We start from the raw sequence: 72089 nt of genomic DNA on the forward strand, positions 1-72089 counted from the left end.
TTTGTATTCAAAATGATTGTATTTACTTAACAATTTTTAGTAGAGGTTTTTGAGGAAAATCATATAATCCCTTCTTAGGGTGAGGTTTTTGACTACTTTTTCCATAGTCGAAGATTTCCAGGCTTATTTTCGAAGTTCTCTAGCAGATATGCAAAGTTTTTCTCTGATGCACATGGCAGCCGTCTCTTCTCTTTACATCATCTGGAATATGCAGTTTCATATGTAGTCCCAAGTCGAATTGAGTGTCTACGGCGGCGCCATTAAAAACAGTTACTTATTTTTCTTCCTCTTCACAAACAAGTAATTCCACTTCCTTTTGCTTATTTATTCATCCGCTCTTACGCCGTTTCGGAAGGCGCAATCGTTATTGTATCATTCTTGATGAAGCTCGACCAATTAGATTGCCACCTAATGAGGCGAAAGTGATGGTGAACACATTCTAAAAATGTTTCTTAAATTCGCTCTTTAAACTTCATGGAGCCTTATCCTTCCCGCCTATTGCTCATAAACCTAATACTTCCTGAGAAATCGTACGCCTATGCCAATCCTTCCGTTTACTACTGAAATCATCAATAGTGTAATTAATTGCCCCTACTTGTTAGAAGCAACACGATTTATTGCTTGCCAATTCCGCTTCGTAGTTAAGTTACTTACTAAGTTTAAGTTACTTTATGCTATTCGTAGTCTGTCAGATTGTAGTTCAGCAGACTATATGAATAAATGGCTATATTTTATAGGCCGCCACTGTAGCCACCCTTTGAGCTTCTTCACATACTTTTAGGCCGGTGTTAAACTCTGCTTGAAGTTTCGTAACGGGCAATTTTTTTAATGGCTTTAAGTGCTAGGCATAAATATTATTATATTATATTAAAATTATAAGAAATTCCACAACAGTGTTTCGCCTGATTTTCACTGAGCCTGTCATCCAAGTAAAACAAAACTTTAAACGAAATTTCAGTTCAAATAAAGGGTGATAAGATTGGAGGTACTTTCCTCAATAGGGCTGACAGATTACGCGTAAGTACTGCTAAAATGAATAATAATTTTTTTTCAGTATTCATTGGCATTCCATCATGAAAAGACTTAAGCCTCAACAACATTTACAAATCGTACGATTCTAATACGAAAATTGAGGCTCGGTGAAAAGTGTTCATCGCGCGCTTATGACCTGAATTTTATTCAGCGATGAGGCCCATTTTTGGCTTAATGGTTACGTCAATAAACAAAATTGCCATATTTGGGCTGAAGAGTAACCTGAAGCTATTCAAGAACAGCCATCACATCCACCGAAAACAACCGTTTGTTGCGGCCTCTGGACTGTAGGAATCGTCGGCCCATATCTGTTCAAAGACGAGGCTGGGGTATGTAACAGTGAATTGCGAACGCTATCGCGCCATGACGAACGACTTTTTGATGCCGGAAATAGAAGCCCGTGATCGCTACAACATTTGGTTTCAACAAGACAGCGCTATTTGTCATTCAGCCAGTGCAACAATGGATTTACAGCGTTGTTGTTTCGGTGAGTGTCTCAGACCAGTGGATCGACCACCAATATTGTGTGATATCACACCTTGGAACTTTTATTTGTAAGGGTATATAAAGTCAGTATACTTTGTAGGTAAACCAGCTTCGATTGAGGCATTGGCAGCCAATATACCTAAAATTATTCCCGAGATACCGACCGAAGCGACCCAGCGAGTCATCCAAAATTAATTTTTATGGATGGCCGAATTATGGACGTTATGAAGTTCAGCCATTCTTAGTTCACTCGAGCTTTGTGAGATGGTGCCGAGACCTGTTGAAAAATCCATGGTCTGTCACCGAAATGTTTGTCTGCCCACGGCTTCAAAGCAATTTCCAGAACACTTTCCCAATAATATTTCGCATGTACCTTGACGCCAGGCTCGATGGAAACGATTGGAGAGCGCCCATCTGCGGTTACAGCGGCCGAAAACATTACCTGTGGCGGGTGCTGCCTCCTGGTGGCCAATCGATGACTCAAAATCTCCTATGAACGGTCGGTCAAATAAACCCTATCGTTTTGGGAGTTGACGAATTACTCAATTTGACAAACAATGTTTGGGAATTGACTTGAATCGGCCAAGCGAAGCAACTCCTTCGCTCTCTCAAGTCTAACTTGTTGCTGCTTTGGTTTGAGATCCTGCACCTTTTGAACTAAGTCCTGACTCTGAGATCATTTTTCAGTATGCGGCGGATGCTACGGTTGGATATTTTCGGTTGTCGGGGATTTCGCTCAAGCCGCTTTTTCACTTTTTGAACCATTTATTGGCGCAATAATCGCTTACGCGATTTGGCCGAGTTTAACAAAGCGCGCCATACCTACTCCACCTGATCTTTCCAACGCAGAGGATGCCTTCCTCTTCCTCTGCTACCACCAGCTGTTACCGCATCGAATACTTTCAAAGCCGGAGCGTTTTTATCCATTCGGACAACATGACCTAGCCAACGTAGCCGCTGGATCTTTATTCGCTGCGCTATGTTTATGACGTCGTAAAGCTCATACAGCGCATAGTTCCATCGCCTGCGATATTCGTCGTTGCCAACGTGCAAAGGTCCAAAAATCTTGCGCAGAATCTTTCCCTCAAACACTCCAAACGTGGCTTCATCGGATGTCGTCATCGTCCACGTTTCTGAGCCATACGTTAGGACGGGCATGATGAGAGCCTTGTAGAGTGTTAGTTTTGTCGAAAGAGGACTTTACTGCTCAGTTGCCTACTTAGTCCAAAGTAGCACTTGTTGGCAAGAGAGATTCTACTTTGGATTTGAAGGCTGACATTGTTATCGGTGTTAATGCTGGTTCCTAAGTATACGAAGTCCTTTACAACCACGGACAATCACTGGTTGTGATTTTCCATTACTGATTTTCCTTTTTGGAGTTTACTCTCGGCAAAACGCTTCCGCGCGCTTGTAAACAATACTCTGAAGTTGGTTACACTTCGAGTGTCGGACCCACCACAGGCAAACATATCATAATATCAATTCAGTCCTTTGGGTGATGCTCCCATAATATCGATTCCTTTGTTGGTTTTTGAACCAATCGCCTCCTTCTATCCAAAATGTGCGCTTTGATGCCTTTCCACAAGTGGAGGGACCTACAGTTTTATGCTGCCTCCGAACGGCAGATGGTTTTTCATGGTAGAATTACACCCGTAGGAAAGACCGCCATTCAAAATAATCCTTTTCTATCATTTTGTGTTTCATGCCCGGGGCTTCGGCTAAGGCGGCGGCAAGAAACACTTTTTTAATTTTTTTCGATGTGAGGTCCCCCTATCTGGCACTTATTTCCTAATCTGGCTCACAAATCAAAACGTTCGGAGTGCGGTTATGGTAAATTACAACGACACTATATATGGCTGGGGCCAAAAATATAAATAGCTACCCTCATGTTTTGTGTGACCGGAAAAATACTTAACTGAACTGTTGACAATTTTTGGAAAGTATATCACTTTGTAAAAGTCGCAATCACTCAAAATTTGTGTTTGTTTCAAAATTCAAGAAAAATTAAGAAATCTTTTCAGTTCATTATTGGTTACTCCGACAAATAAAAAAAGGCTTCAATATTAACCTGCACTGCGCGAAGAATTTGCGCAAATGAAGCCGAATCGGAAGGATACCGTGGCACAAGTGCTCACCAAAACAACAACAGCAACAACAATCGGCCGAACAACCGTCGATGCAGCTGTCGTTACAGTCGAAGCCGAAACGCAAAAGCACGATGAGCAACGCTACGGTTTAATCGAAAATGTCTCGCTTATCGGCTGGATGGGCATAATCGTGTCCACAACAATATTGCTTTGCACGGGACTGACGATGCAATGGAGCCATGAGTTCCATCGCTACTTTGCCTACGCGCTACGTAAATCCTTTGAAATGGAACTGACGCGTGTAATGTTGCGACGGGGTAAGTACTTGCAGGGTGGGGGGAAGAGGAATAAGATGGCAAACAATTGTAAAATAAAACTCGCTTTTGTATTTTCAGTTATAATGGCAATCAACACTGGCGTTTACTTTCTCTCAGCCGTCAATGTGCTCATGAATATGTTCCTGCTGATTGGCGTCGCGAAGGTGAGCTGCATAGCAGAATTACTTAATAATTTATGCATAATAGAATTACTTCATAATTAATAATAATTAATTAATAATACATTTCTTCCACGCGGCATTAATATTCAGCTCAACTACAAGCTCATGCTGCCCTGGCTGCTATTCCATGGCATTCTTTTCGGACTCTTCGTTCATGTGGCCATTTACGTGAGCATCTCTAGCCTGCTGGTGAACTGCCGGGTATTCGTTATACTACTCGCTTCATTCACAGTGATTTTAAGTAAGGCTTTGTGTTAAAAAGTGTAAGTAAATTAAATGCTGAAATTTGTGTTTTCGCAGTGATTTTCTACAAGATATCCTATGAAGTTTTCACACTGTGCAAGAACTTGCGCAAAGACAGTTTGGCTGGAGCAAACAAGCCAATGTTGATGAGTGATCAAAAAAATAGAAATGGTTATGTAGTCTTGGAGTCAGAGGTCTAGCAGATTGGTTAAGAGTCGCAATAATTGGCTTGGCTAAATTTTACACTTTCGAAATTGTACATAAATCATTAAATCATAAGTGCACTTTTTTGGGGTACCAATTCAAAGAAATCTTACTGAGAAACACATTCTAATAACGTTCAGCAAATAAAGAAAATCTACAAGCCAAATTATCAGTTTTTTTTTATATAAGGCGAATCTATTAAAGGTGATGTTGGTAAATCAGCTGATTCGTTTTATTTTTCTTTCGCCGTGTCCATGTAGCTGTCAGCTCAGAATGAATAAAGGCGAATTCATTATTTGCTTTCTAGTTTGCCAATACATACTTTACTTTGAAAATCCAACGTACAGAACATTGTTGTTGGTCTAGGACATGATAGGATATATCAAAATTTGTCACCAAATGTTTTTTTTAGTATTTTGTGCTTGGTCAAACCAGTTTTGTGTGAGAGTAGTCGAAAATGCAATGTTATCCGGAAGAGGCATGCTACTCGTATGAACAATCCTACAGTTATTGAAAACTATTTAAGAACGATACCCAGATTTCTCCACTTGAAATTTTTTTCAATAAAATCACACATATTAGGTTTTATTTTATAAATTTATAATATTTTTAATCTACATCGATCTTTTTGTCTAAGAAACACTTACAACTTTTCACTCCATGTAAAAGATTTAATGCAATGCGAAATTCTTTTGAGAAAAATACTTAAGAACTAAGCAAAATAATAACAAATCATAAAACAATGCAGGCGAAAGGATAAAGTGTAGATTAAATATTCGGTTTGGGAATAATCTTGAGTTATTTAATTTTTTATTAGTTTTGAGGCTCAGAAATGGAATATCAAAAATTAACATTTTCGAAAACTGCTCTTCTTTGCTTTTCATCGAAGTCAGAAAGCTGCCGAAGCAGCCCGGAACATTTGCGACGTGTATGAAGGAAGTGTCATAGGTGAGTCTACAGCACGAAAATGGTTTGCAAAGTTCAAAAATGGCGTTTCTGACGTCCATAAAACGTCTGCTAGCCGAAGGTCTTCTGAATTCTGGAAAGGAGAACGGGCGCCAAACCAGTCGAACATAAATCGATTCTCAATCACCTTCATTCAATGGGATTTACCGAAAAGTTGGGAGTCTGGATGTCTCACGAGCTCAACAAAAAAAAAAAAGAAAGTCGTCTTCAAATTGCTTCTCAGTATCTCGCCCGCCATCGAGAGCAGAACGCGATCATAAACAGTGCTTTTTGTACCGAACCGTCACGGGAGATGAGAAATAGTGCCTATACATCAATAGGGAGTAAAGAAAGGAGTGGGTGGCTCCAGGAGATACGCCAAAGCCGAGAATCGGATCTTCATCCAAAGAAGGTCATGATATGTGTTTGGTGGGACTGGGAGAGCATGGTGCACTGAGAAATGCTCAAAAAGAATGCCACGGTCAACGAGATCACATTGTCCAGTTACATTGCGTGAATGAAGCTGTGAGGCTACTCGACTGAAAAGACCTGATCGACATGGTCAAGCCAGACTCCTTCACGACAACGCCAGGCCCCATGTTGCATAATTCACAAACCCGCACTCCAAGAGCTCGGACCTTGCACCGATCTATTACCATTTTTCGCGCTCTCTGTCAAACCATATGAAGGGCGTTACCTTTTATAACAAAGAGCTCCTTAAAAACAGACTCATTGGCTCAGCAACTTCTTTGACACCAGACCAGGCGATTTTTGGCGGAACGGCATCGACAAATTGATTGAGAGGAGGGAAGAGGTTGTAAACAGCAACGGCGAATATATTATTGATTAACTTATTGATAAAATTATTGTTTTTTGTTTAAATAAAAGTCTTCGCTAAAAATGCTACGAATTTTTCTCCCAACCGAATAGATTTGTTGAAAATCCGTTTTTCTTTATTACTGCTGCTGTCTTTGTGTTGACAATATTAAACCTCGAGAACGTTAGACAATCATGGATTTCCATGCTGCCTTGACCTTTTCAAATAATTGATATTCGGTGTACTAAGTGCATTTTTTATGTTGTTCCAGATATGATTTATTGAATTCCAGTCGCAATCAGAACAATGATCAAAATGTGTTCAAAAACTATTTGACCACACCAGAAGTGAGCTTCTACAGGTAAATTCTCTTCTGCATAAGGTAGTATTAGATTTTGAAGTATCTGAACGTACTTGACCGCATTCATATTACCTTCAATACCATCAATTGGTCCGACACCGTTTCACTCAAAGCAGCCCCACACTATTGTTGAGCTTCGCCCGTGCTTTACGATTGGTGAGACGAACTTGGGGTCGAATACTGCACGTTTCGGTCACCGCACGTACTTCCTATCTTCTGGAAGTACCAATATTTTCATTTCATCGCTGAATGAAATATAAGGTCACTGATTTGTAGTCTACGATATGTGATTTCGCGCATAATCAATTCGGTGTTGTCGCAGTGATGCTGTTACGAATGACTTCTACCGAGCCAATCGACCGTGATGCCCTGCTTCTGCGCAACTGTTCTTTTCGTTATTGGGTTTTCCAGGTGAACAAAAATTTCTGTATGGATGTCAACAACACTATTCCTGGTTTTGACAACTAACGATCAATGTCGCAAACGTTTGCTGCTCTTTTATACTCAGAAAAATATTTCAAAGCATTATAAACCATTGTTTTTGAAACGTTTAATTGTGCCACTTCTATGATAGATTTTCGAATAGCTGGCATGTAATTTTTCCCTTTTGACATTTCTGCATCGTTTCAACTAAAGTAGAGTACTGCAGGTATACTCCAGATCCTTTTTATTTTTTTATTTCCTTGCACATACACAAATTTGCCGATAGCATATCCAATCCATTGTAAAAGAAAGCAAGTAAAATATTCAAAAAATGTATGTTTTCAAATTAATTTATTATTCCTTAATTCGCATATAAATTATACAAAAGCTTGTTTACTATTTAATAGTTTTTCTCATTATTTACAGCACTACGTAAAGTAAATGTATGAAGGCATATCTATGTATATGTGTATATTCATGTCTAGAGCACTTTAATGTTAAGTTATAACTAAATAGTGTAGTGTAACAGCATACAAAAATAATCAATTTACAATAGGGCGGGTCAATTTGTAGGGATCGATTTTTTTCGGCATCGTTTCTAGCATATTCAGATTCTACATATAATTCTAAGAAAAAAGTCGATTGGAGTAAAGCACTAAAGTGCACACTGAGTCCACAAAGTTTTAGCAGAAATTTTAATTATTTAATACGAAAATAGGGAGGGAGTTGTGGCTAGGAAATTATATACCCTTTTTGGGTGTTTGTTCGAGCTGCTCCTCCTATTTGTGGCGTGCGTCTTGATGTTGTTCCACAAATTCAGGGATCTAAAGTTTCAAGCCGACTCCGAACGGCAGATATTTTTTTTGAGGAGCTTTCAGAAATTCACTCACTTGTTAATTGCGAAAAAACATAATAATAATAAAAAAAAATTAATTCAAATATTGTGAAAATTAGTTGTTTTTGCAATTTTTTTGTTTGGTTTAAGTATAAAAAAAATTGCATATGCAGTGAGTGGGGCTAATAATTGATTTTAGCGATATTTTCCAATGCACTTTTTTTCTTTTTTCGAGTTCTACGAATATGAATCCGAATATGCTTGGAATGGCGTCGAAAAAATTCACCCGCCCTAATGTAAGCAAATACATGTATATATATGTACTTATATTAATAATTACAAACGAATTGAGCTTAAATTATATTATAGATTCATAAATATTTTTCCTCTTCATTTAATCCCGCACTAAACACCCTATGAAATAGCTTAAATAAACGCATTAGCACTTTTGGCAATGCTTTGATTTTCCCCTAGTTCAATGGTTTAATGATTTACATATAATATTATCCATACATACACATACACACACATACATGCATGTATACGTATTTGTATATGAGAGAAGCTACCAACAATAAGAGCAACAATGAGCAATTCCGATAATAAATTATTTACAACAATTGAAAAGGGCGCGAAATAGTGAGAATCTTCACAAATAAATATTCGTCTTAAAACTAAAGGGTAGAATTTTAAATAAATTGAAAGAGATTTTGAAAAATTAAATAACAAGTCGTATAAAATATAATAGAGGGTTGAGCATTTTGTTTGTTGCAGTTGATTTTCAAGCTAAATACACTAAAGTATAGTTGAAGTAAGCCAAGTCGAAAATGTTCGCTTGTACTACACATTCGTTGTTAGACCGATGACGTAGGATATCCAATCGACCGTATAGGGTACACGATGATAGATGCCCGGCTGGCCGCGCGAGGCGCACGAGTAGCCAGCTGAAACTACGCCTGCAAGTAGATAGATGAGTTATGCATTTAGATATCAATAAGAAAAAAAAAAATTTTTGTGAATGAAATAAATATTTTTTATATACGAGTAATATAAAAATAATTTTTGTTTCTTTGAGTGAAATAAATATGTTTTTATATATTATAAAAAGCAATTTTTTTGTTGAGTGAAATAAATACTTTTTTAAATAAAATGAAGAATATTTTTTTGTTGAGTGAAATAAATATTTTTTTACATAATATAAAAAATAATTTTTTTTTTTTGAGTGATAAAAAAAATAATTTTTGTTTTTTGAGTGAAATAAATATTTTTTTATATCAAATGAAAAATAATTTTGTTTTGAATGAAATATTTTTTTATATTATTTCACTCAAAAATATATTTTTTATATAATATAGAGAATAGTTTTTGGTTTTTCCACTGGCATAAATTTCTTTTTAGGTAATATATAAAATTTATTTTTTTTTAGTAAAATAAATATTTTTTTTATATAATATAAAAACTAATTTTTGTTTTTTTTTGAGTGAAATAAATATTTTTTATAAATATAAAAACTAATTTTTGTTTTTTTTGAGCGAACTAAATATTTTTTATATCCTATAATAAATATTTTTTTTTAGTGAAATAAATATTTTTTTATGTAACATTAAAAATATTTTTTTTTTGAGTGAAATACATAAATATTTTTTTATATAATATAAAAACTAATTTTTGTGTTCTTTTTTTGAGTGAAATAAATATTTTTTATAAATATAAAAACTAATTTTTGTTTTCTTTGAGTGAAATAAATATTTTTTTATATAATATAAAACCTAATTTTTGTTTTTTTTGAGTGAAATAAATATTTGTTTATATAATATAAAAAATATTTTTATTTTTTTATATAATATAAAAAATATTTTTATTTTTGAGTGAAATACATAAATATTTTTTTATATAATATAAAAAATAATTTTTGTGTTCTTTTTGAGTAAAATAAATATATTTTTATATAACATAAAAAATAATTTTGTTTTGAGTGAAATAAATATTTTTTTATATAATATAAAAAACATTTTTATTTTTGAGTGAAATACATAAATATTTTTTTATATTATATAAAAAAAAATTTTTGTGTTCTTGTTTTGAGTGAAATAAATATTTTTTTATACAATAAAGTTTTTTTTTTGTTTGATTGAAATAAATATTTTTTTATATAATATAAAAAACATTTTTATTTTTGAGTGAAATACATAAATATTTTTTTATATAATATAAAAAATAATTTTTGTGTTCTTGTTTTGAGTGAAATAAATATTTTTTTATACAATAAAGTTTTTTTGTTTTGAGTGAAATAAATATTTTTCATGTTTAGGGAAATTTCTGTTTACCTATTAAATACCAACGGCCACTCTTTTCATGCATTAGCGGACCACCAGAATCACCCTGGCAGGAATCTTTGCCACCATTGCGGTAGCCAGCACACATCATTTCCGGGTAAATGACGACATTTATGCCATTCTGACGATGCCAACGTTCGCAGATGCTTAAGAGAAAAAATCGTATATGTTTTTAAATAATAAGAGATAAACTGAGTAAATTTCTGTGTGATAAAAATATATAAATGAAAATTTTTTTTATTGGTTTGCAGCCATTCCAAAATAAACGTACAGTGGTGCTGCGATTCCACTCAAATTTTGCACGTGAACTGAATTCAGGTCCAAACTGATGGATATGAACTTGAAATGGATTCTTTTTTCACAGAAGTTGTGGACGTGGTAGAAATCAAAAAATTCCCCAATAAGTAAATATTTGTATAAATGGGACATCTGGGACATAATTGACGAATTTTTAAGTGACTTGGCAATATTACTTGTAGATATTTTCGGGTTCTCATTTATTAAACGTATAATCCTTCTCTTGGTCACATTTGAGTTAATTTTGGAAACTCTTTCAGTACCACATTTTAGAAGAAAATAATGATTTTCTTTATATTTTTTATTATATGACTAAAAATGAAATACATTCAAAGTAAATGATTTCTTAAAATCTGTTGAATTCTAAATACAACTCTGCAAACCAATCCTACTCTCTTATAGTTCACTTATATGGAACTTTGAACTTGTACAATTATACGTTAGATAGTAGGCGATGCCAAAAAGAACTTTGTGCTTTTTATACGTTAGATAGTAGGCTATGACAAAAAATGTAAAAACGGCAGTTAGAATAAAAACGTGAATTACATCGACACGAGTTTTTCTTTCTCTGCGCGGAAATACTGCTTCAAATGGTTATGGGCCCAGGTATCGATTTGGGTTTCTAAGTTCACGGTCAACATACATAAATAGAAGTTGTAATAATTCGGTTGATTTGCTTATCCGGTGTTAAAAGCAATAGTCGCGGTAAAATGGCTAACGCTTTAGCCAACATCGAAAAGTTAAGTGGGGAAAATTATACCACTTGGTGTATTCAGTTAAAGAGTTTACTGATTACTCTAGATTTGTGGAGTGCAGTCGTTGATAAGTGTCCGGAGGAGGAGCCTGGAAAGACCATCTGGATAGTATGCGACAGGAAGGCTCTCGCTACTATAACATTGAGCGTCAAGCCAAGTGAGCTGATACATATTAAAAACTGTACCACAGCAAAAAGTGCATGGGACACGTTGAACGCGCTCTACAAGGCAGATACAGCGTGTAGGAAAGTTAACCTATTTAAAAAACTGATCCGATTTCAATTCAGAAGCAGCGAGAAGTTTTCAGCTCAATTGAAGGAGTTCTGCTGTATTGGAGATGACTTAAAAGAAGTTGGCATATCCATGGAGGACGACTTTTTATCAATTTTGTTGCTTTGCTCATTACCAGACGAAATGGAGAATTTTGTGGTGGCAATCGAGAGCAGGGACGCATTGCCGAAATTGGATAATCTCGTCGCGAAGATTCTGGAAGAGGAGCAAAGGCACGGCGACAAATGCAGTAGCGCAGAAACGGCTTTTTCGGCAAACGAATCAAAAAGACGCGTTGGATTTTTTCGAAATAAAAGCAGCGGCGGCAGAGGCGTAAGGAGTGAGGTTGGTGTAGGTAGCGGCAGAGGCGCTGGCAGCGGTAACAGCAGCAGAACAAGACAAAAGGAAAATGGAACAGCGAACGAAAGCACAACTTCCAGCATAAGGTGCAACAACAACATAAAGTGATTTAAGTGTGGACGGAGAGGTCATATACGTTCTCAGTGCAGTTTTCAATCTAATAATTCACTCGTAGATGATAAAGCTTGGTCGTTAGTAGAGAAAGCGGAGAATTTGAGCGAGACTTGGATAATCGACAGTGGCGCAACGTCTCACATGTGCAAAGATGCTAAATTGTTTAGTTCTCTTGTTTGTGTAAAACATAGAATAGTTTTAGCTTCAGGTGCTTGCGTTTATGCACGCGGAAAGGGCACGGTTAATCTGAAAACAAAATACACAACTGTTAATTTGAGAGACGTTTGGTATGTACCTGATCTACATTCCAATTTTTTTTCAATCGCTAAAGCTGCAGAGAGTGGAAATGTCATCATATTTACAGAAAATAATGCCATGATGCAAAACAAAAACAAAAAAACAATTTTTACTGGTGCATTGGAAAATGGCATATATGGTGCTAACGTTTTAGTGAACAAAAGAGCTGAGACTGAGTCTGATTACGAGGAAGCTGTTGCTGTAAACAATCACAAGAGGAAGCGAGGAAGGCCAAGAATAGTGCGTACAGGAGGTGTAGGAAGGCCAAGAAAAGTCTATTGTACAGAGGCTGGTCCGGAGATGCTGAACTCTGTTATTGAAAATCCGAACACGGTCAGTGAGGCGCTAAACTCTAAAGATGCTGACAGGTGGAAAGAGGCAATGAGAGTAGAGTATGAATCGTTGGTGCGGAACGCAACATGGGACTTGGTGGATCGACCAGCTCATAAAAATGTTATCGGCTGTAAATGGGTTTTCGCAATAAAACGTAATCCGGATGGCTCAATTGAGAAGTTTAAGGCGAGGCTAGTTGCGATGGGTTGCGCACAAAAATACAACGTGGATTACTGCGAAACATTTGCTCCGGTGGTACGACATTCAACAATTCGCCTAATTTTGGCATTGGCAGCGAAACATAAATTGCTGGTTAATCACATAGACATTGTTGCTGCATACTTGAACGGCGATTTGGAGGAGACGGTTTATATGTGTCAGCCACCCATGTTTGGAGATTCGAAAAATGCTAATAAGGTATGCAGACTTAAAAAGGCCTTATATGGCCTGAAGCAAGCCGGTCGGGAATGGAACCGGAAAGTTACGCAAATATTGCTGAAGATGGGATTCGTAAGGTGCAAGTCGAACCCATCGGTTTATATTCGTCGTGGTAATGCGAATGTTAGCATTATTGCTCTCTACGTAGACGATATGATCTTGGCATGCTCAAACAAGCATGAGATGCGGAGTATAATAGAAGCGTTGAATCAATACATTGAAGCGGTCGATCGCGGGCAGATATCATTTTATTTGGGGATGGAAGTTGAACGGGATGGTGATCGAGGTGACATCACTATACATCAGAAGCGATATGTCGAGCAACTTCTTCAACAATGGGGCATGGAAGATTGTAAACCAGCGGCAACTCCATGGGCTCCAGGCACGGTGCTTCATAAATGTGACAAGCAGTGCAGTGACTTGAAGGCGAAGGACTACCAAAGTCTTATTGGCGGGCTGATGTATCTGGCTGTCATATCTCGTCCGGATATTGCACATGTGGTGTCAAAGTTATCTCAATATAACTCACATCCGCATACAGAGCACATGCAGGCGGCAAAATACGTTCTTCGATATTTGAAGAAAACACCTTATGGTAAATTAACTTTTTCTGCTAATTTTGAGAATTTTGTGTGTTTCACAGACGCTGACTGGGGTAGCGACAGCTTGGACAGGAAGTCCTACACAGGTTATTTTGTTACAATGGCTGGTGGAGCAATAGCTTGGGAGTCGCGAAAGCAGTCTGTGGTTGCGTTAAGTTCGATGGAAGCTGAGTACATAGCATTATGCCAAGGTACTAAAGAAATAGTTTTTCTTCGTGGTCTGTTGAATGAGTTGGGTTACCTGGAATATACAAGAGGCCCTACTTTGATTTTGTGTGACAACCAGAGTGCGCAATTTATGGTGAAAAATCCCATGGTGCAGAAACGAAGCAAACACATCGACATTCGATACCATTATATACGAGAGAAACACGAATGCGGACAAATTGAGGTCGAGTATGTTCCGACAAATGAGAATGCAGCCGACATACTTACCAAAGCGTTGGGGAAGCAGAAGCATATTGAGAATTGTAACTTAATGAATATTGAAATGTAAACTTGAATTTTTAAATGTACAGGCTTGGTTTGAAGGGGCGTTTGTTGAATTCTAAATACAACTCTGCAAACCAATCCTACTCTCTTATAGTTCACTTATATGGAACTTTGAACTTGTACAATTATACGTTAGATAGTAGGCGATGCCAAAAAGAACTTTGTACTTTTTATACGTTAGATAGTAGGCTATGACAAAAAATGTAAAAACGGCAGTTAGAATAAAAACGTGAATTACATCGACACGAGTTTTTCTTTCTCTGCGCGGAAATACTGCTTCAAAATCTGTGCACAATTTCTTTATTTATATAAATTTGGACTTTTTGAGTATTAGTGTCAAAGGCGCATTCAGTAAAGGTGGTGGCACTAGGCAATATTTTTTACGTTTGATTGTCAAAGAAAAGAATGAATTCGCCTTGCTTCATTCAGGGCTGATAGGCCCTTGGACACGGTGAAAGAAACACAAAAACAAATCAGCTGACTTACCGATACCACCTTCACGAGATTCGCCTTGTTAGTGTCCCAGTTTCTTTTTAGTTCGCTGTATGCCAAATATGATAGCATTTTTGTTGGATTATTTTCATAATTTTTCTCACAATATTTATTCAATAAAAGGCTCTGCTTTATAATTTTCAAAAATTCATTCTATATCCAAAAACAAACAAAAAAATTGAATAAATTATATACAGTAAATCAGTTTGAGCAGGAATTTAGTTTAGCAAAATTGAATTTCATGCTGCAGGAAATCACCACTTTTTCTTACATTTGCGATAGAATGGCTGTTTAATGAAATATTCATGTTTCCATTTAGTGTTTAGACTTCTAGTCGTAGCGTAAAAAAATACTTTCATTCAATAAAAGAGTATTTTTATGAACTCACCGATTTTCGATCACCGGCACATCCACCGTTTGCAATGTTTTCGGCCGCAGTCTTGAGCCAGGATTCAGAGCGCCCCAGCCGGCTGCCCAACCAAATTTTCCAAGGAAGTCTTCGTTCTTTTCCGGTAAACAGATGGGTGCTTTGAAGTTAAGGAAAATGAAAATATAGTTCAAATAAAAATAAAAATATTTAAAATGTAAAATTTTTAAATATAATTCGCATTAAAGGGTTATCCACTAAAGGCGTTACTGATGTAAAATTTCTTAAAACAAAAATTTTATGGGACATTCGTTAATGTCACATTACTCATTTGCCGGAAAAATATCATAACTCGAACAAAAAAAAAATGAGAAAAAAGCGTTCAACGTTTACAATTTACATTACAACTATTTGCCATTTTAGTTTCTGCACATTTAAATCTGCAGATTTTCTCTCAGAAGACATGAAACTTTCAGCATCAACCCTCTAGCGACCGTATAAATGCACTGCCTTTCAAAATTCTATAAAAATGGTAAAAACTATGCGGAGTTGCGAAAAAATATTTTTCGTAAAATTCTAGTCTACATTTCTCAACCAAGTATTTCGCTCACGGCAGTATTTTACCTCTTTTCTTCTCTTTCGAAAAGCGCGCTGCTCCGTCATAAATAAATTAATTAAGTTATGAAAAATTTGACTTGAGAATGAAATAAGTTGTCGAGGAATCATTCCGCCCCACAGTGGGTACTGGCTTGTATTAGTGACGATTTCAAAATCAATATAGTTTTAATAAAGTTCCTGATATCAGAGACGTTTATTGACACCGCTTGCGTATTGAATGTCCCCAAGTAAGACAAAAGTACCCTCGCATTGCCCACTCACAAAACATATGCCATATTGTGTACTTTACTTACAAGTATATACGACGACCTTAACTACACCCAGTACTCACCTATGTGCGGCATGAAATGCACCGGCCGCTCCAACGTCAACACAGACACATCAAAGCGATCCGCTTGTGGTGTGAATTTGAAATATGGATGCACATCGATGCGACGCACACCAAACGTATAAGCAGGCAGAGGTTCAACGGCGGAGTTGATTACATAATCACCGAGAGTGACGTGTACCTGGCGTGGTGTGGCACGTGCCACACAATGACCGGCGGTGACGACATGACGACGCGACACCAATGAACCGCCACATCTGAGGAAAAAAAAACAAGGGAAAAAAAATGAAAATAAATGAAAATAAATAAATGCAAATAAATGAAAATAAAAGCAAATTTTCGAGGAAAGAAGTGTACAGTGTTCATATATAGATATAAAAAATGGAAAGCGTTGGCCGGTATTGCTGAAAAAAAGTGAAGTGCGAGCGAGAGAGAGTAGAAAATCAATGTTGCGTATAAGCCAGCGCTGACAAAGTAGTGATGAATTGGTAAATAAACTTGACCGGTGGAGAGCGGAGTTTAGGTCACGGCATTCAAGAAACTTGAAAACACACTTATGCGTATACATACAGCTGCGTGCATAAAAGTAGCAGCGTGATTTAATAAAAAGTTTTGACTTATTTTTTTACTCTATTTGTAGTGTAACTAATTAACAATAAATAAACACAAGCAATACATAGACTAACGAACGATTTTCTTGATGCTTTGTACAAGGCTTGCAAAGCAGTTTATTACTGCATGAGGTGGTACGACTTTTTGCGTTTCAATCTTACATACCATTTGTGCTGGTCGATGAGGGCTGAGGCTTCGCTGTTGTCATGATGAGATAGCCTATTCGCATGAGATAGGGCATTTTTTCTAACTACGACGGCAACTGGTTCTATGCTGAGATCGCATTCAAGATCGCTGGTGCGTACATACCGGAGCGCTTTAATAGGCCAACGCAAGACTTTATCCTGGAAGCTTTGAATTAGCAACATGTTGTTGGAGCCTGAGCGACCCCATCGTTGGATCCCATACGTGCAGATTGGTTTTAGTATTTGCTGTCAGAGAAGCATTTTAATGTAGGTGGATAAAGCGAATCGATTACCCATAGGCCAATACATATTTCTGAATTTAATATCAAGTTCTTCTCTTGTCCTCTTTACGTGAGCACTGCATCTGAGCTTGTCAAAAATCATACGCAGCTAATTAGCCGTGTTATGATACGCACTTGCCATCCATTACATAATATAGTTCCTAGATGAAACATTGGGCCCCAATAAACAAGTTATAATTTCGTTTGTTTAGAGCTAAATGTTTGATTTGGCTCCAGGCGCGACCTGCTGTGTCCGCCTCTGCTGCTACTTGTCGCTTTCCGCGCCTACGGCTTCGTGGGGATTCCAGACTAGTGCTGTCTTTGCGATGTCACTCTGTGGTTTGCGCAATGTGTGTCCGGTCCATTTCTGTATTGATGTTTGCCCGGTAGCCGCCCAAATTTCATCGTTGCTTATAATATCAGGCCAGAATATCCGCATTATCTTTCGTAGGCAACGGTTTAGGAAAGATTGCAGTAATTGTGATATGCTTGTTGTTAAGTTCCATGTTTTTTGCACGCGAAGTCGATATGAACGGATTTTCATTTTAATTTCATTTCATTTTATGCGCCAAGCAACTGTTCACTCATAGATTCTGCTTAAATTGTGTCGAAGATTTGCAATTGACTCAATCTGTGTATTTCCTACTGACAGGATAGAATGTCGCGCCCCTACCAAAAACTATGTTCAGCGGCGCTCCTCTTTACGTACCTGCTCATATTTTTATTTTCGAAAAGCAACTGTCTACCCACCCAACTCTCAACAACATCTTTCCCATTAACCGTTGTCTTCGCTGCTAGTCATTTCACTATCGAAACAAGAACAGAAGGCTTCTTTGCTCACTCTAGAAAAGCTCTCCCCACCACTAACACAATAACACCACCCACATCTTGTTAGTCATCGTCGCTGCTTGCATAGCTGCAATGGGAGCAGCTTTAGACCAACACAGTTATGGTGCTCACACTCACCAACGTAAACGTACGCCCGCATCAACTGACACGATGAAACTAATGAGAGCCTCATATAAATCGATTCTCCACCCTTCCGTTCTGTAGTATCATAGATTGATGTTTAATCGTGTCAGTTGGTATGGGCGTACGGGCGTACGTTTACGTGGGTGAATGTAAGCACTATTAGTTGATTTCAGGTATCTATATATTGCACACCCATTGCCTCGTATTTTTTCATTTAATTTACTTTTAGTTCACTTATAGTTAATATAAATAAAATGAATATAGTAAAATATAGAATAAAATAATGGAAAAAGCTACGCTTGCTGCACCAACAGCGGTGTCGTTTCTTTGATCGGTATACAAATCGCATGTAAAAATTAGCCAAAGAATGAACCCCAAAACGCTACTCTGACGGACACCAGCTTTAATTTCATTCAGGTCAGAATATGTGTCGTCGTATTTAATTCGAAAGGAACCATCGGATTTATTTTTATTTTCTTTTGAAGGCCACCGTGACATATCTTGTCGAAAGCCTTAGAAGGCTCTAAGAAGCAAGCAGAGCACACATTTTTATTTTCGAAGACGTTTTATATAACTAGATTCAGTCTGTGGACTTGATCGATTGTTAAATGTTGTAGGCGTAAGCCAAATTGATGAGCTAGCATCAGATTCCTCTGCTCCATAATTTTTTTAGGGCGTTTAGCAAGTCATTTTTCGAATGGTTTTGAGAAAATGTGTTAGAGTGGTATACCTACTATTCGCCGATGTGAGGATACACCGAGTGCTGGCTTTCCTGGCTTGTTGAACATGGCCCCCTTGGCAGTTTTCCAGTATATAGAGGTGTGCTTCAATTTGAATGTAGTATTCGTAATTTTGACTAATTTTGTTAGACGAGTTGGTGGGTGCTGTTTTATGATTTCCCCAGTGATAAGGTCAAAGCCTAGTAACTTTTTGATTTTTTTCAAATAAAAATATAGTTAGTACTACAGCCAAAAATTGTATAATTGCAAAGACTTTGCAAGAAATTAAAGAAGAAGTAGAAATTTTGATGAAATTTTAGAAATTTGTTCCTGTTATTTAAAAAAATGCGGATCTCGGCATATTTTTTATGTGGAGCTTTTTCATGGCAGAAATACACTCGGAGGTTTGCCATTGCCTGCCGAGGGGCGACCGCTATTAGAAAAAACGTTTTCTTCATTTTTGGCCTTTCACCGAGAATCGAACCGACGTTCTCTCCGTGAATTCCGAATAGTAGTCACGCACCAACCCATTCAGCTACGGTGGCCGTCGTATATATTTATTACACCAGATTACATATTTTAAACGTTCTGATATGGCAGCTGCTTTAGTACAACAACTTGGATTTTCGATTCTTTTTTTATTTGCTGGTTACTTTTGTTGCTAGTTATTAGCGTTCCAAGGTAGTTGAGTTCCAGAACCTGTTCAATTAGTCTGCTATAAACGGCGAGTTTACATCGGAGAAGGTCTCTGGTTATTGCCATAGATTTGGTTTTTCCAGCAGAGATTTCCATACTAAATTTGCTAGCCGCTTTTTCTACCTCGAACAGAAGTCAGTGACGGTTACTCTCGGTTTCTGATAAAATCGCCGCAATATTATTTTAATATTTTTGCTGCGCAATCTACTTATATATACAGGAGCTGCTTCTTGTACTTCTTAGATAATCGCATCCATAATAACGTGAAACAGTACGGGAAATACATTTACACCGGTTGGTTAAATTCAATTGCTTTCTCAAAAATTTATCTCACAATGGAAATGGCATGGATTGTAGAGTGATGTTATTCGTCGTTTATTCCTTTTTTAAATATTTCGGTCGCCATAATTCAATGAATAGCTTCGACACCGATCCCAGTAGGCTGATATCTCTTCTGTTTTCGGGCTTTGTTTTTTCCCCCACTTTTCAGAGACTGAGCTTCCATTGAGCCGCTATTTTTTGGTGCTGAACTACTTTCGTGAAGATCTTATGTAGTTCCGACACTAAAGAGGAATCGCGATACTTTATCATTTCGTTTGTAATTTCATCATTTCCGAAAGATTTTCTATTTTTAAGCTTGGTTGCGATTGACTCGATTTCATATTGTGTTGAACCGGGGTATGGCGGCGTGTCAGTTGGTATCATTTCTGACGATGTTGGTGTGGGGAGAGCGCGATGATGCTGGGCCAAAAGCTCGGTGACATAGGAAACCCATGTGTCTATTGGTATGGTTGTTATATTAATTAACTCGTTAAGACCGTCGCCTCATTTCAAATGGTGTTTCGTTAAAAGCGTGTTAAACGGAAAGGGGAAAGATTCTTTATTTTTGTTTTCAGTGTTTTACTTTTCAATCCATTGCTAAAAGATAAAAATTTGCTTTTGGCCATACGAGGTTCATGCAAAAAGTTGTCGGCCTTCAAAAAATGGTCTTTACATGGAGACAAATATGGCCGCTTCTACTGAAACGACGATTTTGTTGAAATAAAATATCAATAACTTAGAATTGATGTAATTAGGAAAACAAATTTTTTAGCATTTTTTTGGGACCTTTAAAGTAAAAGAAAAAGGGTCAAAAAATGGGTTTTCATTTTGAATGTCCGCCATTTTATCAAATTTAAATTTTTTTAACGACATTCATAGTGAAAAAGATTCTTTTTGCCTTTTTGATTCCAGAGACCTGTGATCCCCGTAATCCGTTTCGCCAGCGACATACATTTTTTTGAAAAACCATTTTCGCAGAAAAATTCGATGGACTAAAAAGTTTGAAGTTTTGATGACAATTTGTTGATTGTTCTTAAATTCTGCAGAAAGTTTGAGAGTTTGCTTTATTTGGTTTTTGTATTTATTTTTAAAAATTAACAAAACAAAATTTTTTATACATATCTTTTTTATAAAATTTTTATCTAAAAAATTTTTTTTTGTTTTTTATATTTAAAAATAAATAAGCAGTCAAAAACTTTTTTTATAAATTAAAAAATTTTTTTTTTTGCTTTTTATAAATATAAATAAGCAGTCAAAAAATTTTTTTATAATTTTTTTTGTTTTTTATAAAAATAAATAAGCAGTCAAAAATTTCTTTATAAATTTTTTTTATAAAATTTTTTTTGTAATTTTTTTTGAATAAATTTTTTTTTATAATTTTTTTTTTCTATTTTATACATAAATTTAAATACCAGTCAAAAAATTTTTGTATACAACTTTTTTTCTATAATTTTTTGTTTTTTTATAAAATTTGTATTTGTTTTTAAAAATTAACAAAAAAAAATATTTTTATACATATTTTTTTTATATAATTTTTATCTAAAAAATTTTGTTTTGTTTTTTATAAAAATAAATAAGCAGTCACAACTTTTTTTATAAATTTTTTAAAATTATTTTTTTTTGCTTTTTATAAATATAAATAAGCAGTCAAAAAATTTTTTTATAATTTTTTTCGTTTTTTATAAAAATAAATAAGCAGTCAAAAATTTCTTCATAAATTTTTTTTATAAAATTTTTTTTTGTAATTTTTTTTGAATAAATTTTTTTTTATAATTTTTTTTTCTATTTTATACATAAATTTAAATACCAGTAAAAAATTTTTGTGTAAAACTTTTTTTCTATAATTTTTTGTTTTTTTATAAAATACATTTTTTTGTTTTTTATAAAAATAAATAAGCAGTCAAACATTTTTGTTATTAATTTTTTTTTTTAACTTTTTTTAATCATTTTTTGTATAAAGTTTTTTTGTTTTTCATAAAAATGAAAAAGCAGTCAACATTTTTTTTTAAATTTTTTTAAATTTTTTTTTATAAATTTTTTTATAATTTGGTTTGTTTTTATAAAATTTTTTTATACATACTTTTTTTATAAAATTTTTATCTAAAATTTTTTTTTTTAATATTTGTTTTTATAAAATTTTTTTTTTAATTTTTTTATAAATATAAACAATCAGTATAAAAATTTTTTTATAAAGCTTTTTTTTATAATTTTTTTAATTTTTTTTGTTTTTTATAAAAATAAATAAGCAGTCAAAAAATTTTTGTATAAATTTTTTATTTATATTTTTTTGTTTTTTTATAAAAATTGTGATTATAATTTTTTTTTTGTTTTTTATGAAAATAAATAAGCAGTCAAACATTTCTTTTATGCATTTTTTTTTATAAAATTATATATATAATTTTTTTTTTTTTAAATTGTTTTTGTTTTTCATAAAAATGAATAAGCAGTCAACATTATGGTATATTTTTTTGTATACATTTTTTTTATAAATTTTTTTTATAATGTTTTTTTTTATAAAATTTTGTATACATTTTTGTTTTGTTTGTATAAATATTAATAAGCAGTCAAAACTTTATCGCGCTGCTACTATTATGAACACAGCTGTACATGCACTCGTCTTTAGACACATGAGCCCGAACGCAAGTGCAACAAAACGCCTATGGCACTTACTGCCGGAAGGAACTGATTATGCAACGGCGCTGCTGCTTTCACGTGGAACAAACATAGGTATATACTTACATATATATATCTCACAAATGCACACAAACAACGTGGGCTGTTATGCAACTTGTGACCCAACAAGTGACAACACGAATGTTTGCTTACATGTGGCATTTACAGATATGTAATGTGGAATGCGCGTTTTTTTATTTTCCATGCAAAATATTTTGTTCCGGTAGCTGCTTTGCAAATAAAATCTTATACATACAAACACACACTCATACACTTACCTCGAGGATCCGATACGTATGTACGCCTGCCAAGGAAATGAACCGAAACCGGCATCGTCACCGCCGACTATGCGTCGCTGAGCGGCCTGTTTGGCCAGTGAAATGCCGCAACCTGTAAATGTGCAATATTTTTATATTGTGGATATAATTTTCGATGCATACACAAAGAAATATTAAGTGATAGAAATTAATGCAAGCAAATATTTGATAAAAATTGAACTGTACATTCAAGGAGAGATTATTTGGAGGGTATTTTATTTTTAACGAGCGATAGTTGCAATTAATGAGAGTGAATTATTGTGAATGAGAGCCGGAGCATTAGTAGTGGAGAATTCGTATAGGCTACCAATACAAAAGCGCTTGCGAATTTTGACAAAAAATAAAAAAGAACCAGTCACACAAACCCGGGCAAAAGTGCAAAGTACAATACAAATTTAAGTTGCGAAAAAACCAAATAGTTTTTCTTACAAAATTCAAAACCACAAATTCGATTTCATTCCACGCGCGCCACTCACTGATCTTCCGCAACAAATTGGCAAACCGCAGCCGCAAACGAAGGTTGCAATCGAGCCAAACACAACCTATCGAACCACTTAGACGCAGTTAGGAATTAGTAAAGAGCGATTGCAGCAACAACTAAAGTGGCTGAAATCATTCAAACACGGCTGAGCGGTAACGGCACGTGCTAACGAAGAAACTTTTACAAATTACATACAAACACATCATATATATGCAAGTATGTGTGATAGTTTATGAGTATTGGCATTTTTGCCACAAAATGTTGCACTAATTATTTTCATTAAATATTACGCGAAACGGGCATACAGCGTACGGGTGAGTGGCTAAACCTAAATTTACCAGCTATATACACACGTATTTATGTATATACATGTATGGGTATGTGTGTGTGTGCGTGCATATGTATGTTGTTAATCATAGGTAGCTGATAGAAAGCGCTTGGTTTGATGAAATGTAGGACGGACGGTTGGCTGGTTGGTTGGTTTTCGAAAGGAACTCAATTTTATGTTTTTGGTGAAAGGATTTTATGCTTAAATGGGACCTTCGAGCACAGTGAGCAATATAAAATGAGATTTAGTCGTAAACCACCATTGGCTAACTGATAATTATCACTCAATTCATTTAAATTTTTCCAATTTATTTTAAGGTGCAAAGCTCTAATCGACTAATCAACTAAGTAACTACTCGGTAACTAGTTATTGCATGCAAAAACAAAAAAACTTTTATATTATATATCATATGTATGTATATTTGTAATAGGTGAGTGTCGTTTTGTGATAATAAAATTATTTTTGGTGAAGGAAACGAGCGGGGTGTATGTAGCAAAAATCATGCGCATGCAAAAGTTCCAACAACAAACTATTTAAATCACTAAATGTCAGCTGAAGTGTTCTAGAATAGAATTTTATTGTCCATTTTTTTAAATCTATTTTTAATATTTATTTTCAAGTCTCACTGTCGGAATGCTACACTACTTTATTATTTTAAAGCTGAAGGCCCTCGCCTCATTTGAAATGGTGTGGGTGGTTCTTTGCGTAAAACGGAAATGAAAAAAGATTTGTTTTTTTTTTTTGTGTGCAGTATTTTATTTTCTGATTTATGCTAAAAGAAATTAAAATTTTGTTTTGGTGTTACGAGATTCGTTCAAAAAGTTGTCAGCCTTCAATGACCTTCACATGGACAATACACACACTTATAGCCGGTGCTACTGAACCGGAGAAATAAAATTTAAATGACGAAGAATTGATGTCGTTATCGCATGAGCTACGATCGGAAAAAAATATTCTTTAGTAGTCTTTTCGGACCTTTAAAATAAAAAAAAGTGTCAAAAAACGGAAAAACCGTTTTGGAATGTCCACCATTTTGTAAATTTTTTTTCCATAGTTCACACGATAAGAACATTCATACTATACAAGAGCCTTTTTGTCGTTTTGATTTCAGACGGTTGTGAGTCACCGAATCCATATCACCAGCGATATACCTTTGTTTGGACAACCATTTTTTGAAGGCTAACAACTTTTTGATCGAATCTCGAATGGTAAAAAAAAAAAATTTTTTTTAACAATAAATAAAAAAATGAAGTACTGAAAACAAAACAAAAAAATATTTTTTCGTTTCCGTTTTACATGCTTTTAAAAAATACTCAAACACACCATTTCAAATGAGGCGACGGCCTGAAGTCGTTTATGAAATATCTTCGGTATAATTTTATATGAATATCCTCAAGTGCGCCTGCGGTTAGTAAAGTAGTTTCGAGACTTTGTATATTTCACCACGGTGAGCGTAGGGGTCTTAAAAAACAAAAAAAAACCCTCAAATTCGAATTAAAAAAAAAGAAAAAAAATGGCTCAAATATTACATCAGATTAGGTTGACCTATCGCAGCACTGAAAGAACTCACAGCTGAGTAATTTAACAATCGCCAGTAACGGGACGCTTCTGTGAGATTTTTACAAGGGAGAACTGATCCCAAATTCATTTAAAAGTATTTAAAATAGAAGTGCGCCCTTATTTTGGACTTTGATCTATCGATTTTTTGACTTGGACTGCCAAAATAATATTCGAGCTGTGTCAAAGATTTACTTTATACGGGGTGGCTGATGAATTTTGCTACATTAAGAAACTCAAATAACTTTTTTTTTAGTGTATGGAATTAATTTTTTTTTTCAAGTTGAAGGTCATTAAATTTTATTAAGTGTAGCTTAACTAGTTTTAAAAATAATTGAATTTAAATACCCCCCATGCTCGTTGACACAAGTGCGGCATCTTAGTAAAAAGTTGTTCATTGCTGCTTTGAGAGTTGCGACAGGAATAGCCGCAATTGCTGCCCGAATGGATTGTTTTAGTTCATCCAAATTTGTTGGCTTTGTTTTATAAACTTCTTGTTTACATAAACCCCACAAGATAAAGTCAGGTGCAGTAAGGTCAGGCGACCTGGGGGGCCAACGAAATTCGGAGTTTCTTGAAATCAGTTTATTGGGAAATTTTCGTCGCAACTCTGTCATAACAGTCTGGGCTATGTGAGACGTTGCCCCATCTTGTTGAAACCACACAGAGTTGAAAGGAATTCTCTTTCGGCGTAGTTCTGGATAGAAAAATTCTTTCAGCATTTTCAAATAACGGTCTCCAGTAACCGTAACGGTGTGACCATTTTCTTCAAAAAAATAAGGCCCGACAATACAGCGTGAAGAAACCGCACACCACACTGTCACGCGAAGAGGATGCAATTCCGTCTCGTGGAGTATCTGTGGGTTAGAAGTACTCCATATTCGACAATTTTGTTTGTTCACATTGCCGTTTAAATCGAAATGGGCCTCATCAGACATGAAAAGGCAGCTTAACATGTTTTGGTCTTCTTCCACCATTTGCAGGATCTTCTGACAAAATTCCAAGCGAATCGGCAAGTCTGCTGCATTCAGTTTGTTAACCATTTGAATTTTGTAGGGAAATAAGTCTAAATCTTTGTGCATTATTGTTTGCAAAGACTGTCGGCTGACACCAAGTTGAGCAGATAAGTTTCTTGTTGAAACCCTTGGATTGCTTTGTATAGCTGCAGCTACAGCAGCGATCGTTTCCTCCGTCCGAACTGGTGGGTTTCGATGATAAGGCCTTCTTGCGACTGTTCCTTGCTCAGCAAAATTATTCACCAGTACTCTCTCTGTACCAAAACTACGGACTCTAGTGCGTGATAGCGGCGGACTATCCAAATTCTTGTTTGCGTGTCCCAGTTATCCATTTTAATAAATTTTAAAGATCAATCTGCAAATTAAAACAAAAATGGAACAGATAACTTAAAAAGAAAAAAAGTTATTCAATTTTTTTTGGTAGCGGCTTTCATCAGCCACCCTGTATTTAAACATTTACTAAATGGGTAACCTTTTGAGTGCATAAAGATGGAAACTATGAAAGCGTTAGAAAATTGAATAGACAATCGGAAATATCTATGACAGCGGGCCGCCTAGAAGCAACGATTTGACTCCATGAGACTCGTTTTCTTGGATTGTCTTGGATTGCTATTAACGATCGCTGCTACGCCAAACATTCAAGGCAATTCGAGTGTTGAAATTATAAAATCGGAGTGTTCATTAGTGAGTATTAGTGAAGAGATAAGTGCCAAAACTCGCGCAAAAGTACTAAAAAATTGGGTTCACAGAATGGGGTGCTGTAAAGCCAGCAGTGTAAATCATTTAAATAAAATTGTGAGTCATTCTTGCGCTTGCTTATATTTACTCTTTCCAATAATTATGCAGGTATCTTATATCTTTAGTCATACCCGTATTCGATGAGGTTAAAAAAAAATATTTTAAAAAACTAAATTACAATAAGCTAAATAATTAAAAAAATTTTAAAAGAATATATATATTATATATTTTTTTTTTAATTAGCAATAATACAATAAGCTATATAATTAAAAAATATTTTTTTTTTTTAAATATTTTTTGAAAGAAATTGTTGGAATAAAATTAAAAAAAAATTTAACTATTTAGCTTAAAATATTTTTTTTTGGAAAACAATTTTTTTCTTGCGCTTAATTTTATTAATAAAAAGGTATAAATTATTTAAAAAATATTTTAATTATTTGCTGAAAATATATATTTTTTTATTTAAAAAAATTAAAAAAGAACTTTTGTTTTTGAAACAAATTTAAAATTACAAACTTTTTTTTTTTTTGAAAAAAAGTAAAAAAAAAAAATTGTTTTTTTGAAAAAAATTAAAAAAAAAAATTTATAAATATTTTTTTTTAATTTTTTAACTACTTAGCTTATTGTAATTTAGCCGGAACTTAAATTTTTTCCTCTTTGTTTTTATTCCTCAATTTCACTGCCAATGGACGACTACATCAAAAGGCGAGTGGAAGCTAGGTGGACTAATCTGACAATATGCAAAACAGCAAAAGTCATGTGTAGAACTAACGACAAAAAACTGACTCAATTCGTACTTACGCTCTCGCGAAAGGACTGCAGAACTATTATAGGTATGCTGACAGGCCATCATCTATTGGCTACACGTTCGTACAGGATAGGTATTGCTGATACGGACAAATGCAGGAAATGCAGAGAGGATGTTGAGGAAATTTTAGAACACCTTCAGTGCGTTTGTTCGGCATTATTGAAAATGTATTTAAAATGCCTGGAACCCCACTGTTTGAGGGTCTGGAGGACGTCTCAAACGCGGATTCGCCAGAAGCGCTGACATCCTACATGATGTCTACTTTCAGTATTCATAAGGTCGGTCTCCATCTGGTATCGCAAGTGACCAAAAGGTCTATGCGTTGCTTATTGCCAACCAGACTAACCTAACCTAAACACTACCAATTATAAAAGTATTGGCTTTTTATTTATTTTAATGTTGTATTATGAAATAGATTTCTGAGCTTGGCCAGTATTTATGAAAAGATAGAGCAAATTTCAAATCCATTAACAAATATTTATGCACCACAGATTATTTTAACAGCAGTGCGCCATTTTTTTTTTCTTTTTTTGTGCTGAAGTGTTATCAATTAGCCGATACAGGATTGAGAAATGAAATTCATAAAGAGTTTATTGCTCAAGCAGACAGTTTATAAAATGCAGTTAAATGAATGAAGTTTTACCACTCCCTTCTGCGGCCATCAAAGCCACGGTTACTAAATGGGTTACTACAACCCACAAGCGAGCTTGGCAGGCTTTGAGAGGCTGCAGATTGACTAAACTGATGTAACTTGTCATGTCCGATCGACTGTCTCAGATCCTCCTGTCATTAAGCAGAGGGGACTGTAGGAGGCTGGTTGGACTGATGACGGGCCACTTTCTGTGGGCGAAGTACATGAAAAGGTTGGGTATCTCAGACAGCGCACTCTGCCCAGCCTGTGAAGTGGAGGATTAGACGGCGGACCACTTCCTGTGCGTCTGCCCCGCCTTCGCTCGAATCAGGTTTGAGCTTTTTGGCACTGTTGTGTTAAGAAGCGACCACCTTGGCTCTTTGGCACCACAAGATCTACTCAGATTTCTTCGGAGATCGGGTAGATTTAAAGAAAATTAAAAGGGAATCCAAGTGTAGTACAATGGACTTAATTAATGTCTGAGTACCGACAAGCAAAAAAAAAAAAGTTATAGACAATGGGTAAAAGGTGTAACTTGTGCTCAAAATTATTTCTATAACCTAACAGGTACATCTTTACATATTAAATCCCATTTCTCTTTCTTAGTAAGAAATTTTATTTTCGTTATGATTCGTTGGGTAAATTCAGTAGGTCATAACTACAGCAGGGACTAAATTTAATCCAATTTCAATAATTTTTTTTATAAGAATATAGTTAAGTTTACTATAAAAATTATCACTTGTTGATCCTATAAAAATTACTTAATTCAATTTATAATCAAAATCAGTGAGAGCTTTAAATTTTGTGCAAAGTAAGAAAAAAATTCAAAAAATTTTCATATTTTTCACAAGAATTCAAAACTTTTACTTAAAATTAAAAAACAAAATTTTGAGTACGCAGTTTTATAGCCCATTAAATTTTGAAATAACAAAGTGCAAGTTTCCAGTGGCTCAAAAATCGCGCTTATTTTAGACAAATTTTTTTTGGTAAAGGTGTTTGAATGTTTTCCTGCCTTGTGCCTTGTAAAACAAGGCGAGCATTTATCTGTAGTTATTAAACGCCTTTTATAAATATAATATATTCCTCGTTGTTATTGTTATTTTCTATTATATGTATATTTTTAATTTTCGATATTGGTAAGGAATTTTATTTCTATTAAGTTTAGTATTACTTTTGAGTGAATATTTTAGGTAGTATTGCCACTTGAGCTATTCAGAGCTAATAGTAATAAAAAAATAAAATTTAAGTCGCTTATCGACAACACGTAAGAAATATTAGTCGCTGATTAAATGTTTAAATTTAAATAAATTGAAAAAATTTGTACCGAATTTTTGTTACAATAAATTCAAACGCTCGACGCAGGGGCCGATGTTGAATGTGAACCACACCTAAACGTCAACGACACCGTTGGACTTCTTTCTTTGGTGTTATTTGAGAGAAAAGGTGTGCGTCAGCCAGCAACAACTCAAGAACTAAAGGATGAGTTAATTCGGCACATTAACGGCATAGAACCTCAATTATGCCTCAGCGTCATCGAAAATTTTGACCATCAGATGGAGGTGTGCCGCCGAGGCCGCGGCGGTTATTTGGCCAATATTTTGTTCTATATGTAATTGAGCTGTACCAATATTATCATAATAAAAAGAAATGATAATCAGTTTTTAAAGAAATTGAATTGTATTCAAAATCAACACCGGCCCTTAAAACTTAACCACCCTTTATTTATGTACAAACATTACTCCCAACGAGCGAGCAGGTACAGCAAATGGATAACTGCCAAACGTTATAATTCCCAACTAAATAATACATTTTTTTTTTTTTTTTCAAACAAAACCGCCACGCATTCACCTCTACTTTTACAAAGCACGCACGCACCACATTACTACACTTTACGTGTTCTCCAAGGGAGAAGCGCTAAAAAAAGTGCAAACCGCATAAATACATAGCTACAGTACAGCCATTTCCAAGCCAAGTTCCACCACATGCCGACGTGCAAATTATAGATACCCTAAAATTCGAAATCGTTCACAACTCACTGGCATCATTTTTAACTGGGCCAAAGTTTTTATGCGGAAGATCAGTCAAATCGATTGCGTTGCCCACATACTCGGAAGTGCGTAGGTTGGCTGATTTTGCTGTGCGATGACAGCAACCGCGCAATAGGCCGTTGCATGTGCCCTGCAAGAGGCCACCGCTCATCCAACAACCGAGAAAAAATTCACAAGTGCCACCGCGATGTTGACATTCTAGTTCGGTTGTGATATCAACTGAGGAGAAGTGGTGGGAAAAAGTACATAAATATTTAGAGAGACGAAAAATGAAAGAAATTGCCAAAAATGTTTTTACTTTTTAGATTGGAATTTTTTTATTTATAATTTTATATTGCGGGAAATTAGTTTTTATAGTTTGAAGACAAAAAAATATTAAAGTAATTTTGTAATTTACAATTCCAATTTAAGTTATTAACGCAACATTTTTTTTATGTCTCTTTTTTCGAGTAAAACTTTATTTAAAGTGCTCCAAAGCAACCAAAAGCACCACTAGAGAACTTAAAAGGAAAATGAAGAAATGTATTTTCTTGTGTGAATTTTTCATGTCTTTCTTTGCACTGTAAACCGTAAAAAATGTATGGTTATGAATGTATGTATGTATGTATGCTTGTTTTTGATATGTGTGTGTTGGTTTAAGCTAGCATTTGTGTTCGAAAACGATTTGCTTACCTTTTTCCTTGAATGTACCCGATGAGGGCGCACCGGTCAAGCTGCTCTCCGAGGTACTACCATCGATATCCTGTAGACTGAAGTCGTTGCGAACATCTTGAATGGCAGCCAAGTCATTGAGTCCGAAGTTTTGATCTCTGCAATTGAAAGTTGTTTGTTACAATTTCAACAAAAAGTCATGTGGTTTCAATTTCGTTCGCTTAGTGCAGGTCTGTAATTCTAAGCAGCCTTATGAATAGTTTAAAGGCATATTTCCAGACGCTTTGGAACTAAAATAAGCTGCAATGGATGGGAGGCAGAACTTTCCAGTAATTGTACAGATTAATCACTAAGTCAGTTGATTTTAAAAGTAAGTCAGCTGATTTTAAAAGTTTTCCAACAAAAAAGCGAAAACTGCAATGAATGATAAAAAAATGGAAAAAACTATTTTTAAAATTAACCTGCTGCAACCCCTGTCAAGGTGCGTGAGACCGAAAGTTGTTTAATTTCGTTCTTCTTGCTGTGTTATAAAAACGTAAAAAAATATTAGTAGGACGTTTGTGCTTTAAAATAAAGTATGCGCAATGGGCCTTCGCAGCCGAATAGATTGATGCGTGACTACCATTCAGAAGTACGTTGTTTCGAATCCCCGTGAATGAAACACAAAAATGATAGCAAAAGTTTTTACTAATAGCGATCACCCCTCGGTAGCCAATGCCTAACCTCCAAATGTATTTTTGCCATGAAAAAGCTCCTCATAAAAAATATCTGCCATTCGGAGTCGGCTTACTGGTGGAGCTCCCTCCACTAGGAGGTCAAAGCTGATAACACACCAATCCCGGCAGAAAGCAACCCTAAAATTTTGAAAGTCACCTTCGACAGTTTGTTCTCCGTTTCTGCAAACACAACCGAAATTATTACTAAAGTCCAAAACCGCAATTCTTTGCCGTCAGCACTTGGGTCAAAGGTAAAGAAATGTTACTGGCAATATTTAAAGCAATTGATGGCCGGTTCTGAATCATGCTACGCCTGTCAGGTCACCTGGCACTAGTGATACGCAGTGGACAAAGCTTCAGACATGTCAAAACACTGCAATCAGTACACCCACGAGATGCCTTCTGAAGACCCTTCTACAACACGTACACAATGATACCTCAATACTTCCCGTCAGGGAGTACAATAAAATGCTCAGTAAGCAGTTTCTGCTTGGATGCTGCCGAAGGTTCACCCCTGCAGACACTTTCTAGAACCTAAGCCTCCTCCCAGGTACGTCAGGAGGCATTTCTTTAACTATTTTGACGAGATCCAGGATAGAACGAAGTTACAACTACTGGACCGTACAATAAACAGACGGACGCTAATTGGCAGTCATTGGGAGACACTTACCACCTTCCACTACCTATTGCAGGTGAAGAGCTTCAGCTACCCCGAGAGACCCGCGTAACTTCGTCCCAACTGTTTTCTGCATACTGTAGCAGACTACCATATAGTCCTACCTATCCAGAACCGACCCAACATACGTCCAGCATGTCAAGACACACCGCACGACACTAACCACCTTTTCACTTGCCCTATCAAACCTAATCACCCAGCACCCATCTCCCTCTGGACCCAACCTGTCGAAACAGCACATTTCCTGGACTTACCGATGAGTTAGACGAAGACGGCCGGTAACAGGACTGACAGGGTTCAGTAAGCTGCTACAACAACAACAACAATCTATCCACTTCGAACTGCGTAGTGTATTATATTCTATCATTCTGGTTTTTATGCATAACAACAGGCTTGTTCTGAATATCGAATATATTAAACAAAAATTAGATAAAACAACTACACTTAAGGACTGACAACTGCCTGATGCGTTCAAATAAAGATTTCTGGCGTTAGTGAAAGTGAAACGGTGTACGAGGTGTGTTCGAAAAGTAAAAACCTTTTGGAATTATTCAGTACTTGCCTAAAAGCCACGCTATCGCTAAAGTAGACGCCATTCCCGGTGCCACTCGGGCCTGTCGTCCCAATATTATCGTTCACCGGAAAGACAACTCGTGGGCTGCGCGACGATTTGAAAGGGAAGAAGCGACTTTTCCTCGAACTCTGATAATCCAGTGGTCCATTGGGCCCAATATACTCGTTGAAAGCTTTCTGCGGTACATATGGCCGTGGCGGACTTGTTCTAAATTCAGTATCACCAAAGAATAAACCGCGTTGTGGGCGCTGCGGCAAAGCTGTTATCGGCCCGTTTACATCACCAAATTTGGTAACTTCCTCACGAAACAGCTTCCCCGAAGCGATGGCAGCATTCAGTGTATGCGGTTTGACATTCGTCGATAGTCCGGGAAACTCGAAAGGGTGTGAAATAGGTGTTGCATCAGCGCTCTCGTATAACAACTGCCTCGTATGACGCGTATCTTGATCGTATTGTGTAGGCAACGCCTCCTCGCTGTACGGTGTCTGGAAGGCGGATGTTTCTGCAAATATAGGGTTGTCTTCACGATAGCCTTGCGGATAAAACGGACTTGCCGGTTGTAGACTGTAGCTTGGAAATTTGAAGCCATTGCGACGCGCTGCATCCTCATCTTCATAATCTACCTTGTCCGTTGAAGTGAGCGCGCTACCTGGCGCCGGCGCCGTAACCACATCACTGCGATCCGTGTGCGCATTCATCAACTCATCGCCAAATTCTTGTGCTACTGCAGCCACAGCATGGGCGGGTGGGCCTAAGTAGCCCAGCGAGCTGTTGTTGCGTTTCGGCAACAATGTTGTGCCACTGGCTTGCTTTTGCAGCGGTATGTAAACGTAGTTACGCTGACGTGAACTGCGTGTCGCATTCGCTATGGCAGGAACTGGGGAAGAGGCGGCAGCAGTGGCATCAGCACCGGGCACCACTTGCTTGGGTATTGTAATTGGCACGGTGCCACCAACACCATTGCTAGAGCTGCTGGAGAGTTCAATTCCAGGCGCCGGTATTATCTCGACAGTGGTAACGACATCCGAGCGACGCTGCGCAGGCGAATGCATCTGCTGAGCTGGTTGAAGCTGTTGGGAATTCTGTATCGGATTTTGTGGCTGTTGCGCAATCGTTGCAATGGCACGCCCACTACGATAGGCGCCAAAAGATTGCACTATAGTGCCATCGGTGCGGCGATGCCAATTCGAAAAAGGCGCTACATCCACCTTGCTGAAAGTCTCAAAAGGTGCGTAAAGGTTGCGCGCGGTACGTTGATTGTCTGTGGCGGGCGCCGTAGTACCCGGCAGTGTTGCGGGCAGCCATGACGCTTTGCTCAACTGTTGACTATACGCAGTTGTATATGCGGGGCTAGCGCGCGCTTGTCGCGTTGACTGTATCACTTGTGTTTCGGTTTCCGGCGCTGATGCGGATGCATTCGTAAGCGCTGGTGGCCGTTCAATGGCTTGAGCACATAGCAGAAAACTGACAACAATTGTGGTTAAGAGGCTCCATGTGGCGGTTGCTAACATCTTACATTGAGCGCAGCACGTGTAGGGCGTGGCTTTTTGAGATGACTAAAGGGCAGGTACTGTAGGTGGCGAAGGTGCGCGCTGGAATGCTGTGGACTAATGTTTGTATTGCGACTGCTATTTAATAGGTGGGTTAAATGGGCTTGGGCAAATCGCGGAACACTATGGTTGAAGGTTTGCACAAGTAAATGTAGTTGGCAATTTTTCTGTGACCGCCACGGTAAATGTTGTACTGGAATTGTCAATTTGAAACGTTGTTGCTGCCACTACTTCTGTTGTCACTGCTGGGCCAACAGATAAGTCTCGCATTCCTCGGTGATTAGTTGTGCTGCTGATGTTTGGGCGGTTCAGAGTGGGAATCTGCGCGCACCATTAAACGGAGGTTGATAACCTCCAAATCGTTTTGGCAAAAGCAGAGCGCAATCAAGTCGTAACCACTTCTCGCTGTTGTACACGCTTTGGTTCCTGCCCCAACTTCCTGTTTGCGTGCCACTCAAATGTTTTGGCGTGGTGTGTTGTGGTGTGGCTTGGCGCGGCCGTCGCCTTCTCTATGGTTATGCTTCGCTAATTGAACGGAACTTGCCGCTTGCGCTTGAACTTGCAAACACCAAACTCGTGCTGCCGCAAATGTTGCGTATGCGTGTGTGCAACAAATATTGTATTAAAGACACAAGCACAGCAGCAATCGATTCGAAGTGGCCAAGGTTGTTACGGCGCGTGCGTTGTGTGGCGGTGGTGGCGCGGCGCGGCGCGGTCGTTGCACTCCACGTTAGGCAATTGACGATTATTGTTGAAAATATTTATTTGTACGTTACGTGTGTGCACACGCTTGAACTAATTCGTTTCGGAATCGCCGCGCTGTTGTCGGGGCTGTGTACCTGTTGCGGATATCTCGTGCAGCTGGTTTGTGTTGCGCGTCGTTGTTATTGCAGCTAATACAGCAATTTAAGGAAAACACAAACAAGCAGTATATATATGTATGTATGTGTGCGTATATATCTGTGTGTGTGTGGCGCTTTAAATGTTTAATATGGTAGTTGTAATATTTCTCTCTTAATGCGGTAGATATGTTTTGAAGTTGTAATTGCAGTTGCTGCTGCTGCTGCTGCTGTTGCCGCTATTTTACGACCACAATGCGGTTGTTGGTCTCTGCGAGCCAATTTCTTTTTTGTTTCAAGCTGTATTACTTTAAAACGCTCCTCTTTTTCAGCGTTCGCGTCTAGTTGCTGCAACTTAAGCTGGCGCTAGCGTGAGGGGATGGCGCAAATTATCTGTTGCATATGTGGCACTTAGTGGTGCATATGTAGGCGCACAATTTTCGTTTGTGTTGCTTGTTTTTGGTTTTTAAGTTTTTTTTGTTTTTTGGTAGGAGTTTTTATTATTGCCACAATTGATTGGTGCTCATGTTTCGCGGGTTTTCCAAAATCCAAAAAAACGAGACCAAAAAAAATATACAAACAAAAAACAGCTTTAGGTAAATTGACGTCAAACTGGTGACTAGCGTGCCTCAAACGAATGCAGTGCCCAACTCTCGCATGCTGAGTAGCTAAAAACGCTTAAACATCAATGATTTGCCGCTGCCTCGTGTGAATGTTTTTTGTGTTGTTGGTGGTCACAACTATGCGGTAGCTAAAGCAGCAATTGCAAAGGCAGTACGGGCATTTGTTGTTGCTGGTGGCGTTTAATAGCTGTTTGTCGGCTTAGCGAAAAGTGTTTCCTTAAATGTGCAATCTGTAATGGAAAAAAATTTTAAATAAATTTTTATGAGTAAATTTTGAATAGTTGGTAAAAATTTGGGTAGTAAATAATTAGCGAAAGTGTATAAAATTTGTCGATATATTCATAAAATCAGCGCAGAGCAATATTTGCATGCAGTTACAGTAAAATAATTTCTTACGAGGGTTGTTGTTTAAGTTTTGGGATATGGCAATGTAAGTTTAAAATAGCAGATCTAAAATTTCCCTATATTTTTGTGATATTTGCATAGAATTACGAAAGTATAGTTTCTTACGAGGGGTGTTGTTTAAGTTTAGAGATATTTCAATATCAGTGTAAAATTACAGGTCTAATATTTTCACATAATTACATGCAGTTACTGTATAATAATCTCTTACGGGGGGTGTGGTTTAAGTTTTGAGACATGGACGAATGCCAGACAGAATGACAGATCTAACGTTTCCCCATAATTTTTCCATATTTGCATGCAGTTACAGTAAAATAATTTCTTACGAGGGTTGTTGTTTAAGTTTTGAGATGTGGCAGTATCAGTGTAAAATTACAGATCTAATAGTTTTGCCATATTTGCATGCACTTACATTAAAATAATTTCTTACGAGGGTTGTTGCTTAAGTTTTGAGATATGACAACACCAGTGTAAAATAGCAGATCTAACATTTTCCAATAATTTTTCGATATTTGCATGCAGTTACAGTAAAATAATTTCCTACGAGGGTTGTTGTTTAAGTTTTGAGATATGGTAACACCAGTGAAAAATGGCAGATCTAACATTTTCCCATATTTTTGACGTATTTGCATACAGTTACAGTAAAATAATTTCTTACGAGGGTTGTGGTTTAAGTTTTGAGATGTTTCAGTATCAGTGAAAAACAACAGATCTAACATTTTTCCATATTTTTGCCATATTTGCATGCAGTTACAGTAAAATAATTTCTTACGAGGGTTGTTGTAAAAATTTTGAGACATGCAACACCAGTGTTAAATAGCAGATCTAACATTTTCCCACAATTTTTCCATATTTGCAAGCAGTTACAGCAAAATATTTTCCTACGAGGGTTGTTGTTTAAGTTTTGATATATGGCAACACGAGTGTAAAATGACAATGCAATTTCCTGCAATGCCACTGTGCTCTGGAACCCATATAAGCTTTATTGCGTGATATTCAGAAACCAAGTTTCTCCAACCAAAGGGCCTTAATTCCTCCCTAAAAGGTATTACAAAGCGAAATTCAGTCGGCAATGTATGACTAATGGTGAAAGTGTCACTCGAAGGAACGATGTGCAGCCACGAAAATTGAGCAAATCCAGTGAATGGATTTTATATTTTATAATGCAAATAAATGCTTCAGTTTTAAATCTATGCGAAGTAGCTTGCAACAGACTATGATTACTACGGAGAAAATATATGAACTCTGACTGAAAAGAAATGCTAGCACTAAGTGATGTGGAAAGAAGAATACTATAACCGAAATAGGGACTACCGATGAATTGGATGTGTAACGCCACAGCAAATACTCTCTAAGACTGTGGCAAATTTACCACTTTGACAGACTTAAAAATTGGATGCAGGTAGCTAATGTGCTGATAATTGTTTAGTTGGGAAGCAAACACTTCTTCAACCGGATGTCACATACAAATTTTGCTTATTTACCATCTCTTTCAGTATTTTATTATATCCAACTGCTTTGCTTGATGTGGAAGCTTTATTACTCCTACAAATTATTGTTACAGGAGAAAATAAACATTTACGATTGCAACGGATTTTATATACAAAGCTAATTTTGTTAATGGCCAAGTTGGTCATTTACTGCAGGTGCCGTGATGTTTATTAACAACTAAAAAATTAGAAAAATAAGCAAAAGTCATTAAATTGCCAGTGGCCATCAGCTCCACTAATTCCTTAATTGCAAGCAAACGTTTGCTGAACCGGCCAAGCAAATGACTGCTGCCATTGCTGTGGCTGCCGTTGCTGCCAGGCAGCAACTCATTTCTTGATTCAGTCATGCGTATGCGTTGAGTGGCCGTAGTTGGTAAGTTGTACATACATACACTAGTATACTGCGTGCATAAGTATATGGAGCCGGGAGAAATAACAATTATTTTGAACACAGGCTCGACAACTTCATTGCCAATGGCATATAATCCCTTGAAAATGTGAAATGAAATGTCAAATATGTAAAAAACCAAATCTAAACTATGAACTTTAATGCAGTGCCATTAATATGACTTATTTTTTATTTGAAAAAAAAAAAGTAATAATAATAATAGTCATGACATTATCAGGTAATCTTCTGGCATTAGGTTTAAAATTTTATTGTAAAAAATGTGCAGATAATACAGATACAGATACAGAATGCTCACTCAAACATTAATAAACTCTCCCAGAAAAATCAAACTGAAGTGGACTGGATAAATAAAATTTATTTTTTGTTATAAATAAAATTTGTTTTTAAATAAATGCAATTTATAATAAATAAAATTAGCATTTTTATAATAAAAAAATTGTAAAGTTGTTGCGGTAGTTTTTTCCAGAAGTTTTTATTAACAAAAAGGTTGTTTTTTTAAGATATTTATCTTCGGTTCAGTGTGACATTTTTGAAATTTATTTTCTTATGTTTTTTTTATTTTTTATATGTGTTTTTATTTTGGATAAAAAATACTTAAAAAAAATGGTGTGGAAATCAAATTTTTAGAAGTTTTTGGGAAAAAGTTTTTTTCTGTTAAATTTTTTTTAGTTGCTAGTGTTGTTTTTTAAGAACAAAAGAAAAACAACCAAAAAATGTTTAATTTTAATTAAGAAGTTCTTCTTCTTCTTAGCATCACAGTCCTTGGAGAACCATTGCTGCATTCACAACCTCTAACAAATTACAAGTGAAATATTTTTGGTGCAGCTTGACATTTCAATCAATCAAAATAATTTTGTTTGTTTTTAGTAGTTTTGTATAAAATATATTTAAAAAAAATTTTTTTGAGAAAAAATTTATTTTTATTAAAAAAAAGTTATTAAAAAAAATTATTAAAAACAAAATTAAAATTTTTTTTGTAATTTAAAATTAATTTTTAAAACAATTTTGATTAAAAAAAAGTTTTTTTAAGTGAAATACCTTCGGTTCAGTTTGACATTTTTTAAATTTGTTTTCCCTATCTTTTTAAGTTCTTTAAGTTTTTAGTTGTTTTGGATAAAATATACTTTTTAAAAAACTTTTTTTGAAAAAAAAATGTATTTTTCTGTTCAAAATTTATTAGTTGCTGAGATTGTTTTTCAAACAAAATAATTAACCAGAAAGCTTTTCCAAAAATTTTGGTTAAAACGATTTTTTTTTAGTTTCAAAAAGTTACATATTACAAGAGTTCAGTCTGACAATTTTAAAATTTATTGTTCTAATTTTTTAAGTTCTTTTGAATAAAATTTACTTGAAAAGAATAGGGTGGAAGACAAATTTTTAAAATAAAAAAAAACAATTTTTTTTTCATTAAAAAATAATGAAAAAGCTTTTTATTCTATTGTTTTTCAAAAAACAAAAAATTTTTACAAAGGTCTATTTGGAAAAATTCCAAAGTTAACACACAGTTTTTTGGAAAATAAATTAATTTTTTTGTTCAAATCTTATTAATTGCTCAAAAAAAAATTAAAAAAAAAATTTTTCCATAAGTTTTTTTTTTAATTTTAAAAAGGGAAATATCTTCGGTTCAGTTTGACATTTATTAAATTTATTTCCTTTATCTTTTTAAGTTTTTAGTTGTTTTGGATAAAATATACCTTTTTCAAAATTTGTTTTTGGAAAAATAATTCTTTTTTGTTCAAAATTTGATAGTTGCTGTGGTTGTTTTTCAAAAAAAAAATTTAATTAACCAACAAAATTTTACCAAAACTTTACAAGAATGTTTTACTTTTCAATTTTGAAAATTTTATTGTAAAACGGTTCAGTGTGCCGTTTTTAAAATTTCTTATTTTGTTTATGTTTTTTTTGAAACAAAAATACTTAAAAAAAATTTTATGGAAAACAAAGTTTTAAAAATAACTTTTTTTTATTACAGTTTTTTTAGTTGCTGTGGTTGTTTTTGAAACAAAAATTGCAATGCATAATTATAAAAAACAATGCATAATTATAAAAAATATTTAAAAAAAAAAATATAATAATTAAATTATATAAAAGTTAAAAAATTTTTTTTTTCCTTACAAAATTATAAAAAGTTAAAAAAACAAAATTTTTTAATTATAAAATTATATAAAGTTCCAAGAAAAAATTTTTTTTACAAAATTATTTTTGGAAAAAATTAAAAAATTAATACAAACTTTTTTGGAAAACAAATTTAGTTTTTGTTCAAAGCTTATTAAGTGCTATGGTTATTTTCTGAAAAACGAAAAAAAAAATTAAAATAAAAAAAAAATTTTTTTTCCATAATTTTTTTTTGAAATTTAAAAAAGTGAAATATCTTTGGTTAAGTTTGACATTTGTAAATCTATTTTTTATGATTTCTTTTTTTTTTTTGATAAAATAAACTTAAAAAATTTTTTTTTTTTTAACTAATTTATTTATTGTTGACATTTTTTTAGTTGTTGGGGTTATTATATTATTAAAAATTAGTTCCAAAAATTTTGATTAAGGAAAAGCGTATTTGTTTTTAAACTAGTGAAATATCTTCGGTTCAGTTGAAATTTTATAAAATCTTTGTTTCTATTTTTTGGTATTTTTTTAGTTATATTTGTTTGTTGTAATTTTTTTAGTTGTTATTATTCAAAAAACAAACAAAAAAATGGTATATAAGTTAAAAAGTTTAAAAAAAAATTTGTAAAAGTATATTAAAAAAAAAATTATTGTAAATAAAAAGTATAAAATATGTGAGAAGGAGTGAAGATAATTCACTTTAAGGAACCCTACACCAAAACTTTCATTATTAAGCAAATCACAAAATTATTTATATATTTTCCATTTACTTTTGTTTTTACTTTTCCAGTTTACTTCTTATCGTAGTCAGGCCTACAAATAAATCAATTTTCAGAAACAATAACGACCACGCCCAAAATACTTAGATCACTTGACATGTCCAAACTGGCATAAAAGTTATTATTGGACTCTTCTTGTAAAGCAGCAAAAAAGCAACTTAAAACAAAAAGAAGAAATTGAGGGGAAATTAATAAAAATCTTAACAAAAGAATAACAAAATTAAGGAAATTAATAAAATTTAAAGAATTTCTTAAGAAATTTTGCGGCCTATACCCAATATTTTTACATTAACTTTCAATTTTCGCCTCAAAAGTTGTTTACTCTTTGGTTAAATTCCAATTGTGATCGAGCATTTAAGCGAGAGCCAATATTAAGTGAAAACAAATTATTATGCAATAAATACTCAGGCAAAGGAGATCCACATCGAGGTGTTAATAAGTGTTGGCGCACGGCTTCCTCCTTCGTGTCCATTATTTACTCCGGCAATTTTTCACAGCATCCATAATTCAACTGACTAAATTTTTTGCAAATACGGCACGAAACAGCAGAGACGCGCAGCAGACAAGTTCAAGCGCAAAACGGCAAGTTTGTAGCTGAAACTTTTCACGAAGGCAATCAAGTAAGTCACTAAGCGTAAATGAATTTGTTAACGATTTTTTTTTTTTTTGTGTTTTAGCGAAAAAAGACAATAAAGGAGTAGTTGATCTTTGGTTGTCGTGTTTTACTGCCTTCTTTTTTGTCTTTAATATTTTGTATTTTTTTTTTTTTTGGTTGCACTTACTATTCAACTGTGCCGACACGAATTTGAACTTCACACTCCCGCAACGGAAGACATTACTCAATTGCATTCGCAAGTAAATATGTGTGTATGTGTGGCTGTACAATTGCGCGCTGTAGTTGATTCTCCTCGCTTTGTTCCCTTTATGCCGCCAATGTTTACCTTTCTTTTTATTTGCCTGCATGCGCTTTCTGTGTGCTTTTCATTTCCATTGCATTACCTAATCGCGAGTGTGGTGAACTCGAAAATGAAAGTGGAAACATACCAACATTCGCAATAGTACAGTTAAAATAACAGTTAGAGCCAAAACAAGCATCATCGTTGTTGCTTTGTTGTTGCGTGTTTTTCACATGTTTTTTTGTTCAAATTGTTTTTGGTTTTTTTACTTTGCATTACAGCCTGTGTTTGTGCTCATATCTGCATGCACTAACGGCGGAATGAATGCAATTGACCAGAAACTTTGGGTTTTGGTGGAAAAAGTTAGAGTATTCACAATTTGTGTAGAAGTGATGAATTGTTGCTATGCTTCTTTCTATAATTTTGTGTACTTTCAGATTTTTTATTTTTTTTTGGAATATTTAGTTAAATAGCACATATGGTATAAGGATGTCACTTCCGAAATCTTGGGACCCCTTTTTTTAGTTCCGAAAATCCTCTGATTAGTCTATTTAAATCCCGGGCTAACACTTTTTTCAAAATAAATCAATTTAGTAAACGCCTAAATTCGTGATTGAGCAGAGTTCCGAAATATAACTCTTACAATAAAAAGTTGTAAAAGCCCCATTACGATCCCCAAATAAGAGAGCGTTGCCTTTTAAAAATTACCAAAAAATGTAAGAAAGAAAAAAAATTACCACAAAAAATTTCTCGAAAAAAAAGTATAAAAATGTTAAAAAAACCGGTCATCGGCATCTCCCTGGCAGTTGTTAAAGAGGAACAGTTGCTAAAGAGGAACAAATTATTTCACAGGAAAGCGCAGAAAAGATGGAGCTCCACATCTTCATGTGCTATTTCGAAAACCCTTTGGCCCCAATACGATATACGAAGGGCGCAGAAAGTTCTTTCGACTCCTCGCCATTCAATTTCCAAACTCGTAGCTGTGCTTACCGGTCACTGGACGATCGGCACACACGCGGAAGAGCAAGGCTTACCATTTAACCCCCGTTGCAGAAGCTGTGGGGACCTTTGAGAGAAGGAGACTGTAGAGCATTTTCTCTGTAAATGTCCGGGCTTGGCAGCTAGACGAATAAGGTCACTGGGCGCACCCTTCTTCGACAGCCTGGGGCAGCGCACGAACCTAAATCAAATCAACCTTCTCTATTAGCAACATCTCCAACAGCTCTGGCTGTCTGCCGAATCTGCTTTTGGAGGTCTCATAATGGTATCAAAACGGCGCTTTATTGCTACTTGAGGAGTGCCAGACCGGCACTTCAACCATTTCACCAACCTACCTAAAAACAACTAAAAATCTTTCATCAAAAAAATCTATGCCAAAATTTTTGACATTAGATTAATCTCAAAATTATTAAACTGCTTTCAAAATGTTTTCCACCACGTTTTTTGCTACTATCTTTTTTGTGCATTATTTGTTCTAGTATTAGATCAACTTTTCATTATCAGTTTTAATCTTTGAACAGAAATACCAGTAAAATTCTTTTCCTCTTTCCACTGTTTTGACAGGCTCTTGCATTCAGTAGATCCCCCACCAGCGTCCTCACAGGTATTATAGCAGGTCACTGCACTATTGGTAGGGTGCTAGTAGAATGGGTGTACCGCACAATGACTTCTGCTGGAGTTATGGATATGCAGAAGAAATTGAGTTGGTACATCGCTTCCTCTGTGAATGCCCTGCCCTTCAAGGAAGCCGTGCCAAATACCTTGGCGATTGTTTTTTTGAAGAACTGGGAAATAAGAAAAATATCTCACTGCCCTTAAATGATCTTAGTGGTTTAAGCAACTTAGCGTTATCGTGTGTCTTGTCTTCAACAAGCAGCCTGACTAAACTAACAAAAATTAGATGTGCGATAGTGTGAGTGGTTGATGTTTTTCCTTGAATGGCTTGGTGGGGTTTACTTTGCGTCTAATTGGAGGAAGAAAGAGAGACCGACCAAGAAAGAGATGGCTGGTTGATGTAGAAGCAGACTTAAACGCGATGAACGTTCGTAATTGGGGAAATGAGGCAAGAGGGAGTCTGAATTGGAGGAGGATTGCTGATGAAGCTATGGTCCACCACAGACTGTAACGCTAAGATAGAGAGAGAGAGAAATTGGTGGGGTTGCTATTGCAAATTAGATTTTTTAGGCAATTTGAGAGCCTATGAAATTGACCTATAAATTTACAAAGCGAGTTGTCGAACTATAATAATCCTTTTTTATTGAGAGATGTCTAAAATTGCCTTCTTTTACTACTGGCAGTGTTCAGACGTGAATAAAAGCCTGATGAGAAATAGTCGAGATTGAGTTAGACTAATGATGTGAAAGTGTTTGATGCGCTTAATTGCCGTTTAACACTTTTTCAATCTAATCAGTTGCTCGGAAACTCGGAATGGTTTGGAGTTTTTAGTTGCTAGTAGTTTTACTACTGAAAAACGCTCTCGCTGCTATTGGTAACACCCCGTTTCTCGTGTGCAGCAATGCACACTTTTAATTAATTATTTTATAAGCCTGCTTATAATAGCTTATATGTTTGCTATCGAGTGTGGTAATAGATGATTAACATGACTCCCTAAATATTTATAAAATTTGCTATTTAACTCACATATTCCCCTCTGCCAAGTGCAAGTGAGCCACGTGCCATTAATATAAGGCTGACAACAGACTGGGCGATATGAGCGATGCGAGTGAAAAGCGATAGTATTTAATGGGATTTAAATCGTCAGAATTTGGAATTTCATTGAAGAATTTTTATTTATTTACTGTCACACTTGCCTTGAGGACGAAATTTATCGAAGTATTCTGCATTTAGTGTGGCGTATGTGAATACAAAAAAAATTTTGTATAATTTATCCTTCCATTCAATAAAATGTTTCCTTAAAAATAAAAGCCTAGGTTAGGTTTTGAGTTATGTTTGGCAGCCACATCGAATATAAAGACAGCGATGCCACTTAGACCACGAAATGGGTCCGTTGTGAGACTATTTCATTTCGAATATTTTATTTATTTAAAAACTTAAACGATTAATAAGTTTATCTAATAATTAATTGTTACGATTTGCTTCAATTCTTTAAAGAGAATATGACTAAAGACAAAGAGAAAGAGAAACTAGTTAGTAGTTTTTTTCGTATTGTGAAGTTATCCTAAAGAGTGTAACGAATATTTTTTTTTTTCGTCGCGAAGCACTTAGATTAGACTTAGATTAGATTTGTGGGTGGTTGAACGAGTCCAAGTACTCAGTCAGTAGACCATTGTACTACACCCGGGTAGGTATCAGTAGAAAGAATTAAGATAGGAAAGATAAAAAGTGGATGGTAAGCACTTGCTTAGAAAGAAGTTTGCCTGTACTATGTAGTAGGTTATGTTGGGTTAGGTTAAATGGCTGCCTGAGCTTAGGGCTCACTTAGAAAAATATTCAAAACTTGTGCGTTGTGATGCCATACAGGGGAAAGGAGAAAGGAGAAGGGAAGGAGCCTAAGGATTAGAGAATGATGACAATGCACTTATGACGACGCCGACCGTGGCTGATTTACGTGCGCAATTAGCCGCAACAAGCTGCTGATAAACTTCACCAGATATGTGATATTTAAACCAGCTTAGCGAAAAAATGAGAGCCCAGATGCCAAAATTTTTGACAGACGAGAGCAGGGCAGCTGGGACGAAGGTGTTGAGATGATTCCATCTCGTCCTCAAGGCAGCGTCTGCAGAACGGACTTGAGGCGACAATCCCAAGTCTCACCGCATGGACACCTAACGAACAATGTCCGGTAAGAATACCCACCAAATTCGAGAGCTGGGCTAGGTAAGGTTAGCTTAGCTTAGGTTGGTATGGTGGTCCAGGGAGTGAGCACACTTGGACGAAGAAGGATTCGTCCTTTGTGACACCATTGTGAAGGAAGTGAGGTGAAGGGAAGGACCGATGAGGTGCAGGGAGAGGGCGGGGAAAGGTGGTGATGGAATGGTTAAGAGCGTGCGGATTATGAACGATGACTATGTTTGCGTCAACCGCTTTGTGCTGCTGATGAAACTCATCAGATTTTTAATGTCAGCGCCAGCTATATCAGCAGGCGTGGCAAAGAAGTAAGAGCCAAGATGCCTGAATCTTAGCCCCGCCAGAGCAGGGCAACTAAGGAGAAGGTGCTAAGACTCGAGGTGATTCCAAGTCTCACAGCATGCATTCCTCGCGCATTGTGTCCTGTGAGAAAACCCACTAGATTGGAGAGCTGATATTTTGTCAGCCTCGGAAGCTCGCCCGAGCGCCTTCGGTCTACACGTGGCCAGAAGGATTTCGCGACTTTACTCGTTTGTGTATTTGCCCAGCGCTCGATGAGTTGGCGCAGGTAGTCAGGGGGATCCCAATTTTCTCCCTCCGCGGGAAAATCACCTCACATGTCCCTTGTCTGGCCAGCTCATCCGCCAGCTTCCCGCAATGTCGCTGTGACCAGGAACGCAGATGAGGCTTATGTCAAAGAATTCGGACGCAGTCGAAATTGAGGGCAAGCATTCCTTGACCAATTCCGAATGCACCGTCATAGACCCGAGGGCCCTTATTGCCGCTTGGCTGTCGGAGTAAATATTTACTTTCTTGACCGTTAGTACGCATTTGAGCAGCCAATCAGCTGCCTCCTTGATTGCGGCTACCTCTGCCTGGAACACACTGCAGTGGTCCGGTAACCTGAATTTTAGTTTGATGGGGAGCCCTTCGCAAAAGACTCCTCCGCCAACCTTTCCTTCCAACTTCGATCCATCCGTGAACAAGTTCACCAGGCCCTGCCCTCAAGTGTAGCCCTCCGCCCACTCTTCCCTTGACGGGATGTGAGTGGAGAAAGTTCCGGTTGGACTAAACGAGGGTATACACTGGTCTGTTGACAGAGGGATGAACTCAAAGTTTCTAAGAATGCTTGAGTGCCCATAAGTGAGGTTGAGCTTATAGCTCCAGCCCCTCAGTCTGATTGCGGTACGTGTAGCAGCAATTCTGCCTGCGATAACTACGGGTACCACATTTAACATTGCGTTGAGCGCCAGAGTAGGAGTCGTTCGAAGAGCCCCACTGATTCCAATGAGTGCCGACCTCTAAACTCTTTCCAGCTTCTTCACCAATGTCGTCTTCTCTAATGAGTTCCACCAGACTATGACTCCATATAACAAGATAGGCTTTACAATAGTGTTATATAGCCCGAAAACAACTTTAGGCGAGAGGCCCCATCTTTTGCCAATTGCGCCCTTGCACCCATACAAGGCGATTGTTACCTTCCTCACCCTTTCCTCAATATTGGGCTTCCATGTAAGCTTGCTGTCAAGGATAATACCTAGGTACTTCACCTTATCAGAAAGCATCAGAGGAGCGCCCCCTAGTGAGGGATGTTGAGCTGGGCTAACAAAGCAGACTTATGAGTTCTCGCGAGCGCCCCTGATCGACCCGTGGCCAGAAGGTTCTCGCGACCTTGTACGTTTGCGCACAGACATTCCCCGACCAATCTCGAATGCACAAACAACGAGCGCAAGGCCCTAATTGCCGCTTGGCTATCGGCCTTTACTAGTAACTATCACTGCATTTACTCTAGCAATCATGCAGTCCACTCAATGGACACTCAATTGGACACTCCAGGAAGAGTAGCTTTTAACTTAAATAGAAAAAAAATATTGATTGATTTCAATTGCTTTCTATTTATTTATGTACACTGCGCTTGGAAGAAGTACAATTAACATAAGAATTAACTGCATTGAAAACAAAAACCATATGCAGAAATCTATGCTACCGTATAGAGAACCTATGCTGTGATTTGTAGCTCGTTATGGGGCTATGCTATCGTATCGCATACAAGTTGCCCACTCTGTTGTCAGCCTAAGCCTGCGTTGTAAGCCCAGCCTCTCGAAAGTGTTAATGCGTTTCATGATTTTGGCCAATTATTTAGATGTAATGTTGGTGACTTTGTGCGCGCATTCAACGGCGACTCTTTTCGTCTACATTCGTCTATGCGCTGCTTATATTTATTGCCGCCGTATTGTTTCCCATTGTAACATATCTGGGAGTGTAATGCGTCGAGCATGACAATTGGTTTTTCCTGCCCTCTGTTGTACAATTTATGATGCAGAAACAATCGCGCAGCAAAAAGCCAACGAGTCAACAATAGCGAATCACTTGGAAAATAAAAGTAGCGTAAAAAGGCAAAAAAGAAAAGGAGTAGAAAAAGGTTGCAGGCATTTTAACAAAACGTTGGCGGCACGACACGGTGTGAAAAACTACTAGATGGTTGTAGCGACACGCTAGTCAAAGTAAATTCCAGCAAATATGACGACAATATGAAAATTGAGCTGACTTGTCTGCGGCTGGTGCAAGAAAGCGATAATCGGGGAGACTGGGGGACTAGGAACTAGCAACTATGTTGCACGCGGTGCAATGATTGCCCAATTGTTGTGTGGATTTTACGTAACAGTCGGGAATGTGGCGGTGCGCTAAAATTTCAAAGACTTCATTGAGCTGTCTTTAACCCTTTGTAAGTGCGATTCGCAAAATTCGCAATCACTCAATTGCAACGCATTAAAGTGTGTGTTACATTGCAGTGCGATTCAAATTGTATTGCGTGCAGTTTTTGCTCATTTTTTTTGTTTTTTGGTATATGAAAATGCATTGATTGTAAAAAGCAATTCATATAAAAGTAATGAAAAGGAGGAAAAAAGTAAGAATAGTAAAAGAAAAAAAACAAAAAACCTGCCAGCAATAATGCAATCAAAACGCACGCAAAAAGGGGAAAAGAGTGAAAAACTGGGCGAAAATGGTTAAGCGTAAAACAGTAAATAACTTAAAAAACGTATAATTTCTTACTTTGAGACTTTCACTATGCAATAACAAAAAGGCAATAGTGAAACATAAAAGTGCATTGCCGAGAAGTAAACATTTTTAAGGGCCCTAGACCCTCTTACTTGAAATTTACACCCGCTACACACACACACACACACATACTTAAGCGACGTGTGACACCCGCACCTATGAGACGCGGACATGTCAACCTACACACGCATATGAATTTATTGCAATGCATGGGTGTATGTATTTGTCCGCTGCATGGCCAACAATATGCAACAGTTGTATGCACACACATTCACTCATACACGCATAAGCATGCATACATACACATGCACATACTCAAATCAACCTATGCAACATTTGCTGTCGTAATTAAAACAAACAAAAGACATGCCAAGCACAAGCAGCAAACGAGAGGTGACCAACAACAGCTACAAAGGCAAAGCTTCGAAAAGCGAAAGACACAGCTAAATCAGCTACTCAAGTAACAAACTCGTTTCCGGCGTCCTTCGCTCAAGGCCGTATGGGCCGTACGTAAGTGCATACATCCATATGCATGTGTGTGTGTGCATATGTATACGAATATTTATATATGCTCTTGCGATCAGCAACAATAACAACCTTTAGACGTTCAGTGAAGGGGCCATCACGACTGCACAAAGAAATTGTGAAATTTTGTGAAATGTGAGATTTGTTACGTGAGCTGGAGTTTCTACGAATGCTTGAGATATGTTTTTGTGTACAGATGCATTTACACTTTCTTACAAACACTAGTAAATGTATGCCCGTGGGTATGCGAGAAGTTACCTTTCAACGCTCTGCTCGAAATTTCGGGTCTAGAAACGTGCACTATCAAATGAAATGCGCCCTTTTATGAGGTAATAGACCGAGTTGACATGTGGCCTTTTTAGTATTTATAAAATGTTTCATGGTTAACGATGTGAGATGCGTGGTAGAAAAAGTATGAGATGTTGAAGCAAGAAATTACTATTAATAGTTCGTTGGTGGTGTACGAGAGAACTGTGCGCTGAATACAGGGTTGCCCATATTCGACGGACCCATCTGACAATCCTGTATATTTTGACAGAGTCGTCACGTCGCTTAATGACATACCGCGTTGGAAGCGTCAGTCCAAGCAGATTTTTACCATGGAACAGTACACGCCACGCGAGCGCTCCCAAATTGTTGAAATTTTCATTCAACAAAAGAAGTCAATTGTGAAAACTCAAAGTGCGTATAAAAAATTAAATAATGTGAAAAGTGCGCCTTCTAACACCATTAAACACTTTTACGAAAGGTTTTTGACTGGTGATGCGACCAAGGCGATCGGATGAGAATATTGCTCTTGATCGCCGTTCTCAGCAGTTGGGCATTGCTCGGACCATTTGACAACGAATTATCCGCATTGATTTGCATTTATTCCCGTATAAGATTCAATTGACGCAAAGATTGTTGCCTGTGGACAAGCCTCGTCGATTGGAATGGGAGTCTTTGGGCCAAAATGGCTGAAGATGTCGAGCAATTTTGGAACAAAATCATCATGTCCGATGAGGCTCATTTCTTATTGAATGGGACGGCAACGGAAAATCCTCACGAAATTCAAGAGGTACCTCTTTACGACGAAAAAGTCACTGTTTGGAGCGGCGTTAGTGCGAAAACGATTATTGGGCCGTTTTTCTTCGAAAATGAAGATGGTCAAGCTGTTACCGTCAATCAGGAGCGTTATCGCGATGTGATAACCAGTTTTGTGATGCCAATTATTCGTCGAAAGCGTATGAGGCAGTTCTGGTTTCAACAAGACGGCGCTCCACCACGCACAGCTCGCACCACAATAGATTTTTTGAAGCAATTGTTTCCTCGTCGTTTGATGTCGAAAAATGGCGATTTTGACTGGCCACCGCGTTCGCCCGATTTAACGCCACCTGACTTCTTCTTGTGGCGATATTTAAAATCAAAGGTTTATATTAATTAGCCAAAGACCATAGAAGAGCTGAAGAACAACATCCGTGGGGAAATAGCGGCTCTTCCAGCCGAAATGATAGCTAAAACTATGGAAAATGCTGCGAAACGGGCACAATTCGCCATACAGGCTCAAGGCGGCCATTTGAGAGATATCATATTCAAAAAGCGATGCCAACAAATCTACTTGAACCAAATAAAATGACTATTATCGTCAACATCAAAAAAATTTATTTAAAAAAAACACATGCGCCCGTCGAATATGGGCCACCCAGTACAGCCCGCAATAAAACGATAGCACCGCCACATTTTGACCAGTTTTGAATGTTTATTATTATTTTCCAATAACAGATGTTATTTTGAATTAGTTTGCGCTATCGAGAGATGATTAATGATTTTGTATGGCCGAAATTGGATGGTATTGATTTGAACAACGTTAATTTTCAACAGGATGGCGCTACGTGCCACACAAGCAACGAAACCGAAGAGGTGATCACAATTGGCCACTGAGATCTTGTGATTTAACACCATTTGACTTTTTCTTTGGGGCCACGTGAAAGAGAAGGTCTACGCCAACAGCCCAGGATCAATTAAAGACCTCAAAGATGGGACTCGTGAGACTATCGAGAACATAGGACAGCCACTTTGCAATTCGGATATGGAAAATTTCATCGAAAGGATATTGTCCTGTAGACGTGGTCGTGGTGGTCATTTGCTTGATGTTATTTTCAACTATTAACGGCATACCTTCCTCTTTATAATGAAATAAACACGCGATCATTTATATTACAAAATAGCATTTTTCTTTGAATATCAAAATATAATCTCTTATTGGAAAACCATTTATTAAGTTTTATATAAGCCAAATCAAAAATTACAAAAAGTAAAATTTCTAGAAAAGTTTCTGCTATGCACTTTGATTTTTTATTCAATTTAAGTCTAATAAACTTCAACTGTGAGACTACTAAAAAATAATTTTAATTTCTTATAGTCTTCTAGCTGATGCTGTTATGCACTTTTTCTGTGTATTTTTTGTTTATTTTGCTTTTTCCTTTAATGTTTGTACATTCGCCTTATTGTGCATTCACAGTCAATTCATTCAAAGTTCATTTGCTTTTATTTTCCACTAAAAAAATATTCTTCAATTATCGAAATGATTTTCCACTTTCGATAGCTGGTAATTTTGGGTTCCGTAAAGGGATTATGTGTCTCGACCGCGATTTTTTAGCTGCAAAATCAGTATTGACCCTTGTTTTTTGTATCCCTCTTTTGTCTACATGCAACAACTTCCTATAGGGAAAATATTCATGGCCCTGGCTTAAGCAAATGCGAGTGTAAAGTGTTCGAAATACGCTGCGAAACTGCTGAAAACTGAATTTCATAAAATTTTGAATATTTTGGTATTATTGCCGGCAAAATTTGTGAAGAATAAAGAATTTAATCTAATTTGGACAAATGGGATAAAAATACCACTGTTTGTTCATCCCGGGAAGGGAAAACTTTGAAAAAGATCAAAAATCTGTCAATCGAAAGACATTCACAACGTTTTCAGATACGTCAAGTGGTCCAAGTACTTTAGATTTATCATTTTCTAAAAATTTGTTTATTCGCAGGCTTGAGTATAATGAAAACTAAACTGAGAAAAAAAAACGGTGTGTAGCGTAGTACACATAACAGAAGTGAAACTTTCAAGGCAGACAAAGAAAGAGGGAGAGACCCGAGAGAGAATGAAAAAGAGAGAGAGAGAGGGAAAGAAAGAATATATATCTAAATAAACTCATAACATTTGCAGAGAATACAAATAGACGGTGTAGGTAAGAGCCAGACAAAAACCGTGGGAACAACGCGCACTACTCCGAGCGTTTGCCACCCGCACAAACGCAGCGATTTTAGGACCGCAGCAACGGCACAAATTACCGCAAGTCAATACCAATAAATCCGACGCCGGAATGGATAGCACTTTATAGTACGCACAAGCACTAGCCAGGAAACGGAAATAAGCGCTAAAGAGTAGGCACCAAATAAAAGCCAAACAAATTGGAACCAAAAAACGCCCCAAACAGTAGGCACCAAGGAAGTATAACGCTAAAAAGTAGGCACCAAAAATATATTTCCTACAAGTTTGCACCAACAAAGTAGGCAGGTTATTTCTCAGTAGAAATTAGCAGCCACAAGGAAAAACTCAGGGAAAATAGCCTAAAGTGTATCTAAGATATAAATAAGGTATAGCTCTCTCTCTCTCATTTTCCTCTCCGTTATATCTTTTTTCTCTCTCGCGGAACGAAAATGCCCAAAACGTTGCATGGCCTTGAAATTTTACTCTCCATTCCCGCTCGTCTATCGACGCCTAAGAAGTTTCACTTCAAAAAATGTTTTCTGACATTTGTGAAAAGTACACCGTCTCAGATGTTTTCCTTCATTTTTGTCACTAATAGCTGGGGCTATGCTCAGTAGTTCCTGAAAGCTTGACAGTGAGATCCCATTAACTTCTCGAGCTACATTCAAATATGTACGTGCAGCGCACCTTTTTTATACATATTTAATATTTGCTTTTGTTACAATATTTTATATTTGTAGATCCTCTAATAAATTAGCTAATAAGCAGATGATGAAATTTCATAAAGGAATTGCATTTGATTTTAATTGAAAAAAAAAAATCAATCTGAAACCCCACATAAAGCTTTCTAAGTCTACCAAAAAAAGAAAACAGTGCTTATGAAATTTGAAAATGTGCAAAACCCCCCACAAAACAATGTAATATTGGCGAGAGTTTTGAGATCTCTTGCCTATAAGTTGCTCTTACCAAAGTTATTCTTAGCTCCACTCGGAATAGGTCTTTATCTTATATTAGCTAAATAGTCTTCATATTCTGATACTTATTCTCAAACTTAAAATGTCTCGAGACGGCTTGTTACGGTTCGTGCCAAATATGTTTTTACATGGGCTGCTTCACAAGTTTGTAGGTATGAAAATACCAACTTGCATATATCAAATATGATATTTTCAGCGCAAAATTTTATATTTTTTATGCAACTCGTAGTGAGAACGTCTTATCACATGAGTGTCTTCGTTGTTATGTTTGTGCTGGTTTACTTGAAATATTCAACTTGATGAAAATATGAAATTACTTATAAATCGTGTGAGGTTCCCTGCAATGATTTTCTTTGACTTTCGTCGTGTATTGAGCCTTAACCTTTGCACCGATCAACGCACTTTGGTAATCAAGCAACATGGCGAGTCATCGTGTATGATCTTCATGGCTAATATTTTGAAGCCTATAAAACAATTTTCGATTATAAATATTTATTTTTATTAGCTTTTCTTATAACCTAAGTAACAGGCCACAAAAATCGACATCTATAGAATTCGTCAGCCACACTAACCTAGCACAAAGAAGTGGGTCAAGTCAAGGCGGATATTTATTTCAGAGGAAGAACAATCTTCCTTAGTCGCACTACCTTTAATCAAAGTATTTTACACCTAATTTCACTTCATTTCTTCTTAATATTCAAGAGATTACGTTAGGTTAAATGGTTGAGCAAAAAAAGCGCAAACCTGGACGAAAAAATCAAATTTGTCGTTTGCGATACCATTCCAGAAAAAAATAAGCAAATTGCAAAAGTGTTTGTTGGATATAATTTTTCTGCAATGTCTGAGTTCGCCTAACTGCTTTAAATGCACTCAGTTCTACCAAGAAGAGAAGAGTGAGGATGAAGAGCTCTTATAGCGATGAACTTTGTAGATCTGTATGTGTCTACAGCGACAGCAAAGCTATGCTCATGGCCTTAGGCAGCTCTCCAATCACATCAAGGGTAGTTGTGTGCTGTAAATCCAGGCTGAACTATGTCGGTAGACATAATAACCTGATGCTAACATGGATCACGGGGCACGTGGGTATCGCGGGTAACGAGATCTCTGACTCTTTCTGCCAAATTCTTTGTCCCGGAGCTCGTTCTGCTACTCCCTTCTGCAGCCATCAAAGCCACGGTTAGCAAATGGGTTACTCTAACCCTCAAGCGAGTTTGGTAGGCTGAGAGAGGCTGCAGATGCACAAAAATGAGATTACCTGTCATGCCCGATCAACTGTCGCAGTTCCTCCTGTCACTAAGCAGAAGGGACTGTAGGCGGCTGGTTGGACTGATGACGGGCCACTTTCTATGAGCAAAGCACATGGAAAAGGTGGAAATCAGATCGTGTACTCTGCCTAGTATATGGAGAGGAGTATGAGACGACGGACCACTTTCTGTGCGTCTGCCCGGCCTTCGCTCAAATCAGGCTTGCGGTCTTTATGTCTGATGTGTTCCTTGGCGCCACGAGATCTACTCAGATATCTTCGAAGGTCGAGTAGATTTAAAGAAAATTAAAAAGGGAACTCGAGTGCAGTACAGTGGACTTAATTGTGTCTGAATACTGTACTTGCTAGTCTGTCTCGACAAAAAAAAAAGAGAGTGGACTTCAAATAGTTCACTTTGCTTTTCTGAAAATTTACTTCGGCATATTTTTTTTAGCAAATATGAACTATCTACTGCTCAGCACAGCCCAGCAGCCGGTTATTTCGGGCAATTCATTAGATTTGCATCCACTTATTTCAGCCAAACAAATGTTCCAAATTGTTTTGACTTTCCACCTCAATTTTAATAAAATTGAAATTTCTCAACTTAGTAAAGGTCGAACGCCGCATGTCGAAGTCGAGCAACTGTAAGAGCAAAATGCACGATTTCACTGCATGAAGCTGCTCTTGCAACTTGACTCCAAGCCGCTGTGATTGACACTGACTGAAATGCAATTTAGATGCGAATAAAATTAAATACTACAGGCAGACAATAGTTTTGTGAAATGCAACGATTAAATTTGCCACACTTAAAGACAGCAACAAAAAATTGGGTCACAGATTTCAAGAAGCAAAGCTAATCGATGCAACTTAAATGCAAAGAAAAAAAAATCAAAGCAATAATATAATTGCTACAACAACAAAACAAAAACACACTGAAAGCCACATGCGAAACGCTATTGCAAAACCTAAGCAAGAGCAGGCCGTGCAAGCGCATACAAAGCGGCACAGAGTTTACGTAAATAAAAATCATTTGTACGTTGAACTCGAACGATTTTTGATCACAATTTAGTTTGCAGAAGACAAAAAAAAAACAAACAAAAAAAAACACGATTGCGGTAATCGGTGTCATGCCATTGGCATATTTTTACGAATAAAGCAAATAAGTGCGCTTACATATGAATACGAATTCCATACGATAAAGTATTGTATACACATACATATGTATCTGTATGTGAGCGTACATATGCGTATGTGTGTGTGTTTGCATTTATTTGCTGGGTTAGCTACGCTTGACGCTACCAAACCCCTTTTGCGCAACAACAACTTGACGGCACTGTTGGGTAAGGTAAGTGACAGATGGCGAGCCCAGTGATTTTTCGACAAATGCCGGTTTTCCTGAATTTGAAATAGTTTTTGATTGCACACTGAAGTTAGTTTTATTAGCTCGTCATGCTTTTGACGATCCAGGGGAAGGGACGAGTGCTATAGTAAATAATTCGATAACATCGTGCTAGGGTAGTCTTAGTTAGCAACAAATACCAGCATGACTCTGCTAGAGTTATTGGCCAATGTTTTTTTGTTTTTGCCGCATTAAAATTCAATTCACACTTAAGCGCCTGCTCAATTGCTGGCTTTGGTCAATCGTAAGAAGCGTGCAAAATAAATTTAAATCGGTTTGCGTGTGAACAACGAACAACAGCAACGATTTATGTGCATATATACGAAAATATTATATATAATAATATATATTGCAGAAAGACATAAATTTATGTACTATAAAATATATGTATATGTATGTATTTTTATAAAACACAGTGTACATTTTTCTAACAAGTTTTTTTATAATTTTAAACGAAACATTTTTGTTGTGAATGCTTTGAGATTATTACTGTTATTATTGATTGGCTGTCTCATAGAATGTGCTCTGCTGTTTCTTGTGCATCTTTGCAGGCACTCTACAGGAACCGTTTTCTATCACACCTATCTTTTTCATGTGATAATTAAGTATACAGCGTCCTGTTAGTTATTCAGTGTAAAGTTGTATATCCTTTCTGCCTAGGTTAAGGATTGCTTCTGTCTTTATCCGTTCTGGATCTACGAGTCTTTTCGTTTGCTGCATGTTCGATTGGGTTCTCCAGTAATCGATCGACCTGGTTGTTCCCAATCACGCAGAAAGGCACTTTTGAAGCTGTTATTTACCCCGCAGAAAGGTTGTGGACCTATGAAGGGAGTGTTTGCCCCCTTTTTCGCTAAAGTGTCCGCAATTCCATTCCTTTCGCGCCCCTCAGATCCCGGAACCCATATCAAGGTAACAAAGATGCTAGGGTGTTTAGGATTTTAAAACTTTCGCAGACCAACCTTGAGTGGAATGAGAAGCTATCCAGCGATTTTAGAGCTGCTTGGCTGTCAGAGAGAATGTTAATATTGGCACCGCGCTTGCCTCTCCGTAGACATTCTCTGGTACACAGCTCTAAGGCGTGGACTTCCGCCTGGTAAATGGAAGTGGCTTTTCCCATTGCAACTGCTTTTTTGAAATGTGGTTCGAGAATTCCGGCCCCGGCACTGAATGGGCTTAAAATCAAAAAGCATAAATCTTAAACTGCAAATGGACGCATTTGATGAACTAAACTTAAATCAATATTAGCTCCCATAAATGACATTTTAATGCTTCTGCCATAAGTGGAATTTAAGTAGCTGCTTTCCATTTCTTTTTCAAGTTGAAACCGTAGGCCCGAGCAGTCAGTGTTTTAGTATGTAAAAGTAGAATTCCTCAAACTTTTAGGTGCACGCAAATTCTATGTATGTAGAGTGAATGAAAAAAAAGAAAAACAAAACAAAAAATTGAATATGTTCGCTTATATCTTCCAAACTGGAGCACACAATGAATTAAACATTTATATAGCTCTTACTTATATTTCCATGCAGGCTATAGGCACTAAATGAATCCTTAAGTAGTGCTGGAATTGACGTCTTTAGAAGAAACCTATTTATCCTAAGCTTTGGTTCATATTCGGAATATGTATTGTGTACTTACATGAAAAGTATTTGAAAAAAAGAGACGTAACACAAGAAACTCCAAACTCTCGTAAGAAAACTCATGACCGCTGGCGATATGGAAGACCCGGAAGTACCTTAGTGCTTTTCACTAGGAAACGCAATATGGAAGACCTGTTACTACCCACATTGAAAGGGGGTACCACTGCAACTGTCTTCGGAGGTTAAATACTTAGGAGTAATCCTAGATAGTAAGCTTACCTGGAAAAGCATGTCGAGCAGAAGGTCCTTCGAACACTAAAAGTCATCTGGCAGTATAAGAGAACCTTTGGCAAAACATGGGGTCTAAGACCGGCGATAGTACATGTACATCACCCTGATTAGACCCATTATTACATACGCCTCAATAGTATGGTTGAAAGCCACAATGGTTAATTCCAGAGTAAAACCCCTAAATATGCTACAGAAGAAGTGTGTGCTTGGGGGTCACAGGTGCCATGAGTACGACACCTGGTGATGCCCTTAATGGCATTCTGAACTTTCAACCTCTAGATCTTCAAATTTGAAAGGACGCGATGAAGGCGGCGTACAGGCTCAAGTTAAATGGAGTCTGGGGAAATGAAGAAAGCACTGGCAACTCTCAGATATGCCACGAGTTGTCTTAGCGGTGCACACTGTTCTCGATGCCGGTGGAGAATCGGCGTTGGCTTCGGTAGGAAGTATGATGTTTTGATCCCAAATAGAGATCAATGGTTAAGTCCACAGAACCTATTAGTCGAAGACACTAAGTACTCCTATGCCACAGGACAGATGGCCACGGTATTCGCGACGGAAGTCTATGCCATCTTGAATGTGGCGTACTGGCTAATTGAGAAAAAGTGGCAGGGCAACAGTATTGGAATTTGTAGTGACAGTCAAGCTGCACTGAAAGTCCTTGCTAACCCACGCTGCTCTTCGAACTTAGTCGGTGAATGTAAGACAAAACTGAACAGTGTTGCAAAATTAAAAAAATGCTAGTCTTATTTGGGTGCCTGAACATTGTGGCATTGTAACGAGTTAGCTGATAGATTGGCTAATGAGGGCTCTGCACGTATGCCACTAGACCCTGAACCCTTTCAAGGTGTCAATTCTGCATCGATTCAATTATGGATTGACGATTTCATGAAGTCTACCCATAGAGGTTGAACTCGTGCAGAGTAGCCAAATGCTTTGTGAACGGACCAAACTTATTACTTTTCCTTAAATCTTTTACTTGATAAATTTCTTGCAATTTTTGCTCAGCACCACACACTGTGCACTGTTATTTATATGTTTTAAAGCAATGCGGTAGCAAAGTGGTGTTGGCGCGATTGGCTAACCATCTTCTTCTTATCGCCTTTCACACTTTGCATGCAAATCAAAAATCAAACAAACGTCACACAAACAATAGCCAGCCACACAATAGTACTACAACAATAACAACAACAATGCTTGGTGATCATTCGAATTCATGTTGATTATGCAAGTGTAAGTGTTTGATATGCAATCGAGTAGTTGGTTTATTTGTAGTTGTTAGTGTTGGCGTTATATTGTGTTTTAACCCAATTTCCAAGCACTTTGCGGTGTCTTCATTTTCGCCATTGTTTACCTTTATTTAATATTTTTTACTTTGCGCTTTGCAAAGCACTATTAGATAACAATAATCGCGCAATAACGCGATAAAAATAATAATAATAATGAGAGTAGTATTAAAAATGTTTTGTAAGCAACAAAAGACTTAAGCGACAAACCTGAAAGCTGGAAAATTTTTAATTTGCTTAATAGATGGAAAGCGTTTGAATAAAGGATTTATAATTATGTTAGTCAACCTTTTAATGAATCTCAATTTCACACTAAATGGTAGATGCCGTCGGTATGGGATGGAAAAGGGCACAGCTAACTAAAAATTTTATTCAAAAATAGTATTTTGCCGGTTCTCAGACATCTTGGCTAGTTGAGTAACCAGTTACAAGTAGGTAATAATTAAGGAACATGTAATCATTTAAAATGGCTTTGATCAGGCCTGTTTGTATATGCTGCTTTTATGTGATAGTGAAATAAGCGCTTTCTCGACATATTTCATAAGCGGATTTATTTAATTTATTTATTTAATACAATTAATAGTCTAAAAAATACAGTATTTCTTACAGACTATGAAAACAGATTAATGCTAAATTATTTAATCAAAGTAAAATTAAACTTATAATTAACTAGCTTCAATTGTAATGAGTACAAGTATAACTTACAGAGGAGGATTATTCATTTTAGTAAGTCAAGAAATACAAAGTTTCTTACAGACTACATAGAACTAAGAGTATTTATATAGAAGTAATTATCAAAATTAAAGCTTAGGAAACTAAATTAACAAAATATACTAGGTAATTATTTAGATTTCTTACAAAGGAAGAAATTTTTTAATTGGGTACATGTTTCGCCCTGGAAAAGTCTAGATCCAAAAGGGAGGCGAGATAGTTAATGTCAGACAGCGTTCTAACAAGAGGCGCTTTGGCACTATATAATGTGCCCCTCCTCCAAATTTGTAGGAGAAGAGAAGAGGAGAGAGCTTTAAAAAAATTAAGAATTTTAAACAGGATAATTTCTAATCAATATCCATTTTCATTTTCCTAACTTTTTGTACATAACTGAAAGCCTTATTAAAAAGGTATCTATCATATTTGCAATCTGAAATTATGTTACCGGTTGAAGTTATCAACGGAAGCAATCGAACAACCAAAGCAAGCAGAGCTTATCAGATAGCCAGAAACTTGTTTGTTTATAACTTTTTATCAAAACAAAAATAAAGAAAAAAACGGGCCAAAAAAAACCAAAAAAATCAAAAAAAAAAAAGTCAAATTATATTACAAATACGTCATACTGCCAAGCCATTCAAGATCATGTATATAGTTGATGACTTTAGAAAATTATTGAAAAATGATAAATATTTGATGTTAAATTGCTCGCCTTGTCAACCTCTATTACTGTGAATAGGCAATCGACTTTCTGCACCATTCCATAGATTTGGTTTCATTTCACTGGATTTTATTGAATCACGTCATGGGAGTGAAGTGAGAAACACGACTCTGCATATTTGCATATAAATACATACATACATACACACAAAGATACTTTTTTTTCATACATGTCATGTTTTCAAATGTGTAAGTATAAATGCACAAATGCTCAGCCACTTTTTTCGCGGACCGTGAGAGTTTTCATAGCTTTTCCTTAATTGTAAAATTTTGCGTAAAATTTGAATAAGTCTCATTAGACTTTTGTTTCAGCAATTACGTAGGCTGCAGTACAATACTTGAATCAGTATTCACAATGGAAGAAATTCATTCGGTATAAGAAGAAATGATGTGACATGCATATCAGATCGTATTAATCTAAGCAGGATACTCATAGGAGTGTTGTCCAAAATAATCGCTTCAAATGTTTCAATCATCACAATGGACTGTTGTCCGTATTTTCATTGGAAAGAATAGCTTTAGCTGATATTTCTATCTTCTTACAAGGAAATGGAGAGCTTAATTATAATAACAATTGTAATGTGTTTTATCTTTTTCAGGCGTTTAGTTCTTCCTCTTACTAAAATTTATGGTGCACGCTTTTATATTTTCTTACAAACGTGGGGGGTCCTAAAGCTTTATGCCTTCGATACTCGAAAAGAGCTTGGAGATCTTTCCTTGGTTTTAATTTGTATTGCTATTTTTGTTTGTGTTATTTTGGTGTTCATTTCCACAATCGGAATCGGACCTATTTACTAAAAGACTTTTGGTTGAGCAACTACGTCAGGAATGAAGGATTTGAATGCAGGAATTAAACAGAAATTGATTAAAATTCATAACACTGTGATACAAAACAAAATTTAATATAATTTTTCACAGGTTTAAGAATACTTGAAAAGGATATATGCGCATTACTATTATTATTATAATAAAGCTTTCCATTTCCTCGTAAGAAGATAGATATGTCAAGTAAAGCTATGCTTTCCAATGAAAATACGGACAACAGTCCATTGTGATGATTGAAACATTTGAAGCGATTATTTTGGACAACACTCCTATGAGTATCCTGCTTAGATTAATACGATCTGATATGCATGTCCCATCATTTCTTCTTATACCGAATGAATTTCTTCCATTGTGAATACTGATTCAAGTATTGTACTGCGGCCTACGTAATTGCTGAAACAAAAGTCTAATGAGACTTATTCAAATTTTACGCAAAATTTTACAATTAAGGAAAAGCTATGAAAACTCTCACGGTCCACGAAAAAAGTGGCTGAGCATTTGGGAATTTATACTTACACATTTGAAAACATGACATGTATGAAAAAAAAGTATCTTTGTGTGTATGTATGTATGTATGTATTTATGTGCAAATATGCAGAGTCGTGTTTCTCACTTCACTCCCATGACGTGATTCAATAAAATCCAGTGAAATGAAACCAAATCTATGGAATGGTGCAGAAAGTCGATTGCCTATTCACAGTAATAGAGGTTGACAAGGCGAGCAATTTAACATCAAGTATTTACAATTTTGCAATAATTTTCTAAGGCTTTCAGCTACTTCCTTTTGAATGGCACGTCAATGTGACGTATTTTTAATGTAATTTTTTGCGTTTTTTGTCGTTTTTTTTTTTGGTAAAAAGTAATAAACAAACAAGTGTTTGCCTGTCTGATAAGCTCTGCTTACTTTGGTTGTTCGATTGCTTCCATGGATAACTTCAACCAGTAACATAATTTCAGATTGCAAATGCGATTTTAATCGTACTACTGCCTCTATTCCAAAAGAAACTAAATGTTATATGAATGAGGAAACTTATGACCTTATCTTTGGACATTTTTTTTATTCCATCAGACTGGTAGCAAGACTCTTCACACTGTGAAATAAGTGTGATATTTTGATGCCAAAAACAGAAGTTTTTTTACTGCAGTCAGAAAATTAGTTTGATTGACTTCTGTTTTAAAATCGTCAATTCTCACATCTTAATTTTCGGCTATACTTTTCGGGTAGTCCAATTGCTGCAAAAAACATCTGGTGATAATTGTTTACGCGTGCGCAAATTTGTGAGTGAAACTAGTTTTTTCAATCGGGTAAATAAATACTTAGTGTCGATGAAGGTCAAGGCGGCTCACAGAGTGGACATCAAAGAAGCGTGACTTCCCTATAAGCCAGACTCAATAAAATGATTAGAATAGATTTGGGGATCGATCCTCTTATTATGAAAAAAATATTAAAATATTTGCAATAACAATTAGTGCGTATACCCTTTGTTGGGTATTTGACCAAGTACCTCCTTTGTGGTAGGAGAAACCCTTACAGCTTTATGCCACCACAAAACAGGAGTTGGTTTTTATGAGCAGATTTTTCATAGCAGAAATATAATTGACCACTGTGAGAAAATATTTTTTCTATCATTTGGTGTTTCAGGGCCGAAGCTTCGAGTCCGAATGCTAGTCACGTACCAACCCATCCGTCTACGGCGGCCGAGACTATTATTTACTTATAATTTAATCCAAAACCAACAGTGAATCTACTATAACTATTGGCCTTAGTGCCAGTGATATTTCCTCCACGCAACATATTTTGCTCTGAAAGTTTACGAAGTACCAGATGCTGGTAGCTTCCTCTGCATTAGAAATATCAAATGGAGAAGGACTTGGCTTCACTTGATGCGCCCAACTAGCGCCGATTAGCACAGGAAAGAAACGATTGGCGCGCTTTGTTAAACTTGGCCCAAATCGCGTAAGCGGTTATCGAGTCAAGGAAGAAGAATAAGAACATATTTTTAGGCAACCAAATTTCAATTTAGTAGATAAGCAAATAAATAAATCGTCGTTTAGATGACCTTATGCCTTTTTTGAGTTCGACTAATCAAACTATAAATGCTTTGAGAGATTAGTATGGAATTAAATAGTATTGCCGATAGCCGGAGCTTTCAACTCACTTACGCAATCACGCAAAATTGCCAATTGTACAATTGTACTTATGGTAAACACAGATTGAGGATTACAAGGATAGGGAAAGACAGGTGAGGTGACAATTCATTGATCCTCTGACAACTTCTCATACTAATTTATGAATTCTAGCAGTTTATGGTAATGGGAAAGAGAATGTTGCGCGTACATTCTGAATACATTCGACCGAAAAATGTACCACTGCAGCCTGGCGACGGACGTACAGCAGCAAGGAAAGCGTTATGTACTATCCTCATCCTCCAAGCAAAACGCGCATAAAGGATTGTCGTTCATGCCTATGGTGGCCACATGTCGTTGCTATGTACGAGTATTTTGTACGGTAATAAGACTTATCAGTGCTCATAAATCACGCCATTTCTATCTGAGAAGAAATTTTACTACCACTCAGTTAAGCCTTTTGCCCCAAACAGCCGAATGTTTTCAAGTGCTAGGACTGCTCAAACGTTTCGTTTAAACTTTGAAATTCTTTATGCTCCGACTGTTTCTATTTTGTTTGGCCTGTAAAATTCTCTCAAATTAAACTCTTTAATTTGGTTCAATTAAACGATCCAAAGAAATGTTGCCAAACCCATCAATCAGTTCGTTGACTTGACGATCCCATTGCCTCAGCAGTCAACTTACATTTAAAGAGTATTTTTGAAGAGGTGTGAGATGTATCTAACTTGGCTTGCGGGTCTTGATCTTATAGCTTCAAAGAGTGCGGCCACTGTAGAAAATAAAAATCGATTTTCGATTTTGCTTAAGAGATGTCTTATTACCTTGAAATTTATAAAAAATCAGAGGATTAAGGTGTGAATAATTTGCAAATAAGCGGCGTCGGTAGTCTAGCGTAAGTGCACTAGCCTGCCATCCCAGAGGTCCACGTAAAACACGGTTCTTGCACTTTTCCAAATTTACCTACTTTCCCTCTTTCTAAAAACAAAAAAAACAACAAACAAACAAAAATCTCATTCCTCAACCCCAAAAACTTATCCTTCCCCACACAAAAGTCAGCGAGCGCATTATTTGCAATGTGGCTGCTAAAACAAGCAAAAACAAAGAAAAACCCACAGTTACACATTGCATCAGTGGTGCCAGCAAGACGAAGCGTTCAATCGCGATAATAGCGCAGACACACCAAATTTAGCGAAGTTCTCAACCATCTGTGCGATCCTTCTGGCAGAAAAATGTGAAACACAGATGGCTCTCCAAGCAGTAAGAAGGCGTTGTTCCTAAGTAACGACAGGTGGGCATTCCCACTATTTAGGACTGGTAGCGGCAGGCTAATCACCTACCCTGTCAGAAATGAAATAGATTAACAAAACCAACGCAAGACAAGTCTTGACGAGGCCCTATGCTTCCGAGAGGAATGAACAAGGAAACAAAATTTGCAAATAACTATATTTTGAACTTTAGCGCAGCGCTTCTTAGTCCGAAGCTTGTCGACCGAAGAAGCATTTTGCTCGAAATTACATCTTTCAAGCCGATCGTATTAATTCCAAACCGCAAGGCAGAAGGATTGGAGTTTTTTCGCATATACATTACATTTCTTTTCATACGATGTTTTCTTTGAAAAATTTAACTTTATTATTTAATTTGTATTGCTTTTTATTCAATTTATGACATAATAAAGTTCATGACAAAGAGATTTCTGAATATCAGTTTGACAGTTTTGGTTTATTTCATTGTCCAAAATAGTATTATTTCTAATATTAAATATGCTTTTAATTTACATCTCTACAGTGGCCTAACTTCATATCTCATACCAGTAAACGCAAGTTAGCTCTTTCCTCAGATACTAGAAGAGCTTGGATCGCTGAAGAAAGATATACAAAAATCATTAAAAAAGCATCAAAATTTGCTTGCATCACAACACGCCTCTCCTTTGGGCCTATACTTCAGTAAATAAAATTGCCGATGAATTGGCCAACTGTGGATCAGCAGTTACCTCACATGGGCCAGAGCCAATAATGGGAATCAGTTCTACAGGAATCGTTAATTGGATTATCGTTTATGTATGTAATGTACATAAAGAGCGATGTTCCGTTCTAGAACGCGGAATAACTGCAAAATGTTTTGTGACAAGGCCGAACAGAAAACTGTGGAACTTTCGTCTATACCTTGGAAGAAAAGACGTTCCGTTGAAGGCCCGTTTTATAGCTGGATACAACCCATGGGATCAGCATATAACCACCATTGAAATCATTGAGTAGCTGATTTGCCTGACTAGTCTGTCAGACTGTCTTGTTTAGAGCACAGTGCATTTTCTCTCTGAGTGTTCTGCCTTTGCTAGAGCAAGGCTACGAGTTTCGGGTTCCAATGTCACGAAAATGAGAAATAAAGGGTTTTCCAATAACAGGTGTTATTTTGAACAGGATTGCGCTATCGAGAGGATTAACGATTTTTTATGACCGGAATTGGATGGTATTGATCTGGACAACGTTTATTTTCAACAAGACGATGCTACGTGCCACACAAGCAACGACACCATTGACCGTTTACGAGAAAAGTTTCCGGGCCGTGTTATCTCTCGAAGAGGTGATCACAATTGGTCACCGAGATCTTGGATTTAACACCTTCTGACTTTTTTCTTTGGGGCCACGTGAAAGAAAAGGTCTACGCCAACAGCTCAGTGTCGATTCAAGACCTCAAAAATGGAATTCGTGAGGCTATCGAGGACATAGGGCAGCCACTTTGCAATTCGGTTATGGAAAATTTCATGAAAAAGGTATTGTCCTGTAAGTGTGCTCGTGGAGGTCATTTGTCTGAGGTTATTTTTCATTATTAACGGCGTAATCACTTTATAGTGAAATAAGCATCCGATCATTTATATTAAAAAATAGTATTTTTCTTTGAATGTCAAATTAACGCCTCTTATTAAAAACCCCGGCCGCCGGTTGGTGGGTGCGTGATTACCATTCGGAATTCACAGAGAGGACGTAGGTTCGAATCTCGATGAAACACCAAAATTAAGAAAAAACATTTTTCTAATAGCGGTCGCCCCTCGGCAGGCAATGGCAAATCTCCGAGTGTATTTCTGCCATGAAAAAGCTCCTCATAAAAATATCTACCGTTCGGAGTCGGCTTGAAACTGTGGGTCCCTCCATTTGTGGAACAACATCAAGACGCACACCACAAATAGTAGGAGGAGCTCGGCCAAACACCTAACAGAAGTGTATGCGCCAATTATTTATTTTTTGTTTTTTATTAGAAACCCCAATAGAACTCGTTGTCTCAAACTGGAGGATATTTTCAGATTTCCCAAAGAAAACTCTCACAGTACTAGCTATCTCTGTCTTAGTCCCTCTTCTGTCCTATCTCTCTCTCTGTCACGTCTCTCCTTTACTCCTTGACTATCTACCCTTTTAATTTCCAGAGCTTTGAATAGAACTTTTTAGCCTGAGTGTTTTGTGTCGTCCGAATGGATACAAACGCTTGGGCTTTGAAAGTATTCAATGCGGTACCAGCTGGTGGTCGCAGAGGAACAGGAAAGCCTCTTCTGCGTTGGAAAGATCAGGTGAAGAAGGACTTGGCTTCACTTGGTGTGTTCAATTGGCGCCGGTTAGCACGAGAAAGAAACGACTGGCGCGCTTTGTTAAGCTCGGCCAAAATCGCGTAAGCGTTTATCGCGCCAATTAAGAAGAAGAAGTTTTAGAAGTTACCATTCGCTCGATTCTTCTTGGCTCCCTTTTTTCAAATTTCTATTTAAAAACTTTGCTCACTTTAGTTTAAAACCCAGTTCGCGACAAATGAAATGACAAAACTGGTGCACCAAATTTTATTTTGTATGGCGAAATTGCGGAAAACTGTGAAGGAAAAATTAAAAAAAAAATAATTTTAATATTTCACCAACTCCAGAAATGTACTTTATTTTATGCCTTTATTATGTAATACTAAAATTTTTTAAGCTACAAAACTACATACGAATATCTTTTTGGAAATTCCATGCAAAAACCGTGAAATTGGGATGAAATGTTTGTGGACTTTTTCTAATTTTTGAAAAACAATTTGAGAATTGGATTTATATGGTTGTTGCTAGATACTGAGCTACACTTTAATACAAAAACAAAATGAACTTTAACAAAAAACAAAAATAGTCAAAATTGATAAAAATCTTGAGTGCTATTGTTTTGTCGCGGGATGCACTTGTATTTTTGCTTGTAACTCCATCTCCTATTTGTGGTTATAGCGGCAAGCTTCATATTTATGAAATCGGATTTTTAGAGAGCATGTTCAGAACGCCTTGGATAGCACAGTGTATATATTGCGCATCACAAAAATAATTTTTTTAATTTTCAGTCAGATATTTTTGCTAAAAATACACTCCGTTTATTTGGCCCAAGGTGAACGTTAAGCTCCTACAAAATTTCTCCGCTTATGCAATGAATCCAAAATAACCCAAAAATTGCAATCGACAAAATGAAAAAGAGGTCGCCCGAGTCTGCAAGTGTTGCCAGATGTGAAGTGGTTGTATAAAGTCGGCAGAAAAGCGAGAAGTAGCAGAAAAAAGTTCAAAAAGCAAAAAAAAACAACAAAACACCTACAGACAGAAGTAGTTTAAGTGCAAAAAGGCGTTTAAAAAATTCGAAAAACACAAACCGTACAAAATGTGGTTAAAAATACAACACAAGTGAAGTGGCATTGAGTCGAGTAAAGTGGCGATGACGTAAAGTGACGCGAGGATACCCCGGATGTGCAGAGCGTATCGTATTGCAAAACAAAAAAAAAATATTATAAATATTGCCAAAAACTTTTCCATTAAAAAGCGGTTTTTTGTTATTATATTATCGCATGCCCTTCGCTGCTGCTGTCTCTCCTTCTCCCTGCTCAATGCTCACTGGCGGTTTAAATAAGGAAAGATAAAAACAAAATCTTGTCTTAAAAGACTGGATGGACTGGAATTTTTTAGGCCAATGAGTCTGTCTGCCAAACCAAGCAAGAGCTACTCTTTTTGAATATTTATTTTTGTAATTTTTTTTCAGTTTTTTTTATCTTTATATATGTATGTATGTGAGTGTGTTATATTATTGCCTTAGGTAGCGCTCCAGTTATCTTTCACGCATTTCCGCGTTTGCACTTGACTTATTGGCCCTTTTTCGGAGCAAATCAGTGGGCAGTTAAATTTTTAGTTTTTGGATTTTTTTTTTGCATTTATTTTTTATTCATTTTTTTTTTTCTGGCCTAAGAAGAAATCCAGTTTGCTTGCTCAAATCTGGCATACATTTTTCCGTTAAGGGATTTTGGTACGCATACAAGTTTTTGGTGGTACGTAATAAGGCTTTTATAAAACTTATGCAATGCAACTTTGCAGGCGAGCTGCAGGCAGCATTTAAATATGCAAAAAATGCGCTCATTTTGAGTTGTTTATGCTTGCTTTTGTTTTTTTATTGAATATCTACTACAACTCTTTGGCTGGCGCTTTTGTAGTGCAGGCCTTCTGTAAACACACACAAATCTTTTTTTTTTTTGCTTTTTTTGTGTAATTCACATTTGGTATGTGCAACATGACATCATTCATTCATTCACTTGCCCACCACCACTTTTTACTTGCACTTTTTTTTGTGTTTGGTCACTTACGCATGCGCTGCGCATTTACTTATGTACACTGCGCTTTTTTCACTCCTGCACTAATTGTCGTTATTTAGTGCTATTAACGCGCTTTTTCGTATTTTCCTTCGTTTGTCTTTTTTAAGCAACAATTAATGCATAATTTTGTATACATTTTAATTTGGCTTGTGAGACACTTTATAGAAAAGAAGACAAAAAGCATGGTTACCTACTTTTTTGTCGGACTGTTAGATAATCCGCAATTTTTTTTTAAATTTATTTTGCAACACTTTTTTCCCCTTTTCTTGCTTCACTCTGTTGCATAAAAGTACTTCGTTTAATTGCCCACCGTTAAGATGTTACCGCTGTGGATCATTTATCATCTTTGACTGATGAAGTTTTGACGAAAGTTTTAATGTATTAGAGTACAATAATTCGAATTAAGTTGGGCGGCTAAAAGCGTGGTGTGGCAAGTCAGAAAGCGGATATGCGTATAATTTTTGTATTTTTGAATAATGGAGATATTTTGCTATAAGTGAGTTTTTTTTTTGTTTTCGTAGCTCTTTCATTAAATTGTGTTTAATTTTTTCCGCATGGTGCAATAAAAATAAGGCGATGCCAGTTATTTATTCTCACTTTTTCGGCGGATCTATTGCAGCCATGAATTAAAAAATATTAGGAGAAGAAAACTTTGTTGATTTTTCGAACAACATTTTTTGGTACAATTTTTCAGTCGTGCATTAAAGGGGGGTTAAATTTCAAAGGCTGATGTTGAATGTGAAGCACATCTAAACGTCAACGACATCGTTGGACTTCTTTCTTTTGGGTTATTTGAAAAAAAAGGTGTATGTCGATAAGCCAGCAGCAATTCAAGAGCTAAAAGATGAGATAATTCGGCACATTAACGGCAACGGAACCTCAATTATGCCTTAGCGTCATCGGATATTTGGACCATCGGATGGAGGTGTGCTGCCGAATCCACGGCAGTTCTTTGATCAATATTTTGTTCCATACGTAATTGAGCCATACCAATATTATCATAATAAAGAGAAATGACAATAATTTCCTAAAAAAATTGTATTTGATTCAAAATCAACACTGGCCCTTGAAACTTAACCACCCTTTATTATAAAAAAATGTCTCTCTTCCACCCAAAAACTTATCCTTTCTATCCTTACTCCCCCACAATAGTCAGTAAAACAAAGCAAAAACAAAGAGTTACACATTGCATCAGTGGCGCCAGCAAGAGGAAGCGGGCAGTCGCGGACACACCAAAATTAAGTGAAGTCCTCAACCATTTGTGTGATCCCTCTGCCAGAAAAATGTGAAAAACGGATGGCGCGCCAAGCAGTAAGAATGCGTTGTTCCTAAGCAACGACAGGTGGGAATTTCCACCACTTAGGTTTGGTAGCGGCAGGCTTATCACCTACCCTGCCAGAAATCAAATATCATAGATTAACGAAACCAACGCAATACTGAGCCTTGTCGAGGTCCTATTCCCCCGAGAGGAGTGAACAAGGAAAAAGGAAATATTTTACTTAGTTGCGTTGAATAAAAATTCAGTGATGTAGGGTTTTTTTTTTTACTGATTACACTGCGCGAAAAGGTAACGTACTTTCATTCATTATCGCGCACAGTTATCGTCTGATAAGACCGCTGTTACAATTTTTTAGGAAATGTTTTTGAGCAAAGTCGATATTTTGCTGATTTTTAAAAACTAGGACCAAAATGACCCGCACGCGCACGAAATATTGATTAAAAATTTTCTACAAAAACATGCGCCATAAAATTTTATTATAGACGCTTAAAGACAATATTGAGGGTAAATGTACGAGTGGGCACAAAATTAATCATACCAAGTCGTTTTTGAACAACTTTTGTACTATTATAAATAAAAAAAGAACATAACTTTGAGTGATTGAAATCTTTAGCTGTGTACAAGTAGTTCACACATGTAAAATATAAGTGACTTATGTTATGATGCCATTGGCATAACTCATAAAACTTCTGATAGGATGTTTAATTTTGCGCCACTTGTTATGTCAATTTATCGAGTTTTTTTCAAAGAATTTAGATCAACTTGAGGTAAAGAAAATTTCTATACAAATGTGGCATTCAACGCTGGATCACTAAATAGGTATTCGTCTAATAGACTTGGCACGCCTGCAGTTCTGCAAATTTGAATTATGCAACTACAGCCGCAAGGGTATCCGTGAAGAGTACAAAAGCTAATTATTACAATTTTTATATTTTCTAATTTAAATAATTTACACTCATTTGTTGGAAACAAAAAACAAAAGGAAAGTTATACTTATTTTTAATTTGTAGTCTGTGAGACTAGGGACAGTGACTAACGACAGAGTAACACTGATTTAAATTTACAGATCTACGGCTAAGCTCGAAACGGCAGGTGGCCCAATATTCTACAGCTCCTTCTCTCTCATTATTGCTATACCGCATTATTGTCTCTTTTTTGGTTGCTGCGTGCGTTGCTGCCGCATTTCCGTTTAAAATTTGGCTGCATTTAATAAATAGAAGACTTCCAAATACGTGGTTTAAATGAAAACAAATTCTCAACATCCTATGCAA

The 72089-nt window shown here is 36.6% G+C and overlaps 2 protein-coding genes across 3 annotated transcripts; one reads left to right on the forward strand and one right to left on the reverse strand.

Annotated features, from left to right (window-relative positions):
- The first annotated feature begins 3467 nt into the window (after positions 1–3467).
- Positions 3468–4711, forward strand: LOC128867651 (uncharacterized). Its single transcript, XM_054109073.1, has 4 exons — positions 3468–3922; positions 4001–4086; positions 4195–4345; positions 4405–4711. Exons 1-4 carry the CDS (start codon positions 3613–3615, stop codon positions 4545–4547), a joined length of 690 nt encoding a protein of 229 aa, XP_053965048.1. The 5' UTR covers positions 3468–3612; the 3' UTR covers positions 4548–4711.
- A 2782-nt stretch (positions 4712–7493) lies between these two features.
- Positions 7494–35863, reverse strand: LOC128867624 (uncharacterized). 2 transcript variants are annotated; one of them, XM_054109034.1, is made up of 8 exons: positions 33020–35863; positions 31087–31223; positions 30403–30633; positions 22769–22880; positions 16035–16288; positions 15107–15245; positions 10260–10414; positions 7494–8888 (listed from the first exon to the last, which is right to left on the reverse strand). In XM_054109034.1, exons 1-8 carry the CDS (start codon positions 34540–34542, stop codon positions 8773–8775), a joined length of 2667 nt encoding a protein of 888 aa, XP_053965009.1. In that variant the 5' UTR covers positions 34543–35863; the 3' UTR covers positions 7494–8772. The 2 variants fall into 2 exon arrangements, with proteins under 2 accessions (XP_053965009.1, XP_053965010.1); XM_054109035.1 differs by lacking the exon at positions 30403–30633.
- Between the last annotated feature and the right edge of the window lie 36226 nt (positions 35864–72089).

This window comes from Anastrepha ludens, chromosome 6 (genome assembly GCF_028408465.1).
Source record: "Anastrepha ludens isolate Willacy chromosome 6, idAnaLude1.1, whole genome shotgun sequence".
Taxonomy (NCBI): domain Eukaryota; kingdom Metazoa; phylum Arthropoda; class Insecta; order Diptera; family Tephritidae; genus Anastrepha; species Anastrepha ludens.

Bases quoted from the DNA above. Each gene is read 5' to 3' on its own strand.
- LOC128867651 (XM_054109073.1), top strand. From the start codon at position 3,613: ATGAAGCCGAATCGGAAGGATACCGTGGCACAAGTGCTCACCAAAACA. The intron at 4,087-4,194 runs GTGAGCTGCATA...ATTAATATTCAG, and splicing joins TGCTGATTGGCGTCGCGAAG to CTCAACTACAAGCTCATGCT. The intron at 4,346-4,404 runs GTAAGGCTTTGT...GTGTTTTCGCAG, and splicing joins TTCATTCACAGTGATTTTAA to TGATTTTCTACAAGATATCC.
- LOC128867624 (XM_054109034.1), bottom strand. From the start codon at position 34,542: ATGTTAGCAACCGCCACATGGAGCCTCTTAACCACAATTGTTGTCAGT. The intron at 22,881-30,402 runs GTGAGTTGTGAA...GCACATTTACAG, and splicing joins CCCAGTTAAAAATGATGCCA to GTTGCGGCATTTCACTGGCC. The intron at 8,889-10,259 runs GTAAACAGAAAT...ATCTACTTGCAG, and splicing joins TGGCCGTTGGTATTTAATAG to GCGTAGTTTCAGCTGGCTAC.